Raw genomic sequence first — 71,716 nt, forward strand, 5'->3', positions numbered from 1 at the left:
TGGTTAAAAATAGCCATAGTTCAGTTAACTTGGAAAGCCTTATTTTCGAGATGTGGCAAAATTGGTTGGCTTAGGATACAAGAGCAACATTCTATTAGATTAAAAAGTTTCTATTGATTAAAACTCTATATCTATTGATTAAAAATTCTCTCTCTCATCCCGATTTTAATTTTGGACATGTACCCAATCGGTTGATTGTTCCGATTGGATGGATAGGCCCCATGGAAAAGATTTTAGATCCAATAGGTTATTATGGTTGGGTTAGGGTCAAATATGATCCGGACTAGTTGAAATATTTAGGTTCAGATTAGGACCGCATAAGATTAGGTCGGATCAAACATTTATTTCTTACTTTATTGCTAAAAATATAATAACTATTAGTTATTGGAATAATTGATATAGAAGGAAAAAGACAACTTAGACATGAATATCTAGTAAAAACATTTAAAACTTTTAAAAATCTATTTTTAAAAGGTACAAGTTTACAAATTATAATTAAAAAATAAATATTAGTTCCTTAATCCATGAAAACAAATAATGAAGATGGAATTGTTGGGATGAGTTAAGAGGGATTAGTTTAAATAATATTTCTTCAAACATTGAAAAAGACATTTACAGTGAAGGAAAATGGGTTTATATAAATCAAGTTTTGGGTTAGACCGGATCAAATCCAGGTTGGACCGGACTATTTTTTGTTGATCCATATTGGATTCAGATATAATACCGATCGGTTCGGTTAGAAAATTTCAAATCTTGACCTCATTTGGTCTCTGAATTGATTTTTTTTTTTTTTTTCACTTCGATCTGATCCATGGATCTCAGATTAATTGGATCAAGTCATTGGTTGACAGCCGTATAAAAAGTGGACGCGTTCATTCGACACCTTTGAGCACCAGGAGCAAAACCTTGACTTTTGCCACGTCCTTGGGAATTTTGCACGACGTGGAACCCTAACCAGCTCGTCTAAACATCCATTAATAAATACGCAGCAGCAAAACAGACCAGTCCAAAAAGCCGGCTCAAAAATGGATTCAAATAGCCAGGTTGTGATACGTCACGCTCGGAGCCAGGTTACGAAAGCAGACAATTAAATTGATGTAGCTATAAATTATTCTGAGAGGAAGCAGACAATTAGCAGAAGCCATTAAAATGGAACCAGATAAGATTAGAGCATTTGGACGCCCTGCGCATTTGCATCCAAGAACCACAAATTTGTATAGAATATGTGTGCGGCTAAGGAGACAAACATCTTTTTCAATAGTCTACTAGTTTAAGCTAGATATTTGTTATTGCCAAACTGGACCAAGGTATCATGTGAACCAATGACCTCGCAATGAGGCTAAAATCAAGAGCCATCCCGTCCTGACAATTAATGTATTTCCGTTCTGTTCCGGGAACAAGAAAGGGAAGGAATTAAAAAAATATATATCTCAGCTTTGCAATGGATGCCATCCAACTCAAACTAATGCCTATTGGTGAAGTCATCGTTTTAATTAATCTCCAAAACTATATGGTTAATTATAAAAAATTCCTTCCCTTTCCTGTTGCCAGCCCCATTCCATAAACGTGTGGGGGTGAAGACAAAGCTTGTCTTTTTTTTGTTTTTTTTGATGAATATATATATATATATATATATATATAAGACCTTATCCAGAATAGGTAGATGAAAGATATTTTTTGGAGCCTGTGATTAGTTTTTATGAACCCATGCTGCAGTGTTCTTTAGTCCATGTAGGCTATGAGTCGAGTTCGCTCTGATACTATTTGTCAGAGCCTAATATCTCATCCAAATAGTTAGTTGAAAGGTATTTGTTTGAGTTCCTTAGTTCTGTATGACTACTCAAAATCTTCTCGACTAATAACCGATGTGGAACTAAACATACGCTCGCACCCATCCTCGTTAGTCATTCACGTTAATCATTGGTCTTTTGAGCATGTGGCGTGTAATGGATAAGGCTCGGATCCGAACTTATCCAAGTTTTTGCCCATAGCAATCTTGTATAAAAATAATGGCATAATATAATATATAAAAGTAGCCACCACGTTAGGGGCCGGCGATGGGGACACGCCCAGGTGGGGGGACCCATGGCTATAGGCAAAATGCGGAAGAGTTTTGATCTCAAGCTTAGCGGGCCAGCGAGGTGCAACCTTACAATTGGGGTCTCAAGCTGAACTTGGGAGATACGGATGTCTGTCTTCATCTAATAATCCCCATGATTACCTGAGCTCCGTTCAATGTATATAGCTTATTGTTCAATAAACCATATGGAGCTGATACTATCACGACTAATGTTGAAAGGCCAATACCAACTCAATTCTGATCAGTGGGTTATTCCTGTTTTCTAAGAGCTCTCAAGTGGAGGGGTTGACATTGCTCCATCCACAGTGGATGGACAAAATCTCTATGGAAAATGTTGCACATTGCATGCAGGTTTGAAATGTGTGACGATGCTGTAAACTTATTCGAGTTTTGTGTATATGTTTGAAAATTATGCACCTACAAGATAACACGTCGTAGAACTTGTGATGTCCAATTTCTGATCGCTTGATGCATATTCTGCAACTTGTGCAAAAAAAAAAGAAGAAGAAATAACACTTGCATTTCCTAGTGAGACGTTAGTATAAGAGTAGTTGAGTTAATGGGATTCCTGTGCCATCAGAGGCGAATCGAAAACAAATAACAGCACAAAAAGCTTTAAAGGGCACAAGCGGCCCAAAGAGAAGATGCAAGCATGATGGATAGAAGACGAATTAATTAATAAGTTCTAAATCAGCCACTTATCCATAATTTTTCCTCTTCCTGTTTTATGTTGTTTGAGCTCTTCAGTTCAATTGGATGTGTTTGTTATCATGAGCAGTTTGCATCGAATCAACCAATGACCAATGGTGCCCATGCAGTTGTCTTTGGACATAAAGAAGGGGTAAAAATGGTCATTTCCTCTTGCTGTTGATGATACCTGAGCTTTTTATGAAAATGTGGGAACCGTCAGTATCGTATGGCATTTTAAGATGTTCCATCTATTTGTGAAAAAATGAATGAAATATATAGATATAAGAATTTTCCCTTGAATATGAACAAGAAATTCTCTTTTTAAGTGAAACGCTATAGAATGTTCGATTGCAAAATTTCCCTTCTTTCGTTTCTAATAAAAATAATTAATGTACCAACTTCAAACAACAGTTCAATAACATTGTTGCATTCTCTAATAATGTACTCGAACTACCTTACATTGTATGGTAATTTGTTCTCTCAAAAAAGCTTCACAATAGATCATTAAGAAGTCCAAAAAAAAAGTCTAACAATTTAATTATTCAATCAACATGTTGCCTATAAGATGAAAAAAATTGGATAGCCGCTGTCATCAGAACAATGCTAAACAATCGCTTACAAGAGCATAGAGTCGTGTATTTTCTCAAAAAAGAGCATGAAGCTATGTAATGAATATTCAACAAGCAATTGTATTAAGCACAGGAGAATCCAAGTGCAGCGAGTTTAATTAAAGATCAATAGATAGGCTTCAATGATGTGAAGGGAGAAAAGGATTTGGACATTCACAAAAAATCAAGCTATCTCCAAGTGGCCGGCCGTCCCCAATGACTTGAAACGATTTGCTTTTTCCTGTTTTATTTACTTTGAGAGCATCATTTATAAGTCATAGACAGCAAACTTTAAGCCCAACAATTCATAGATAGCAAACTTTTTTTTGCATGAAAACATTGAGAAGTGCTTCACATCAATCAGCAGTGGATGATGGATTGATGGCGAAGCTAGTTTACATTGATTATATGACTTGGTAGCTCCTTCCACGTTAATTGTACATTAGATGCTCCAAATCTATCTTGTAGCCACTACAAAACTGGACAATGTTACTAGGCCCAAAGTAGGATGAGTGAGCCCAGCAAGTGAAATTTTTAAGATACCATATTAACAATCACCACTTGTCCCAAAAATTTAAGCAGATAGAATAAGATAGATATATTTTTATATTTTATATTTTTTTATATTGAGCAATAGATCAAAAATATGCTTGAAAAACAAGAAAAATATCTCATATTAGGAGGGTGAATAAGGACATGGAGTGGATGCGTCATTGATGATGGATGCGAGCTAATGGCTCATCATCAACAAGCCATCAGGACCCACCACGAGGAACTAAGAGGCTGTGCCCGCCCCGCCCAAAAGGATAATTGTATGAAATGGAAGAGAGCATGTGCATGGGGCTCCCATTCATGAATGGGAGGTGGGCAGGGCCGAGCCGCAGTGGTTGCGGTGTCTTTGTCCATCTACTCTTTTCTTGTGAACCCCGCGCACCAACCTCCTTTTCCTGTCGCATCGGTTGCTTAGGTGGACCTCTCGTGAGGGGTCGCTGCATTAATTTGCAGTAAGATCATGCAGGAGTCTTGCAATGGATGGATGCATTGGGCTGATAGAGCTTGTAAAAGATAGATGGCTATGCACACTTGGCAGGGAGACTCTTGAGAATCTATGTGTCCTCGTCCATTTTCTATCTATCTATCTATCTACATATATATTCCTATCGATCTGATTTAGGTGTATAAACTAGCCAGTCAAAAACACATAATTATCCTTAAAATAATCACATAATTGATGCATGGGTTGTAAGATTCCAGCTCTCCTAAGCTCCATTTGGTCACATTCTCGAATTATTAATTATATTACGCGATTGAATTATTTGATGCCAGTGCTGATGACAGCAATTCCCCACCAGCTAGCTTCACCAATTGGAATCCTTCCATCTGCATCAAACCGTTGTCAAGCCGTCGTCATTCCGCAATCCCTCCGACAGTCCATCTTGTGTCACTTTCTGTACTTTGCGAGTAAAAAAAATGAAGGCTCTAACAATAGAATCGGTATGTCCCAAAAGAATAGCAGCATAGATTTTGCGAGAATATATCCATTTCACTGAAGGAATCCAGCAAAGGAGAAAGTATTAAATATCAATCAATTGCTTAAGAAACAAAGAGAATGGAAAAAAGATTAAAAGAACATGAAAGAGAGAACAATAACAGCAAAAAAACAAAAAACAACAAAGAAAGAGATGAATGCAGGCAAGCCCAATGGCAAACACCAGACAAGCAGATGAAGGACCTAGCTATAACATTGTCATGCAGTGCATTCTAAAGAAGACTCGCAATGCTCATCAACCCAACCCCCATAACAAAACCCCAGCCCACGCTCCTCCCCTTCAAACTAGCCGCTGACGGGGTGGTCTCTGCCTCCGACGTAGGCCCCGAGGCCGAAGCTGGAGCCTTCTTGTGCTTCTTCGGGACTGGAGCCGGCGCCGGCGCTGGAGGCTTAGGCCCAAAGAGATCATAAGGCAGCAGGACCTTGTCGATCGAGTAGACCGCCAGCGGGAATTCGGAGTAGAGGGCGTTGCTGATCGGCGTCTCGTCTACGCCGGTCGACACGTTCGCCTGGTTGCTGCTGGTCGTCACATTGACCGTGTAGACTGCTCCATTGCTGCCGGAGGCCTGGGTGCGCACCGGGTTGCTCGCGGTTTGGAAGGTCGTCAGGCTGTAGTACCTCGGCAGGACATGGTACAAGACTAAAGAGACCTGTTCTTGGGGGTTGAGGCTGTTGAGGGCGCCGGACTTGAGGCTGCTGAAGGCGTTGTCGGTGGGGGCGAAGATGGTGAGGCCGTCGTAGGAGTTGTTGAGCTGGCTTTGTACCTGCTCCCCTACTTGGGTAACCTTGAGGAGGCGCAGGAGGGTGGTGTACTGCCCGCTCTTCTCGAGGATGGCGGTGAGGCTGAGAGGACCGGCGTTCGGCCCGGGGGCGACCGGGGCCTTGGCCTGGGCTAGGACGTGGGGGGCGGTGATGAGGAGGAATATTGCGGTGAGGCCGATGAACATGGATGGGAGAGGGACCAGAGAGGAGGCCATTGAGGTGGTGCTGGCGGTGGGAGCGGACCGGCCCCTGGAGTTGAAGGGAGAGAGAGGGCCTTTCAGGACTTTTATAGAACGGATGGGTGATATCTCCATCCGTTCGTATAATTCATGCCTGGCCTTAAATTTTTTGGGAAATTACTTCCCCATCTAATGAAATCTATAGATTAGGAGGAGGCACGAGGGTGGGGTCCCGGAAGGGTACCGAGATGGCAGCCTTTCCACCAACTGCTTATTAATAGCTACTAATGGGAAATTAAGTGGAAGTTTGATGTATTATTATAAAACGATAATGATTTCATGCAATTTTATTAAAGCATATTAGTTATTATCAATTAAGTGTGGCGTTGCGGTTATAAAAATTTATTAAATTCTCGTGATTTTTTTTTTTGAATTTTTGAATGGAATTCCTCAATTAAGTGGGGAGATTTTGAGGAAAGCTTGGTTCATGGGATTGGAGTGAACAGGACTTGTGCCGAGCTACGTCACCAGCTTAATGCGTCCCCTGTCGTGCAGGCCATGGATGCCGGTCTTTAGTCTTGATATTGATTTATGAACGCTAAAAAAGTATTGTCGGAAAGGTGTAAGGCCCGCTTCAGACTATTAAAATGGTACTATCTTCTCCTGATTGCAGTCTGCCTATGCTAATATTATTTTATGCAGAAATACATATTGTAAGAAAAATTATCAGTTCCAAATATAAAACTTTCTGAAATTTTTAAACAGCACAAATGCACGACTAGTTTTCATGCAAGAAATCTGAGTCTTCGGATTACCTAATGTTTCTGAGTCTTTGTGTCACGCCCCCGCCTCTGCGAGGCACGTGAGGCACCTAGTGCCCACGTGGGGGCCACATGGGGCTCCCCTGCCAGATATTGTCCGGTTCTGGGGCTTCACGCAAGCGTCCTTCACTCCTCCCCGGTTTTGTTTTCCACCCAAAACGCGTCTGCAGGATTAGGAGACATCCGCCTCATATGCTCAGGCTCTGGAACGAGTCTTTCCGATGTGGGACTATTGGGCCTCACACCCTTCCCACCATCGGACAAGAGCCGTCCTCGGCTCTGATACCAAATGTCACGCCCCCGCCTCTGCGAGGCACGTGAGGCACCTAGTGCCCACGTGGGGGCCACATGAGGGGGGAACACGGGGCTCCCCTGCCAAATATTCCGGTTCTGGGGCTTCACGCAAGCGTCCTTCACCCCTCCCCGGTTTTGTTTTCCACCCAAAACGCGTCTGCAGGATTAGGAGACATCTGCCTCATATGCCCAGGCTCTGGAACGAGTCTCTCCGATGTGGGACTATTGGGCCTCACACTTTGGAAACTTGCTCGATCAGCTTTTGATTATTGCACCTTCATTGTGACCTGGATGGATCAAGTATTCATCAAAATTTGAAAAATTCTTGAGTATACAAGAAAGAACAAAGCTACAAAATTTTTTAGCACGACTCTTGTGATGCTGGGGTTGTTTTCGGGGATAAAATTTTCATTAGATTTTCAGAAATTACTAGAAAATGTATAGAGCAATTTAGGATACGGTTTGAGTACATAATACAAATACCTTGCTATGTGAAAATGTAGGAATGTAATAGAAATACATATAATTCTTCACTCTACTACAAGAGAAGAAAGAAAGGGATCATTCTGATAACCTCACTGGAGAAGAAGGACTAATTAACCACAGCCTCGCTAATTACGTTTGAGTTGCACCACCAAAATATGTAGCCGATCAATCAGCTATCGGAACTCGACAAACAAATTGATACCACAGTTGGAATATTTAGCTGTTACATATGTTGTCGTGATTGGCTGCCCCGTCGCCATATGCCATGTGGCGACGGTGTTCGACACTGATTGAGGCCTCGATAAGGTTCTCTCCTCATAAATTTTATCACCGTATTGCATTCCTTCCCTTCCTATTCCTGTAGTTCATTTCCAATGCCAAAAGGAGGCCCCACCCTACCAAACAACTAATGTTATCGGTTTGGAGCATGGTGTCATGGCTCAGGGACAGTCTGGCTCCGGTGATACGTCCTTGTCATCACAGGAGGAGGGGGAGGAAAAAAAAAAAAAAAACGGGAGAAGAAGAAGAGAGAGGACCACAATTTGATTAAGATTGTTTTGGATTATATGAAGATCCTCTTAAATTAAATTAAAAGCATATTTGGCTGAAAGGAATGAAGATCTGAAATGAGGACTTAATTGAGTAACTTTCAGTTGAGAGGAGCTCTATTTTCATTCCGACCAAAAAAGAATAGAAACGTGCCCCAATTTCTCAAAATCTAATTCCAACTCTCTTTTAATATTCAAATCTCATTTCGATTACGATCGCGAACCAAACGCACCGTAAGAATCTGTTTGATATTGCTTTTATTTTTATATTTTTGTTTTAAAAAGATCAAGAAGAAAAATATACTAGACCAGCAACCTATATGATGAGACTGTTTTATATTTTTAAATTGCTTAATGAAAATTTTTAGAGGCTTTTGGAAGCAAAAGTTTGTCGCTTTTGAGAAGTAGTGAAATCAGAACCAAGGAATGGTGGAAGTTTTGAGTAATGATTTCCTCCACATCAAGCACCATGCTGAATTTCATTGATTTAGAGTTGAGAGTATCTTACCTCTTATAGTTTGAAGGATGAGTGATAGTTAAGAGGAGCGGGATAGTACTTTTGCATGAAAGAAGGATTCACCTTTCTTCATATGAATCTACCACTGCATCACTCACTGTATAGATCTCAAAGTACTCCAAACTCTGTCATTCACCCACACACATAGATCTCAGAGTACTAGTAGATGATCCTACGGTGGATTTGGGCGAAGAAAGGTGAATCCTCCATTTGTGCAAAAGATACAACCCCATCCCTAAAATTTAGGAAGAAGACTTTATTAGGGCTACAAAAATACCTCCTGCACTTTGCATGGAATTTGCAAATTCCTCCTTGCATGTTGAATTGCTGCAATGTCAATCCTACATCTTTCACATTGCTACGATGAGATCTACTCTCTTTTTAATTCAGATAACTGATGTGGACTTATCACTGAGAAAGGAATAAAATAATTTCTCTAAACTCACTTTAATCTTTCCTCAAATCTCCAAGGCAACAACAACAATGTCCGCCTCCATCAATCAAGCTCCCAAGATCCAAATCCCCTACTCCCACCACCGCTTAATCTCTCCTATCCAATCACCACCTCTAATAGACCCACCACCATGTAATCTCCCTGTCTTTGAGAATCGCAGTGGCCCTCCGACCGCCACAACCTAGGAATGGGTTTTGGCTTCTTGATTCGATTGTCCTCCGGTTGGCTAGCAATATGCAACCGAGGAGGAGGGGTTAGCGATGCCAGTGTGAGGGAATGCGCACTTGGATAAGGGTCGGGGATGTGGAAGTGAAGCTATGGTAGAAGACGAAGGTGGCAGCAATGGTGTTGATGATGGTGGTGATAGGGATTGGGAACTAGGTGCTATGTTCCTCGACCGCTCCGGTGAGTTCTCTCCTCTCCTTCGACTCTTTTCCCACCTCCAATTCTACTATTTTTGCCTTTATTAAGGGAGGATTTTTGCCTTAATTCAGTGATAGTCTTCACGCTGTCGACTACGATGCGGCTGTCTACAAGTCCCATTGGAGGAAATCCAGTGGAGGGTGAGGCCAGTGATGTGGGCTAGGCAAGGTGTGGGAGAGCAGGGGAGGGCAAGGGTGAGGAAGGTAGAGTGGCGCAAATGAGGATAGGGATGAGAAGTAAGTCAAAGTAGTAATTCTCGACACCATCGTGGTCCTTGCGTCAGAGATAGAAGAAAAGAAACTCTTGAATGAAGGGCGAGAGCCAGAGGAGATCAAGGAGATTAAGGAGGGAAGGGGGAGCGGGAGAAGGTGGGCAAGGGGAGGGAGAGGAGGCCGGCAAGGGAGTGGAGGAGAAAGAGGGCAGCAACGATGGCGAGAGAGGAGAGGAAAAGAGCAGGAGAGAGAGGGCAATGGGAGGAGAGAGACGAGATGCAACTGAAGAGGAGGGCAATGGAGGAGAGCGGAGATGAAGAGGAAGCAAAGGGAGAGGAGGGTGGAGAGAATGGGAAAGAGGGATTCAAGGGCAGTGGTGAGGGAAAAGCTAAGGCTAGCAATGGAAAAGGTGAAGAGGTCGACCATCATCTCTCCCTCTCTCGATCAATGGAGGAGGTAGCCAACTAGTCGATCACCGAGAGATCTAGCTCAAATGTTTGTGACTCTTGCCCTTTGAAATTTTTGAATATGGATATTTTAGCACCTAGGAATTAAGTCTACATCAGATTCTCTTCTTCTTTAAAAAACATATCCATGCACTTTCTCCATGCTAGCTTCCACGTAAGCATCTCCGACGAGCCTTGATCCGAATTTAGAGAAGGGTAGACCAAATCGCAGCAATATGAAAAATGCAAAATTGATATCGTAGCAATTTGACATGCAGAGAGTATTCGCAATTTCCTACAAAATGTCAAGGGATATTATTTTTTTAACTCATTATTGCCCTTCACTGAAGGAAATGCACTATAGTCGGACTATAATGAGAAACATAAGTAATAGTTTTAGACGTAAGAAAACAAGGGACCTAAAAGACTATTTCTGAAAAATTGAATTGAAATGGAAATGGAAATAGAATTGAAAGTAGAGATACTAGATTTCTTAATTTGAATAGAATTGAATCTAGAGGGAAATGAAGATGAAAATGGTGATGATAGATACTTCAATTCTTTTCATTGATCAATTCTCTAATGTTGTTGGGTGATCATGTTTTGCATATTTTTTTAATGGGTTGTGGGTGAGATGGGTGAAGGTATGTGGTTGGTGCTACCGACAGGCCAAATTTCTCTTTATTTCAGTTTTAAGTTTTCCTTTCCATCTGCAAAATTGGACCCTCTTATGTATAGATGAATTGACCTAATTCAAGGGGTGGTTCTGAGGGCGGCTTTCAGTTAAAGACTTTAAAGAATCATATTTCCGTACAATGGTGGAGGCTTGAGGAAAAGAGGATCGATATGGTCCAAAGTTGATCAAGCAGCCCCTGACATGGGTGAGGGCACGGAGACATCGGGGGTGCGAGAGCTGCCAGCCCTCTCTCTCTTCTCCAGCATAGAAGCATCACTTTGATCATCCAGTTCTGCACTTCTTACCTTTCTTGCAGGGCCTCTTTCTTTGGTCGTCTCCTTGAGATAGTTTGCTCTCGAGACTCCTTCTCTTAGGGCAACGACGCAAAGGGCGCAAGAGGGATGGGAGGAAATGGCGACGTCAAACTCTTGAATTTTTCGTATTAGTTTAATACCTTGCCACGTACGTGGGCTTCTCCATCTATTGAAAAATAAAAGAAATTCACCGTATCAGATTAATACCTCTCTTAACTTGCCATGTAGATACCGTCAGCAAGCTCTAGTCTAAATAGGAAAGTCGATTGTGAACATTGCAATAAACTGAAAAATATAAGATTAATATTACAGCAATTGAAGATGCAGGAGTGTATTTGCAAATCAAAATAAAATATAGGATGCCATTTATTTTTTAGTCTAAATTAAATTATGTCAATGTAGGAACGATAATTCAATCGCACTTTGGCAGCATTTGAACGGGTTCAGCTGCCGAGACTGGTTCAAATGTAACTCATGGAAATATATTTCAATGATTTGTTTGAACAAATTTTATGCACATATCAAAAAGAAAACAAAATAAAACAAGGCAGCTCCTTGGTTTTTGACCATTGCTCTCAAAAATCTAGGGCCACCAAGCCCGAGGAGGAGCGGGATGAGGTTGCTGGACAGGTTATGAGAGCTGTGTGGGCAAAATAGAGGGTCTTCTCCAGCTACAGGAGCACTTGCTGCCTAAGATCAGCTAAGCAAAATCATGGGCATGGAAACGAGATAAAAGCCCTAATATATTTCAGTAACCAAGTAAATAGAAGATCCTAGTAAATTTGTCATGGGACCAACTATAATTTAAACTTGTCTATTTACAAGACAAAATAGCTTATTCTTTTAGAAAGTATCAATATCACCTAAGTCGATGAACAAAAAAAAAAAGGGGGGGCTGGAAATAAAACAAGTTATCTCTAAAATTCCTCCTTGTTGCAGCAATGTAGCAAAAAATGATGTTAAGGATGGCTGCTACAAATCCTCTAGGTATAACATCTATGCTAATCAATTCACTGGTCGATAAACTTATCCTCGATCTTCTCGCGATTACTAATGCTTTGAAAATGAAATAGCGAGCATCAAGGATTGGATCTAGTCACTGGTCTAGGATAGAAGTTTGCACCGTGCTGCTAAAAATATGAAGTTCAGAAAAAAAATTAAGGAGCTATAAGAGAAGGAACTAATGAGTGGTGAGTAGAATGAAACAAATTGACTTAGTGGAATTATGGATAAATGGATCTGTCTACCCTCTTTATGAGCTTGTAAATTAAAGTTTGTAATGAAGATATTTATGAGTTTTTTTATTACTCATTCATGACTTTCTAAATATTTTTTCTTTGCATAATATAAAAAGCTGTTGTAATTTAAAAAAATATAACTTACATATTATCTCAATAAAAAAACTTAAACATTATTTATTTTTCAACAAGCGATCTATAACTATTTTTTCTCAATGTAACTGCATAACACCAGATGTTCCTGACTGCTACTATGCATACGAAAATGGAGGCTCTATTTTAGTGGAACCCAGTCCGCTGTCCCGTTCGCCTTCCGGTATGCATATGCTACTTGAAAGGCACTGCAATCTCTAATTGTCCCCTACAATTAGAACTTTACCGCATGGACAAAGCATACCAAAGGATCCTTTCAAGGCCACGAAGTTTTACAACTTCGTCTCATGTACAAATATTATCAAATTTTACATCTTACAATTACATCTTCACCAGGTGCACAAAATATATCAAAGGCTCTCTGCAAGACCCCAGACAGATGACTCTTCTTTAACTAAAAATTTATTAAAAAGACCATTAAAAGACATGAGGAGAGGGCTCAACCAATTCAAGAAGGCTGGCAGCTTTCCAGCCATGCGTCAGATGCTCCCTGCACAAACAGTTGTTTACCCCAAGTTTCATTCAATTCAGCCACCATCTCCATTCATCTCTGGATAGAAACATAATAAAGTTTAGTCAATTTATAGAAAACTACGGAACAAACTAATAAAACTAAAATTAATTTAATAACACACAACTTCGAAAAAATATATTCAATTTAACAGGTTACTAGGTGACAAACTAATTTAATTCAACAAGCAGTTTCCATGAAATGTTTTAGCCCATTCATGTGGGGAACTGCAAGCATAATCAGAAAACAAATCAGATATTTCTCGAGGTAAATTGTTAAAGTTTATACAAGCACCCAGGGAAAAATGATAGTATAGCATAAGGTTGCAGAGGAGTGGAATTGGTACATATGTTTAACTGGAAAAGGGCAGTCTATTTCCACAAAATATAATCAGACTTGAACGTCACAATAGTAATCCAAATCGTGACAGAGAAACCTGTAGGTCCACCAGTGATCGAAGGATATAAACTTAAAAATAGAAATTGAAAATAAAAAAAATTATAATTTTAGGTGTATTTGTGAGGATCCATTCGGACATGTGTTTAGTTCCACATCGATTATTTGCTGAGTAGATCTTGGGTACTTATACAAAATCAAAGAATCCAAATAAATTCTTCTAGCTAGCTATTTTGGATGAGATCTTGAGTTGTTGCAAATGGTATCATAACAGACCCGGCCCATGACCCATCTGGACTAGGAGACATTGTAGCACAGGCTCATTGAAGCTAAACACAAGCCAATCTTGGTCCTTGTATTTAGATTTGAATAGATTTGGACTTTTAGCCTGATAAAGATATTGGAGCTTAAACGAGAGAGTATATAAAGATCCGTGTGGGCGCGTATTTAGTCCCACATCGATTATTCGCTGGATACATCTTAGATACTTGTATAAAATCAAAAAACCCTAGCAATTTTGGATGAGGTCATGATTTGTTACAGTATTTCTATCGTATACTTTAGAAGTGAGAGCATATCAAAAATACTTGTTGCTCACAAGCATCCTCGCACATATATATATATATATATATATATATATATATATATATATATATATATAAAAGAAAGTGCATGCTTAGGATTAGAGCAACTAAGGAATTAAAAAAAGTTACAGCCAACCCAAGGTTAAGCAATACTAAGTATCCCATATTTGTTGTAAAACAGTGTTTTATTCAAAAAAAAAAAAAAAGTCATCTAAATGAATTAACAACTTTCAGTGAGAAAAGAACCCATGGTAAGGTAACAAAGTGCAATCTATTAAAACACAGCAGCTTCAGGTGAGAAAACATAACATGATAATGTAGCAGCAGCTTTCTACCCTACAAGAATTAAATAAATGACCTTTTCTAGCTCGAAAAGAAACCTCTAGAGCAGCCTGTTTCCGTAAAATATCATTAGACTTCAATATCACGGCAGCAATCAAAACCGTGATAAAGAAACCATTAGGTCCACCAACGCAGGTTACAATCTTAAAGTAAGAACAGGGAAAAAAAGAATTATGATTACACGCGTATCTCCATCATATGCTTTGGAAGTGACAAGATATCAAAAATGCATGCACAGTAACGACTACAGCAGGATTAAGTAACAGCTGGTGGTTGTCTCTTTATCGTTGCTCGCAAGCATCCTCGCATGTATAAGAAAGTGCATGTTTATGATTATAGCAGCTAAGGAATTAAAAAAAAAAAGAAAAAAAAATTGTAGTGAGCACCTTTCAGCTTTGGATGCTTCCAATAGATGATTCTCGACTTTAAAAAGTTTCAAACCTAACTTTTAAATGCAAATGGTTCTAAATTGATCTTCTAACTCTGTCATTTCAAATGACCAAAATATCCGTACTATCTTCACACATCTTTGAATGTCTTTTGGCTCGGTAGATGAATGAAGAAATTTGGAGTGCTTCGAGTTCTATATAATCGTAATCTTTAACTATGGACTATATATTAAATATGCTTTGTGATTTGTGCAGGAAGATGAATGAAGGAGTTCGAAGTACATTGAGAACTGTATGACGGGTGATCTCTAATTATGGGTCATATATTAATGATGCTTTGAAATCTGATCCGGTGGATGAATGAAGTAGTTTGGAGTACTTTGAGATCTGCATAGTGGGTGATACTTAACTATGGGTTATATACTGTGCAAACAGATGAATGAAAAAGTTCCGAATACTTTGAGAAGTGTGTGGTGGGTGATCCTTAACTATGACACATATACTAAGTATTCTTTAAAATTTGTGCTACAATTTTACTCTACAAATAATTGAAGGATATTTTGGTCATAGTATAATTTTATGCTATAATATGATGGTCACATGATACCACTCTGTTAATGGAGATGAACAGTAAAATCAGTTTGAAAATGATTTTGAAATTTGTAACAGACTTACTAAAGTTGGAAAGGGTGTCACTAGAAAATGCCTAAAGTTATAAGTTTTTTCTAAAAGTATTTGGGTATATCAACCATATTTTTATTTAAAATAAAATAGAAAATATTTTTAAAAATATGAAAATAAAAATGACGTCAAACAGACAGATAGGTCAACATTAAAAAAAGCTAATCTACTTAACTTTATCCGGTAAGAAAAAGTGAAATAAAATTGACCTATTTACTTTATCTCATAAAATAAAAAAAAGGAAACGAAGCAGTCTCTCTCCTCTATTTACTTTTTTATCTTTTATAATTTGTCTCCCTACCCTTCCGAAGGTGGACCAAACTGTGAATAGCAAGCGAAGAGACAGAAATGCACGAGTGTTTGAGGGCCGCAGATCGCCCGCGGGGGTGGTGGTGGCCAGGGCTTTATTGCATGCAGAGGAGTTCCTGAGGACTGCTGTGAGGTCACCTTTTGGGTTGGCCAGGGACATCTGGGGTATCCATTCTGCTCTTGTAGTGCCCGGATATGTTTTCGTATCCTGGGTACCCCCACCCCCTGGCTTCCTGAAGGTGAACTTTGACGGCAGCATGACAACTGATGGGAGAGGTGGAGGTGTGGGATTCGTCATTCGAGATCATGATGCCAGGCTAGTGGCGTTGGGGGGTCGGCGGATCTTCGATGCGTCGGTGGTGTGTGCTGAGCTCCGAGCCGCCTGGGAGGGGACATCTTATGCGAGACAGATACTGGGTGCAGACCGGATTATTCTTGAGGGTGACTCGGCTACTGTGATTGACTGGGTCAGGGGCCGAGATCGTGCAGGTGAGGGCAGACCGTTGCTTCTGGACGTTCGCAGACTTCTGCAGGCGTGTGAAACCTACCAGGCTACACATGTTTACAGGGAAGCGAATCGTGCAGCTGATTGGGTCGCTTCCTATGCGGCTCATCACACTGGAGGTTTTATTTTGAGGGAATCCGACATAGTGCCTTTCAGCTTTACTTGCTTCAGATTTTGCAGGCCGTATCCACACCCGTAGGGTGTGAGCCGCCGTTGTACCAAAAAAAAAAAAAAAAAAAAAAAAAAAAAAAAAAAAAAAAAAAAAAAAAAAAAAAAAAAAAAAAAAAAAAAAAAAGAAGAAGAAGAGAAGAAGAAGAAGAAGAAGAAGAAGAGAGAGAGACAGCGAGTAGTTCTAACATGAGAAGGGCAAAGCGTGACTAGAGCTGCCTTAGTTCGGTTGATAACTGCACTCCTGTTTCTGTCATGCACGATTATTTTGTATCGCCTCTGCGAATCAATAACAAATAAATGGGGTATATATTACGTCCCTAACGACGTTCGCCCCATTCATCGTAATTGTATTGATCCTAAAAGACAAAAACAGGTCTTGCAATCCCCTTCTCCCAATCTTTTCCCATCCCTCTTTCATCTCGTTTCCTCTCTTCTCTCGCAGATGGAGGACCATCTCTTTCGGTAACTGCAGCAAACCCTAAGCGCCGATCCGAACCCACTACAGTCTCGTAGCCTCCAATCCCTCCTCTCTCTCGAGTTTATCTCTTTTTGGTGAATTTTATGGATTTTTTGTTTTGTTTTTAGGGTCTCTTCTTGTGAGAGAGAGGGGAAGGAATGGATGGAGAGGAATCGAGGCAACACGGGGAGAAGAGCGGAGCATTTCTTGGCCTGTGCGAAGCTGAACCCGTGCCGGCTTTCGGTCCCTAATCCTAGGGCACTACTACAGCCGGGTCACGGGGGACGCACAGAGGGATCCTGATGGTTCTGAACCCGGTGTGGGTGAATTAGAGTTTTCCTTTCAAGAGTTCTTGCATCTCAGGAATTTATAAGTAATTAATGATTTGACGAACCTGGTGTGGGTGAATTAGAGCTTTCCTTGACAAGAATTCTTGCATCTGAGGAACTTGATGATTTGACGAGGGACCTCGAAATAAGTTTCTTTGATACATATAACTTGAAGTCGGCGACCTATGATATGAGAACCCTGTAGCAAACCAAGAGTTCTTGTACCCAAAAACACATGCACACACGCAAAAGAGTCCCGAGTCCCTGTGGGGATGGTGTTTTTGTTCCTCTCCTTCCCTCATCCTTCTCGCGTCCCACTGATCTCTTCCTCCCAATCTCCCACCTCTCTCTCTCTCTCTCTCTCTTCCACCTTCGATCCACCCGTCATCTCACCGTCTTGGCTTCCTTCTCGGCCCGGAATTCCTCTGGTTTAATGGAAATCGATGCTCCAAAGACCCATCGATGGAGGCCTCTCGTGACTCTACTACACGCAGGGTAGATGCACCGAGGTACGATTGGAGCTCCGAATCTGTTCCAATTCCCCTCTCTTTCTGTTGTCCCCTTTCGTTCCTTTTGCTTTTTGATGTTTAAATAAAAGAAAGGTTGGATTTTTTGTTTGTTATTTTCCTGTTAAAGGTGCAATATTATCTCTTTTTGGTAAAAATTTCTGTTCGCAGATTGTCCGATCATTGGCGAGAAAATGATTCAAGAATCTTGATTTTCTTGATATACCATGGTTACGGTTGTGTAGATAACAATTTCCATGTCATCTTTTGTTAGACTGATGTCATAATTCTACCCATTATTGTGGAATTAAATTAACGAGATAGAGTATGATACGGATGAGTGTGATGAAACAAGATAACTCAGAGCCGTTATGGTTTTGTCATCTACGGAAGCTAGTTTCTTGGTTATTCAACGCGCAACATAGATTGCCAGAAGGAGACTCGAATTTGGTCCTTATAGACTTGGAGAAATCGAATGGTATGGTACTATAAGAGATGTTGTATTTATGGGTATCGAGGAATAAAGGTGTACTCAAAATAGTATAAAAAGAAGCTATCATAAATTCTAGAGAAGCAACAGTGATGAGTCTTGAGTTTTAGAACTTAATTTGAAAATTTCCCCCATTGTGGCATGTACTGTAGATGATACGTTTGAGGGTTCAAGTTTTATGGAACTCCGTCCATTTTAGCTATGTATCATTTACAACTCTGGGGTGTTACAGTGATGTAAATCTATTGATTTTGTTTAGTTAGACAAGTCATTGTGATTCGGTTATAGGTTTCTCAGGGTTTAAGTTGTTATGGGCTAAATTTGGAGGGTAAAGGCTGTGCCAAGATGTTGGAGAAGATTTTTAGAATTTCTGTTTTTATTTTATCGTCTTCTCCCTTCCTTCCAATGCAAGGTGGATTGCATGTCACAGACTTGATCAAAACTCTTCATCCATTATTTTTTTTTGGATTTGATCTTAAAATAAAACATTGACCACTTCAGGATTCATTTGCCAAGATCAGTTCTTATGACTTGTCATGCTATGCTTGCTGAACGTGCTGCTGATGTTACAAAGTTGTCATTGTGATACCAAGTGAAAAAATTATCAAAGAAAGGCCAAAAGCAAATAAAACTTTATTAACTAATGTAATGCTTTCAAATCTTTCATACTACAGGGTAGTGTTGGGCATCGGGCCGTGCCGGGCCGGCCCGTAACGGGTGCAAACGGGCCGTGCCAGGCACGGCCCGCAACGGTTCCAAACGGGCCGTGCCTAACGGCTCCAACCCGTTTGGAACCGTTGCGGGCCGTGCCTGGCACGGCCCGCAACGGTGAGGGGTGAGGAAAATAGCCGTTTCCAACGGCTATTTTGGAAAAAAGTCGGTTTTACCCCTCCCAACAGTCCAATAACGGCTGAATTGAGGGGTATTTTGGGAAAAAAAATTTTGGGCTTCTATAAATAGCCCTTTCCTCCCTCATTCTCACCACACCAAACCAACTATTCTCTCCTTCTCTAATACTATTATTTCTCTCTTCTAAAGTGCTCTTCTAGCAATTTAATTTTTAGTTTGCATTTAGCAAGTGTTCAAGTGCTACACAAGAGGAGGTTCCTGTTGAGAAGAGAAGGTCTCTCCTGTTGAGAGCACAAGAGGAAGCTCAGAATCTCGGCTCTGCGGCTCTGCCTCTGCCCTCCGACCCTCTACTCAATTCCTCCAATCCTCCTTGTGGTTAGTTTTTATTTTTTTAATTCATCAATTTAGATATGTCATCTTTTGAGGAAAGTCAGTTTGGCATTCCTCCTGTTTCTGAGGGAGAAGAAACTAATCCCCAACCCCATGTTCCTAGTTCCTCTAGAACTAGTGAATCGAGTGAAGATCAAACCTCTTCTGGTAAGAGGACTAGTGCTGTATGGACTGAATTTGATAGAGTTATGGTTGATAGAGTCTGGAAAGCTAAATGTAAAAAATGTGCCAAACTTTATAGTTGTAGTAGTAGTGGGGGAACAGGGCATTTAAAAAGACATCAAGAGAGTCATAGGATGCATGATTCTCATGCTCAAACTCAAAGTACCCTTAATATACAAGGGGGATTACTTGTAGGTAATTTTGCATATAATCATGAAAATCAAAGAAAAGCACTTGTAAAATGGATAGTTAAGGATGAATTACCTTTTAGTTTATGTGAATCTTTTAATTTTGAAGAATATGTTCAATTAAACCTACAACCTGCTTACAAAAGAACTAGTAGGCGTACATTTAGAAGAGTAGCTATGACTAACTTTTTAGCAATGAAACAAAGTTTAATTGAATCACTTTCTACTTTAAATGTAAAAATTTCATTAACTTCTGATATTTGGTCAGCATCTGTAGGTAGTAATTGTTTTATTGTCATTACTGCTCATTATATTGATAATGATTGGCAATTAAATAAACGTATTCTTGCTTTTTGTGCTTTTGATTTTCCACATTCTGGGCAACAAATTTCAAATATCATTTATCAAACTGCATGTTCATATAATATTAATGATAAAATTATGTCTATTACTTTTGATAATGCATCTAATAATAATTCTGCTGTTGCATTATTAAAAGACTCATTGCATCCCATGTTAGATGAAAATTTATTGCATATTAGATGTGCATGTCATATCTTAAATTTTTCTGTTCAAGCTGGCATGGGTATGATTCAAGATGTGATTGGTAAAATTAGAAATGCAGTTTCTTTTATTCATGCTTCAAGATCAAGACTTCAAGAATTTAAGGAACTATGTATAAATCATGGTAAACGTTTTAAAAAATTTAAACTTGATGTAATTACTCGTTGGAACTCAACATATAGCATGATACATGATGCATACCCATATAGAAACTTATTAAGTGCATATATTAATGATCGTGGATTAGGCTTTATATTGACTGAAACTGATTGGAATAAAGGAAAAATTTTGGAAGATTTTTTGCTTAGTTTTTATAATGCTACCAATGTTCTTTCTGGTATTTATTATCCAACTTCATGTTCATTTTTACAACAAGCATATATAATTAGTCAAAAATTTGCAGAACATAGATATGATGATGTTTTAATGCCTATTATTGACCTAATGGAATCTAAATGGAATGAGTATTGGGACAAGATATGTCCTATGCATAACTTAGCTGCTGTATTTGATCCTAGAGTTAAATTAAATGGCGTGCTAATTTTACTTGATGCATACTGTGAAAATATGATTAAAGATCCTGAACCTGCTAAAAATGAGGTAAAACAACTTCTTTATGATATTTATGCTATATATGATGAAAAAATTCGTGGATCTAGAACACAAATACAAACCTCTATTCCTTCTTCTAGTAGTTCTCGTTCGTCATCTATTTTTTCATTCATTGCACAGAGAAGACACACACATGCTTCAAGTTTATCTTCATCTTCTTCATCTTTAAGTAGTGAACTAGAATTTTATTTACGAAATGATCTTCAGTCTGCATATGATGAAAATCAAATAGAGAATCTAGATGTATTATCTTGGTGGAAGAGTGTTAGAAATCAATATCCTGTTATGTCTGTAATTGCACGCGATATTTTAGCTGTGCCGATGTCCACGGTAGCATCGGAATCTGCTTTTAGTGCAGGTCGGCGTGTTCTTGACGAAAAGAGAAGTAGGATGACGGGCGAAACGGTGGAGATGCTTCTCTGCTTCAAAGATTGGTTGGATGCTGAGGCAAGACTTCAAGATAAAGGTGGACATAATACAACATCCTCTGATGATGATGATACAAACACTACTGAAGACTGAAGAGTGAATACTGATTCACTGAATCACTGATGATTAGTAAGATTTCTTAATTTTTTATAATTGTACATTTTTATTGTATTCTGGAGATCAGACCAAGGTCCAAACCTCGGCCCTTTGGCCCCTTTCTTATTGTATTCTGGAGGTCAGACCAAGGTCCAAACCTCCCTTCATGTACCATTTTGATTTAAATTAATAAACTGGTAGGGGTCTATGCCAAACCCCCCACCATTAAGGTGGCTTTATATTCATAAATTCTTAGTTTTCAATATTTATTAATTTATTAAAAAAATTTATGAAGCATTAATTTTTATCGGGCCGGGCCCAGGCCCGGTCCGTGCCAGGCCCGCGGGCCAGCCCGGCCCAGGCCCTGATGGGCCATGCCGGGCTGGCCCGCGGGCCGTGCCGTGCTTGGCCCGCGGGCCTAGAGCGGGCCGTGCCGGCCCAGGCCCGAAGCGGGCCGTGCCTGGGTCGGCCCGCGGGCCAGTAACCTGTGACCCGGCACGGCCCCTTTAAATGGGCCGTGCCTGGCCGTGCCGGGCACGGCCCGGCACTGTAGCTATCGGGCCGTGCCAGGCACGGCCCTCTTCGTGCCGGGCCGTGGGCGGCCCGGCCCAGTGCCCAACCATACTACAGGGTTGTCTAAAGACATGTCTAAGATTTCTTATGTTATTTTAGAGTGATACATTGTTCACTGAGTTAGTATCATCAGATTGGAATTGTGGGGAAAAACTTTGGAGGATGCAAGTCGAATCAAGAAGAAAAAATAGACCTGGACTTCAGTTAAAATGATTTTAGAGGGATAAATCTATAATTTTACATTCATATTTTATATCCAGTAGTGGCGATAACTTAGTGCATGCAGTGGAGTTCTTCTTGGCTTATGTAGTTCAAAATGTTCAGCAGTAGAAAGGACCTAAAATACCAGGATGCTAGTGGCTGAACCAGTTATTAGGAAGTGCCTAGCAGTAATGATAAAGCTGATTTCAGAGCTTTGTTTTAATGACTTTGTCTCTAGTCTCTACCAAGTTGGGCAGTAGGGAAGATATTGTACGTGTCATTGAGGTTCTTGCTGTTGGTAACCTAAGCAGACAATGACTCATAAAAACCCTCAGTAGCTTGGCATGACTTAACTTTATTTCTTAGAATGACCTTGTTCTGCATAATGCTGGTTTGCTTCTCTAGGAAGTGAGATGGTGTCACCACTTATTGAGAAGAAGAGAAGATTTCAACTAGCTTGTCAGAAAGGATGGCTACAGATGCCTAGACAGGTCTTGGTCTTCCAACTTCTGAAGGAAAGTCTTATTTATATAGCTTGAGTTCTATGACAAGCTGGTGTAAAGACTAATTGGTTTTGAATTGTAAAACATGTCATTCTGATAATTGAAGAATACCATGTTATTGCAAAAGGTTTGCATCTATTGTTATTATTAGTAGAGCTGGGGTCATCATTTACAAAGAATTATGGCATTTTATTGGCCAATGCATTGCTTGTTCAGGATATTGCAAGAATGAAGAGGTTCTTTGCTCTATTCTAGATGTCTGTGTTATCTTGAAATAAATTATATACACTAATGTGAAATTATGAACATAAGCAAAAAAAAAAATAATTCCCAAACCTATATTCAACTGACTTTCTGCGACATTATGGTTCAGTCCACTAGCCTTTATCCTTAGTTTGTATCCTAAACCATGAAATAGAAATAAAAGTAGTTGAATGTGGTACCTGTGATACAAAAAGTGTAATAAATACTGTCAAAATAACTGACCTTTCTTTCTTTGTGGATGGAAGAAACTACACACCTTGAGAAGTTCAATCACAATTATTCACCGGACCTTAAAGTGGATGCTACTCGCCTAAATGATTGAGGACTCAAAATCTAGATTACCTATTGTTTCTTGATCTGGAGGGACAAGTTGAGATTATTGAATTTCCTGTTGTGATGATTGATGCCAACTGCCAAGACTATCGAATTCATTGATTCATTCCATAGGTAAAATTTCTTCTGAAAATGCTATATGGGCGGGAGATTAATTAATTGTTGATTCTTGATACATTTTATCTTTGTATCTGCAAAAAAACTCTTTTGCTTCTTTTCATATATGTATATATATATAATATTGACTTCTCTGCTACAACTTTATCTAAGGTCAGGCACTAATTTTCATGCCAACAATATTCGGTGTGGCGTCTGTTAGGTTTATTATATAATACCTGAAGAGGTGTTCTATTCTCCTGTGAATTCTTTTTACTGTTAGAATGCAGATGTTTGTGGCTGTAGAAGTGATTGAATATGAAAATGGAAATTCTATGTTTATTATGAATGGGGTTCTCATCAGAAATGGCTTGAACATGCTTAGTTTAGATTGCTTTGCAAAGCCTGGATTCTCAAGTTGGACCGTCGATTCTCCATCCCATTTGTGTAGTATTAATCATAGTTGCAGGGAGGTTTGTCACTCATGTTGACCGGAGAGGCTAAATCCAGAAATGATTGATTCATTCCACATATGCACTCCAAAGTGCCACTTAGTACCTTGGGAAACTTGAGAAGTTTTGGATGTGAAAACACCCAGAGGGGAGGGGAGGAGAGGAGGAGGAGGAGGAATTTTGGATGGGAATAAGCCTACAGAGAGAGGAAGAGAAGAGAATATTAGATAAAAAGAAATCTGTGGAAATAGAGAGATTAAATGATCTCTCTATTAATTTGGTGAGGGGTTAAATATTTCTTTATATGCTGAGGCCAAAATCACGACATTATCACATCCTTTTATTTTTTTCCTTCTTATAAGGTAGCCTAGTGCATAATCCTCCCACCACTGCATGGTTTGGAGAGGTTTAGATATATGCAGCCGTACTCTTGCATGTAGAGAGGTTGTTTCCATATTTTAAACCCGTGACATGCAGCTTTACCCTCGCATGCAGAGAAGTTGTTTTCGTATTTTAAACCTGTGACATCTAGGTCACAATGGAATAACCCGACGGTTGCGCCAAGTCTCATCCTCTACTATTTTTCTCTTGTAAGAACGAAAGATAATAGGTATGAAAAATAAAAGAGTATTTATATTTTAAATATATAGGTATCATTAAATTACAACATGTTTGAGAAATTATTATAAGTACCTAATATAAATTCAAAGAAAATTAGATCCTTTTCATGAATTTTTTATATTTATATGTAGATACTTAATATTTTCATTTATTTTAGGATCACATATCATGTTTCCAAAATTAGAAATTTCCTTAGCCATTGTTTCCCATTTTGTGCTATTTAAATGTTTCCCACGCCAATTTCTATTCATGGCAACAATGGTATTAATCATTGAACTAAGATAGGGATGAATATTGAGTTGGAATTTGTAGGAGGTTTTTGGAGAGCGAGGATGTAATTCATAGTCAACCAAAAGAGAGCATATAAATTGTGATTTTGGTAACCATCCCTGTAGCAAACAAGTATTAATTGTTAACCCCTAACTAAGACCTTTTTCACCAGTCAAATTTTCCTTATTTTCTACAACATCATATTTAGTTGTTAGTGAAGGATACTTCTGGTACCATCAAAACAAATGGGTAACTTATGCTTTGTGATGAATGTTATTTGTTATCTAAATCTATTAGAAGGGGAAAATGGATAAATTTAACCAATATATTATAATGAGGTCATGTGCTCTATACATGCTTCTATATTAGTGTCCATTGTCCACAAATCTGTGAAACCTAGGAGAATTCCTCTAAATAAGTATGTTTCTGAAGTTGGATTTATGTAAGGAAGCTTTAAAGTATAGCAGGGTAGGTTCTAGTCAACCAAAAGAGAGCATATCAGTTGTGACCATCACCATAACAGAGAAGTTTTGATTATATAGGTTTAGCATCATGCATTCATTAGTACTATATGATTCTTGTGGACAAATAAGGTAGACTATTGTAATGTCAATATCAATGGCCAGGAAATGCTTTGGACTTTCAAGTGGAATTTTTTTAAAAAAAATCTAGAGAGGGATCTAAATAATTACATTTCTAGTAATTTTAAGTAGGGTGGATGAAGCGCTGATTTGTTTTTGAGGTATTGCAGGATTGCCACAAGTTGGTATGTATTAATTCTTTGATAATAATAAGATCAGGAACGTTGTTTATATTCACTCAAGATTAGTATAGGAAGATTCAAGTTTGGATAATAGCTTTAATGGAGGTAAAGATTTGGAGGAGGGTAATTTAATGGAACACATATTGAGATGGTATGATCATGTGGAAAAGAGAATGGAGGAGGCCTTGGTGCATAAAGGGGCTTGGATTTGTGCGGAAAGTAGAAAAAGAAGTGGAGAAGATGTAATAAGATATCTTCTAAATAATATTTACATGCTTTTCTTGATAGAAGAGACTTCTGTAGAAATAAGATGCAATGTGACTTGAGAGAAAAATAGTACTAGAAGGTTGAAAATGAGAAGAACCATTCAATTAGCTAATGTCTCTTTCCTTTTTATTTTACGGTACAACAAGAAACATGCCTTTTTTCTTATCTTCTTCCTTCCCTCTTCTTGGCCAATCTCCTCTTTGCTCCTTCCCTTTTTTTTACCTTAGCTGGAGCAGCATTTGCATGGCAACTCCTGCCTTATCTTCTTCCTATGTTGTGCATCTTTCTTGCATGGACATGGACACAAAAATTGAATTTGAATAAGGATTTTAGTGTGTGATTCAGCACGTGGTAGAGAGCGAGATGGGGAATGTAGGAAAATATAAGGTTTTGTAAATTAAACTGTTTGATTAGATCATATAATAACATGTCTAAAAGTAATATCTGTTGGACAATCCATCTTATGGATAATTGGAAAATTACTTCTTTTGTTATTAATTGCTAAGCTATTAGTAACTAACTGATTCTTAGCATGGTGATGTCACACTTGGTTTCAAAGGTTTCAATAATTATGACTTTTTAATGTGCACATTGAATGACACGATGCTAATAAATTGAAGAGAAGAAGAGAAGGAAGAAGCTCACCTTTGGCTTTGATTTTTCTCACTCTTTATTTCTCTATTTCTTTTCCTCCTTCCATATTTTATCTTTGACGTGTACTTCTTTCTGCAGATTGCATCTGTGAAGCTCTGGTTTAAGCTTAGATTTAATCATCATTTGATTGATTATGCAGCCAAACATTCATGAAGAGCTCTTATTTTCGTTTTTACTTTAGTGAACTCCCCAGCCTTGTAACACTTTCTGTTTCATTGTAACATTGAAATCTATGCACAATTTTAGAATCTTGTGGAGCATGTGGACTCGAGGTCATTAAGAATTCATATTCATCCCCTCCAGCCCCCCGCCGCAACAACCAAAAAAAAAACATTAGCTTGCATTTGTTCTGTTGCAGGACAACTAGTCCTTAGATCCATCAGAAAAATTCTATCTCCTCATTTCTTCAGAAAATGGCCAAAGGCATGAGATGTTGTAACACTAGGTCAGGTCAGTAGGATCTACCCATCTCCATCCATAATGTAGCTGGTTGAGTTCAGCTAAAGTTGGGCATATTGTAATTGGCGAAAAAGAATAATTAGAGCCCACCCTAGGAAGTAAGGTTACTTCTAATTGTATGTTGTGTCTGTATCGGGTATGTGTTGGATACTGATGCCCCTCAAATTCTTCTAGGATATCTGACAGATACTTATTTTAAGCATCCTATTTTTAGATTTTGAAAAAGACTTCAAATACTTGTGAGATGTGCCCAAGATACTTCCCTAAGACCCTAGGGAGGGGTAGGGTTTTATTTTCCTTCATTTTTGATGAATCTTGACCTTTTAATGGTTAGTTTTGTGGTTTGTGATATTGATGCTTAATGGTCTATTGGTTTGAATGATGACTAAATTATGGAGTTTGCGTATGTTAATGCTATTGTACAAAGTATGACTGTTATTTTATTTACTATTCTTTGTAGATTTTTTTTGCATATGTTTAAAACATGGGTATTTGTTCATTCTTGTATTCTATCCATATCATTATCACACTCTTGTATATTGGCATATCTGTATCTTGTATCTATATATGTGCTTATAGACGCACCCAAACAAATAGGATGTATGCATTGTTTATGCTTTTATGCTTTAGTGGGCTTGCTTCACATTTATTTAATCTTCTCGCTACCATAGCTATCATAACCATCATGCCTTATATCAGCTAATTTAAGGTCAACTTTATTCGTGAATTATTACATCAAGATGAATTTTGTTTTGGGTTATCTTATACAACTCTTTGCATGGGTTTGTAAGGCCAAATTTTGATGCGCGAGCAGGAAATTATGGAACATATTGAAGGAAAATATGGAAAATTTGGAGTTGACCAGTATGTCTAATCATTGTTGTAATTATTATAATATGTGGTTTGGGTCTATCATGGACCAACTACTGATTGTTTCCCTTTGTATTCATGTTTTTGTGAATAATTGACATCGCATTCATTCACATGTAACTTATTAATGCGGATCTCCAAAGTAAATGTGCATTTAATATATCATAAATCAAACATTTTATCGCATAGATTGAATGCTTTTTGAGATTTAACATTTTGCATATCATGACTAGGAGACTGTTATTATATTTTAGTTGTTTGCTATGTATATTTAAAATTATGTACTTTGGATGAGCCCAAAATTTTACTATCAAACCAGATGATCTATGTTTAGGATTAGTAGGTCAAACAACTAAACATTTTGGAGGAGTGCTACATTCAGCTATTACCACCCTTTAGATACCATTCACCATAAAAAATACTTGAGTTACATAAAATATGACTTAACATGTTGTGACTCTTATTGATTCACATTTTGTGGCATATCATGAACGTGCGCTCTTCATTGTCAACCATAGAGCCACTCCTCCATGATATTAACCATGGTAAAACTTTTAAATTTGTTTTATGTTCCTCATTAATTTATTAAATCCAATTTTTGGAAAAAAATTTTTTGGCTGGACTATGGGTTACACATCCTTGTTATATGTGACATACTTATGTGTTAAAAAGCATTAAGATAATTGATATGGTTGGACAGACTTACTGTTGATCATCATCATGTTTTCAGATCTGAAATCTCATCACTAGATTCTTGTTAGTTCTGTTACATGGAATTTACATGCTGTTAGCTGGACTTATAACCATGGATACAAGACTTTCTTATTTCACATGTTCTAGATTCCACGGAGGTGCAAGGTATTCGTTTTACAAGTTGGGAAATGCTTATTTTCCATTTTCCATAGGGGAACTATGTCCTTGACACTTTATTATTTTACATAACAAAATTTTCCATTCTAATTTAGTCAATCTAATGTGCTATTGGCCTAGTGTGTGTTCTAGTCATAACATTATTGAAAACAATTCACACCCAGTTTGGGGGTACCATGAGACATTCCTTTATAGCTTCTCATGATATTTATTTGGAGATCTGTGGCACTCTTCTCATGGAAAACCTTTTGTATCACTTGTATGATAGCACTGATAGGAAAATCTTCTCTAACAATCACATTAACATAGATATTGGAGCAGATCAATACTCGTAGAGTTGATCTGAAAGCAAGATGAAGATGAGGAGTGACCACTTTAATCTTTAGGTATTGTACACAATGCTAGTTGTATGAGTGTTATGCCCAACCTCAGTTGTAGCTCTGAATAGATTTCAAATGTCTGTAATGGTCTAATTCTCCCCTTCCAGAACACAAATCATCCAGTTGGATATCCTGTAAGAGACATTCCTTATCTGGTTCAAAGGTCAATATGTGAAGGGTACCTGATACCTTATATGACAAGGTGCAAGTAGAAACATTCTTGAAATATTTCCAAAATATAAATTAGTTATGCATTATTCATATACCAATATACCCAAGTCCTTTCCATTATTCATATTCTTGATCATCAATTGCAGCAATATTAAAAATTGTTGCATTCCCTAGTTAGCACTTGAGTCTGCCTTGTCACTCCAATACGCTTGTGCCTAATTCTGGTGTGTCATGCCTCTTAACTAGCATGTTGTATCATAAGCAATCATCTATTGCTTCATTTGTACCAATCAAGATAAAATGCCTCTTGTGAGCTCTAATAAGGAGACTTCATTTGATAATGAGCTTATGGATGCGCATTTTTCGTGTTTGTCCTGCATACATTAAATAATGGCTTTACCATCCTTGTAAAATTCTTTCTAAAATCTAATGGATAGTTTCATTAAATTTATTGTTATCAGCAAATATATACACCAAATAATTGGTGAAAGAGTATCATCAGCAACATGTTAGCCATACGTCCACTTATGTGTGTGGATACCCACACAGACACCCAATTTTCAAGCTTGTCCAAAACTGGCAAGCCAATATTCTGTCTTTGACATTCTAATGAATTCATCAAATTCTAAGACAGAAAACAGCTGAAGTAAATATTCCTTCTGTTATAGCCCCCTGTTAGATAAATTCGCTTCTAGGCATGACATTCATAAGTGCGGCAATTTCAAAGAGCTAATGCAAGTCCAAATCCATCTTTCTTCAAAGTCTCTGCATTTCAAAATCAATAAGTTCTAATTAACTCCGTCATATGTTTTTTTTAAAATTCTATCATTAGTTCTACTGTGTTTTTGCTCCAACTAAGAGTTTGTTGGGCATAGGCCATGCAGTCAGGTAGACCGTATAAAAGCAGTCCAGTAGTTCTGTAATTGGCGATCTCCACACACTGACCAGGACCTTAGTGATAATCTAAATTTGTAATTAGCAATCTTATTGGTTATAAGATATCTGATACTGGCAGCCTGTTCTATCTGACTGTAATGGAACTTGTTGATCCTTGTATTGCCTTTATAACAATCATTAAAAATCTCAAAGAGATCAAACTTAAAGAGATACCAGAAAATCTGATAGAAGACATAGGAAACATGTCCAGCTAGATTGTTTATTTGCTTGTTGTTCAGATACTACCATCTTTATGTCCTCCATTTACAAAGGCTAGATAATTTAACCAAGCAAATTATACTGTTCTCTTAGCTTAATTTCTATATAGAATCTCTTCTCTCTTCTTTTGCAGAGAAGTTGTTATGGAAGGCAGTAATATGTTCTCTAGTTTTCTCTGCCTCAATCGTCTCTTAGTCTCTTGATAGTTCAATTGGCGACTACAAGAAAATTTTTATGAAAATCCACTAAGATGGAAAACATGCTCACCTCCTATACATATCTCTAGAACAATGGAGGAACCAATGAAATTGATCTGCAAAGAAAACAGGATAGGGGTATTCATTCTCATGAGATTCCTTGTTGGCAATTTTATGTTCATTTGATTGCCCCTCTTTTTTTTTCCTAAATTAAGAATCGTTTACCTTTGTCTATAAGTTGCCAATATTATGTTCATCAAAGATGGCAATTTATGATCCGACCTGAGATAAGTGGGTGAGGGTTTGGAGGCCATACCTGAGATAAGTGGCATAAACAGGTTTAGGTCATATAATGTGTTGCTCAGACTTAACCTATTTATTAAATGGGTTGGGTTCAGGATTGGAGGCCATACCTTTCTAACCTGTTTTGACCCGTTTAATAATTGGCTCAGGTTGAGTTGGCTACAACCTAACCCACTAAAGACCCATTTAAACTATTTAAGATCTGTTTATCCTTTTTCTCATGGACCTGACCTAATCCGGCCTATTTATTGAATGGGTTATGCAGGTCAGGGTGGCTTACCTGTTTAATAAACAGGATGGGTTTCGTTTTGGATCTCCGACCTGTTTGATAAATGGTTTGGTTCAGTTTGACAGGTTTTCACTAACACTTATGTCTTAACCTGACCTGACCGACCTGCCACCCCTAGTGTTCAATAATTCAGGATTCATATAGGTCTGAATTGCCTCTTACTAGGCAGAAACCACCAGACATCCCCCATATTTATTCCAGAGCTATTCTGACCATATCAAAAGTTCAGCCATCATGCAGTCAGTCCTAGTGGTAGTTGCATTAAAAAATGCTTTTTTGTTTCTCATTTTTGGCTTTATATATACTAAATAATACAGAGGAAGTATCTTTTGGAAGATAATTCTGAAACCAATAAAATATGTTCAGTCATTACTTATTTGTTGTGCAGACTATGGCATGACAGCAATCCCATTTAAAGATGTGCTCAAAGAGTTTGAGGTATGGTTGAGTAATCATCACTTATGGAAAAAAGAACAAGGAGGATCACTTAATCATGCGGCATTTGTAACCTGGTTAGTTAGTGCTAGAAACTGTAGTATCTGCCTACCACACATCTTGACTTATCATTTATCTTTCTCTACCTCATAATTTTGCTGTGTTATAAGTTCATCTCCTGTAATATTATCTGTTAGTTCGCTCTTAGTCCGTTCGTCTATTTGTTACATCTGTGGTGTCCAAGTATATTTTGCATGATGTAGTATACGAAAATGTCTAGGTTTTATGAATTGTCTGAGACACAATTTTGTTTGTTCATGTGACATGCATCTGAAGCAAAGGGGTCATTTTGGTCATTTCAGATGCCTTAAATGTGTCACGTGTTGATTTTTTTAGAGCACATGGTAAATGACAAATTTGTACTGTTTTAGTAGCATACAACATTGTTCAAACAACTAATTTATATGTTTTCATAGGGTCAGTGCAAACTCTTAATACTGTTCTGGGATTTGGTTTCAAACATCAGATTTGCTTGGTCTAGAGTTCTCTAAATTTGTTTGCCTATATTATAAGTGCATCCACCATTTATATTGGTCGTTGTAACTTGCATGTTGTTCTTGCTGATTATCTTTCTTTAATGATCTAGAATTTTCAATTTGTATACATAGAAAAAAAAAGATTTTCTTGTGCGTTACATGTGGAAAAAAATAGGTTGAGATCCAAGTCTTCGGATGTGGATATAAACAACAGAAAGCAAGAGGTTTATTCAAGTTTTTTTTTTTTTTGAAAATTTGAGATTATTTTAAGAACTTTCTTGTAGGTGAAGAATTTTATTATTAGGCCAGTGAAAAATAAAAACCATGCACTCTAGTCTTATTCTTTTTAAAATTAAATGCTATGTATAGTAAAGATCTTGAAAATGCAGTCTTAATTTAATCTTTTAATGGTTGTGCACATATGCCTTGTATTTTTTGTAGGCTACATTACTAGATTTGACTTGTCAAAGAATAACTTAACTCCGTCGCCACAGTGATTGGTCCTGCCAAATCAATGTTTTCTAAGATCAGTCACATACCCAGAACCAACACTAATAAGGGATTTATGTTAAAAGGCTTCAACAGTGACGGTGTTAAGTGTGGGTCTGAAAAAGGCTTTTGATTGCATTGGTAGAGAACGTGTAACTAACGAATGTGATTTTACAAGAGATGAGTAAAGGCCTTCTTAAATTAGCCTGCTAGTTGATTAATCCATTCCAACATAGGGGAGAGGGCCATAATACATGGTGACAGTTTCTTCCCTTTCCTTGTTAATATTGTTGCGGAACATTTTTTCTTTTCTTATGGAACTTGTCGTGGCCAGAGGGGATATTGAACTTTATAGAAGGAGAATGTCTAGCCTTTCCATTCTTAGGTTACATAAGACTATGAGACTCGACATGTTTTAGCCATTTGAAATGTGGAATATGCTTGAGCATATGTGCTTCTAACTATACCAAGTGTAACAATATCAGGATCACCCACACTCCATCTGAAATCAATGCAGCTACAGATTGGTCAACAAGGTTGCTTAAAATTTTTGGACGACAGAAGTGGGGATCAGACATTTCTGAGGGTTTTTAATGCAGATCATAGGGTGGAGATGGTATTTTCTGTTTAAATTAGGAGTTCCATGTATTTCACAATTTGGCTGATTTCCTTACAAGCAGTTAATATTTATAATCAGCTGGCATCTAGCTGAATCTTAGGATGCCTAGTTGGTAGGTACTATTGTTCCATGGGGCGGTTGTAGCAAAAACATCAAAACATAAAATATAAAGCAAAAGAGGTTGGCGCTATAAGGTTACCAGATGCTTTTATTTCTGTATTGCAGAATTGAAAATCATAGCTTGGAAGGTTGGGATGAGCCTTAAGCCTTAATTGACTCGTGACTCATCTTGGAACTTGGACTAGTTGTACTTGATATTTAATCATAGTAGAACATATAAAGAACTAATTAAAAGACAACTGGGATAAAGAACTGGAACATAAGACAAGAAATAGGTGATTATATAGTTGACTGATGCATAATACATACAATTTCTTTCTCAGGGTTTTAGCCAGACTCACCCTTTCTAGACTGTTTGGCAATATTTTTTCTCACGCTCTCTCTTTCTTAGAGCTTATCCTCCGAAATAAATGGTACGCTTGGTGCTTCAGTGTCCATACTTGTTTAACTCGTCTGTTTGTACCATTGGAGGGGGATATTTGTGCTGTTTCCTCAGCTAAATTCTGAAAACTCTGGAAAAAACTTCCACTATCAAAAGTTATAATTTGTTAGTAATAGAAATAATGCTACACTGTAAAAGCATGTCTCATTCTTCAGTGGTGCGCATGCATGCCCACACAAATCAATAAGCATGATGCATCAGAGTTTTTTGTTCACATTAAACAAACAGGATACAGTTCTTCCTATCAGCTCTATTTCTTCCTTCTGTGTATAAACTTATCTACCATGTGAGATGTTAAATACTCAGGAAATATTGTACATGATGTCTAGCAATTGCTGACTGCCAAGTCTTAGCACCTTATAAGTATCATGTTCCTCCAATTCATTGTCAGACCACTTATGAATCTGAACTTGAATAAAAAAGAACAATAGATGATTATTTATTTATTTATTTTATTTTTTTTTTGGGGGGAGGGGGGGGTTGGTATGGAATAACTAAGAGCATTATCTATTAGATTGTCCCATGGCCTTCCCTTTTTTTTAACTGTCTGATTCCACATTGCATGTGCCATCTTTCATTTTCACAACTATGTAGAATATTATTTTTTATGTGCAACTTTATATACACTGATCAGTTTCTTTTGATGACAGTGGGGATTGGGATTTGAAGATAAAGATCCCTGATCAGTGCATGGTTTTGAGGATAAAGATACCCCCATGCTTCATGAAGTGAATTAATGTAAAGGACATTTACCTCAATTTTTACAAATGAAAGGTGTACTTTTTGGTAGTCCTTTATATGGACGTGGCACTTTTGTTCTTTTCTCAAGGGACAGTGCAAGCATCAAAATTCAAATATTTTGTGGTTTTGGAAATGGTTCTTGAGGCATTGGGTATTCCTTCAGTTAATTCTATATGTGTGACCCGTATTGATGTCTTTGTTCCATCTTCGTTTGTGTCAGGCAACAGGAATGGTGACAATGATGAAGCAGCTTGAGATTTGGGAAGTCACCATCTTGGTATTGATGATACTAAGGATATAGCAAGATTGGTTCAACATTTGCTCGCTGATGGTGTTGTCTTTCAGATTACTGCAAGGAGGAGCACTTCAAATCCTCATATTGGTAAAATTTCTTTTCACGTTGAATCAGATGATAATCAAGTCTTTTCAAGTTGAATCAGATGATGATTAAGTATGCATTGGAGAGTTTTGAACTATAGGGTGGGATGATGGAAGTACAAAAGGTTTCGAAAATGGACTTTGAAGTAAAACAAGTTTGGAAGATCTGATTGAAAATCAGCAGTTTTAGGCCCTCTCTATTGAACTGCTGTCAATCTCATGTGATCAAATCATCACCAATAAGATGAGGAACCTGACCCAGCTGCAGTTGCAGCCCCTACTTGCACGTTCACCACTGAGCACGTAGGAATTTGATGCTGGTAAGGGAAGAGAGCGATCTAGGAAAGGACATCAGTCTTATAAATGCCTTGGTGGCTTTGATACACATGATACTGCCTCAATATTGTACGGCAAAAATGAAAGGCTGAGACTCTTTTTACAACTCATCTTAAAGCAGTTTTTAGAGAAAAACAATGAAATGCCAACAGTATTTTCCTACACGGAACATCTGAACTACCATATGAATCTGTCTCAGATTAGCAATTTCCTTTGGAAGCTTGGGCTTCCAGCATTGGAAGTTCTATAAAATCAGGAGGCCGTCCAAGTGAGCTCAAGCAGTTCACTTTGACTGCCGACTCCTTGTAGAGAGCTCACTGCTTTGCCGCCTCCACAATCCGAAAGAAATCTCACCATCATTGGGCATGGCACCATATTGAATGATCTCTTCTACCACTTTCTGGACTTCCAAAAGTTCTAGCCTTCCTGAGGGATACTTGAATTCTGTCTCCCGTGTGGTGGGCCTGTAGGATGATGAAGCTTTAGTTGGGAGAGACGGTGAGGAGGGTGCCATTGCTTTGTGCCTGTAGGATGGCAAAGCTTTGGCTGGTAGAAAAGTTAATGAGGAAGTTGCTGCCGCATGCCTAGTAGACGTTGGAGCTTTTGCTGGGTGAGAAGGTGCCGAGGATCCCATTGCCGTGTTGCTATAAGATGATGGAGCTTTGGTTGGGAGACAAGGTAGAGAAGGTAAGCAGGGTGCCGCTGCTGTGGGTCTCTGAGATGAAGAACATACAGTTGGGAAAGAAGGTGAGGGTGCTGCTGAAGGGCTTGGGGAAAGCGATCTCTGCTTGGCCAGGTTCTTCTTTGCTGTCCTGTGCCAGTTCTTCAGGCCATCAATGATGCGGTCTGTGAAGATTGTTTCTTTCATCGAAGAGCCCATCTGACCAGAAGAGATGCAACCAGTGAACAAGAAGAGCCATGCAGGAAAGCTTGCGGTTCTGCTTATGTATTAGTATCTCTACCTGGGTGACTAATGCATATAGTGGAAGAGTAACATAGGCGCAGAAGAACTGAACTATAATGCCGAAGCCGATACTTAAGACGACATCCTCCACGTTGTTATGGAAACAGGACCAGAGTCCAAAATTGTACTGGATTGCAAGCAAGTTAGAATGGTTTTGATACAGTCACATCCTTAATGATGAGTATTGTACTGCATTGCGGACTCACCCATGTCCATGTGAAGAATGCAAGCTGCAAGGAGTTCTGCAATCGGCCAACAATCCAAGTCAGTAGGGTAACTACAATGGTGGAAAAGAGCAGTAGCCTATCTGAGTGCTTTAAACCAAAAAATAACAAATTGGCAAGTTCAAAAGTTTTTTGTGCTAAATATCTCTATCAAACTTGATGTAACTTCTTGTTCTCTTTAATATCATCAGGCTATGTATTGGTTGTAACAGGGAAGTAACTTTTGATCTCTAAATATTTTCTTATAATAATCCACCTGAATCAGGATGAATTGGATGAGATGCAATAGCAATTGGGGTTGGCCAAACCAGAATAAGTTATCATCAGGCTTCACACATACTCTCCCTGGAACAACCGCAATCTGTTCACTGCTCTTTAAGCACATTTTGGTTATGATGACCTCTAGCTTCGTTCCTACAACCAAAAGAGCCTGCAGCAAGAGTGAAATCGTTTTCCTTTCTTAAAACCCTATATTCATAGGCACGGTATAACGAGTTATGTGAGCTCACCACCAAGGGAATAAAAGGAAGCCAATAGTGGTTATAGAATCCTGTAACCAAATTAAAACAAAAGAAAGAAAGTGTCATTCGAGGCAATAAGGTTATATAATTTGATTTGAGAGTAATCCTAAATCCCTCAATTATTATGAAAGATGATATCGTAATTATTCTTATCTACATTGTGTTAATAACAAATGTACTTATTTCTGCTGCTATTTGGGGAACATATTTGCAATTTGGCATTACCATGTGCATGGAAGAAAATGAAGAAGATAACGCATAGCCATATCCAAAAGCTGCAAGGATTAGAGCAGTGCGAGATAATAATTAGAATCCATGAGCTAGTTGAAGCAATGAGGATTCTTGAACATGATGAGAGGATAGAACCTTATCCTGACAGTAACCACAAAGTCATGATCAAGTGATCTCCGAAGAAACTTGCGGAAATCGAACTTGCTGTGGTCCTGAGGAAAGTGAACCTGCAGGAAATATTAGCCTAGCACGTCAGTATAGGGATGTAATTATTTTCGTTGCTAAAATCACTATTGGATACTTAATTACAGCCATCTGCTAAGGTCTTACTGCAACGAAACCATGCCGAAGAGCAAAATAATCAGCTTTGGATACCGAACCAGTGAATTGCCGAACAAAGCAAACCTGCATCCATGATAACAGCAAGATTAATTATGAATATGGAGACATGGCCAAGACAGCCACTATGAGCTTACAGTTCTAGGTGTTTAGTTAGACTAACTAGCCAGAGAAGCAATCTGTATTTACTCCAGAACTTCAGATGCCTTCTTCCAAAGGATGTCTGTCGGGTGAGCTTAAACCTACGAGGATCTGCATGTATTGTGTTTAAGTCATCTTAGCAAAGGAACAAGGACATTTGAAGAATAAAGCAATCATGTAATGGAAACAACAAATTAAAATGGATATGTGCTGCATTCGATATTTACTGAAGCCTATTTAATTTTAATTCTTCACAGATAATCAACTGAAAAACTCATAAAATTAAAGTGCACTTTTGCTTCAGATCACTGTATTAATGCACAAAAAAGACATGGGCTTTGGAGGTTGTGAAACAGCTCCTAGCTTCAGTAACTTTTGAGGTTGTGTCTCTTTTCTGATGTGATTTTCAGGTTACATTTTAGGAAATTAAATACTGGACCTCTCTCATGGAGTCTGAATTGGCTGCCACATATACTTACCATTTGATAACTGGAATTCCAGAGTTTTAGTCTCTTCTTCCCAAGAGTTCCACTTCTTCATCTGAAAGATTCAGGAGATAACCAAGCAACTTAGTAACCTATATATATAATATAGCAATATTTTTTCCCCCTTTTTTTGGTTGGAGTGCCACCCATTATTTCATATGGAAGAAGGATCCGTATGAAACATATTGTTGGTGCATGAAACTTCCACCCAATGTAATAGGGGTGCAACTACTGGGTTACGGGCATTTTTTTGCCCGTTAGTGTATCTTCTACTTCCCGTTGTCTCTCTCTCTCTCTCTCTCTCTCTCTCTCTCTCTCTCTCGGTTGACTTGAAAGCTCACCTTATGGGTAGTTTTTTTCCAGATGATTGTCAATGCTGAAAAGACTTAAGGATTAAGCTAACAATAGAAGGTAGCAGAAACATATGACCATAAACAACTGTGATCACCTAAAACATTAGAGAAATGGGTAGACATGCCTTAACATCCCCAAGACCGAAGGTAAGAAGGCACGATAGGATATGGAACACAGCCAGCGCAATGATCAACATCTGCAGCTGTAGAACACCTTGCGAGGATACAAGAGACACCTTCCCCTGCCCAAAAGATGAGAGTTTTAATCCTAATGGATCAAATCTCTTAAAAAAAATTTAAAAAAACATCCATTCTGTAAAAAATTGCTTGGTTCTGACCTCCTTTTGGCATGATTCCTCCTCAGTGAAAGTGCCTGGGGGCTCAGCATCTTTACATGGAAGAAGGGAGTTCGCTAGGCTTCTCGGTATACAGATCTTTGAAATTGGTTGCTGGGCAACAGTCAGCAACAAGGACATGAATCCAAAATCCCTCAGTTCTACACAACACCAACAAAACCTTGAGAACTATTGAAGGTATTAACTTCATAACACTGTGAAGAAGAGTTTTTCTCTCCTTTTTTTTTTAAAAAAAAGAAGAAGACACCTTTCAAAATAAAAGATAATCCTAGATCAGAAGATAATAGATGACTAAAGCAAAGACTTAATATTTTGATCCGCCAAAAAAAACAATGTTGTGGCCTAAAGAAATAGATCAAACTCCTCGCGCACCTGCTTTTATATGGTAGAGAGCCTGATTGATTGTCTTCCTTTTTCTCCTCTCAAGTAACTAAACGAATAAACCAACATTTATATTAGACATTCATGCATTATTTTGCATATGAGAGAGAGACGGTGAAAGTATAACCAGAGTTAGCAGATGGAGGGCATGTTCAAGGAGGAGAGCTATAAGAATCAAAACAGCACAAACGCCAGCTACAGCCCAAGTAGGAGTGGATTCCAGAGAAGCTTCCGATTCCATGATATCAGTATCCTACGGTATTATGGGCTCGGATATAGTTGGTGTAGCTAGTTTTATCAGGATCTGAAGGCTCGCAACGTGGAATTCTTTGTGCTCTCTCTCCCTGGAAGCTACCTAGCTAGCTCTTAAGATGCATGCGAAGGCCAAAGCTTTGGAAGTGGTCAGACGAGTCTGATCTGAACTCTGAAGGGTGTAATATATAAAGGTGAGGGCCCTAACCGAGGGCCTATAGCATACGTGGCGATGGTGGGAAAGCCGTCCTTCTTTGACATCATAGAGCCAAATATGGTTAAAAATAATTTACACTGTTATTTTATTGAGAAGCGAACCATTTTCTAAGAGAAGGGAAAAATAAACAAGTTGAGCAGGGAAACTTCTTCCGTACCGCAAGGTGTTGGGAAGTACAAATTTGGGAGTAGTTGGACAAGGCTTGACTGCCTCCTAGTTGGACCAAGAAATCGTTATCTGGATGCAAGCTTGAATTTTCTGAACAATGGTGAGAATGCTTTTGTTTGGGTTTGAGCTAAATCTTTCCAACGCAGGCACTGAGGAGAGATGTCCCAACTAGCTGATCCAAGTCTCATTGACCGGATGCTCGATAGGTACTTGATGCTGCAAGGGTCTTCTTGAAATAATCTTGCTATCGCGAAATGATGATACTGACGAGAGAAAAATATTGAGACATCTTGGATGATGGATTGGCATGCTTAGACATTTGCACAAATATAGTGCATGAAGCCGCCTGCTGGTTGGTCAGCTTTCATTTGTTGTGTGTGGATAGGAAAAAAATTATATTTTGATCAAAAATATCTCTAGATATGTGGACTTATATATACGTGCATATGTATATATATTATAAGTATATGTATAGTTATATTTTCGTAATCATGAATCAAGGCTTGTCCTAATAGACAAAGGCCGCTTGCTTAATTAGCAACCAAAGGTTTTGGATATAAATCTTGGATTGATGGTGCATATTCAAGCAGCAGGAGCTAGATAATTATAGTACATGCAGGCATCTTTTCTTTTTCTTAAAACAATGATTGCAGCAATGAGTTTTAGAATTACCTTTTCTAAGTGACTTTTTAATCCCATCGATTTTCTTAGATATTTGGATTGGATAATTTTAGTTAATTTATCCTGTATCATTATTGTATCAAAAAAAAAAATGTTGGTCAAAATTAACCACCAAGAATTGCTAAAAAAGGTCGTATTGATATATGGGTGGAATGATCGATGTACCTTATACAAATATAATTATCTAAAGCAATTCATGAAGGTAAAAGTAGCATCTTGAAATTAACAAATTGCTCATTACATAAAAAAGTTGCCCAAACTTGAGTTGAGTTTGACTATATATATTCAAGCATGGATTATTTTCGAACTAACCGGGCTAGAACAACTATGTTATCAAGCCGATATTAAGCTTCTATCATTCTTGTGAGCCCAATGTCTAGACTTTGCTCATCTACAAATCAAGCTCTAAATGAGGTTTGAGTTAGGCCTGTTCTAAAATGAAAAAGCGCAATAGAGCTTATTAACTAAGGATATTTTACTCACAAAAAAAAAAGAAAGAAAGAAACTAGCTAGACATGTTAATCTATTCATTAATTTCTATAGGAAATCACTTAGCAATTCATAATTATGTGACTCCGCAATTTGTCATCTTGAGCGTGGCGCTGAACTCCATATTTGACCTAGTGAAGGTCAGTGGTGAACGAAGCATCACATTTAGAACGTTATATGCCGAGTCACTTAGTGCATATATACAATAGCTATAAATACTTATTTTGAAAAGCATGGCCACCGCAATTATTGTTTGTAATATCTTTATAGGTTGCGTGCACATTCGCAGTCTGGTATTTATTTCCCAATCAAAGCTAGCTTCTTTTTTCTATATAATATGCGTCTTGCAAAGAGTTAAAGCATAAATTGATAACCTTCTAGATATTCAAAGCCATGACCTGAAAATATGATAGCAAAAAGATTATTATATTTTACGGATTATGTTACTATCGAGTAATTGTTATTTATTCACCTGAGTTTTATTAAAAGGCGAAACGTAACCTGTTTTTCTTGCTGTGATATGCATCAGATGGAGAAGCGAGCGGAACGAACTACGAGTCACGAAGTCATGTACCTGTCGACAAAGTCAGAGAAATGACGAGCAAATGAAAGCTATACCATTTAGAGGTGCATTCAAGTCCAGACGCTCATATAATTAAAAATAAGTTGTGGCAATAAAAGTCATATTTGATTGGATGAAATCGAAAAGAATGACGTGCAGCCGGACACGTACGAAAAGGTTTCCGTACGCTGTATGTGAGCCACCCTCACGCTTCCAAAGTTGGTGCACTGTCAGATGTCACAACTGGTACGGCTGCGTTAGCGTTTAAGTTCGATGGCAATTTTTGTTTAGGTCGAACACGGTGAATCGAATTTTACGTAGATTTTTGTCCGTCAACTGGGGAAGTCCCGATCAATTTATCTCATCCACTTCCAGGCGGCGGAAAGGATCATACTTCCGGATTCATTCATCTCTATCCATGACCAACGCCACGCCATTTGCCGTCCTACGTTGCGTTATTACGTGTTCTAATATTAATGAACCTGCGATGCCACATGTTTTCATTCCGTTAGCGTAAAAAAGTGTATAAACTAAAAATACTAATATTTGAAAAGTCAAATGACCCTTAGTAATTTTATTTTTTCATAGTACAATAAGTGATTGAGAGAACTTAAGTGAGGATAAGCCTCATCTGATATTATTTATAACAATCCAAAACTTTATTCAAAATGGCTAGCTGAAAGTTATTATGTAGATTTATTGATAAATATCCAAAATTTATTTGATGAATAAGCGATGTGAAACTAAACACACGCCCATACGGATCCTCATATTTTCTCGCAGCATAAAAGGCGAAGAGCAATAGAGAGGAAATTCTATAGGTTGGAGACCATGGGATTGAGACTGTAAGATTGAGAGAGAGGCAAGAGACCACGGGATTAAGAGAGAGGCAAGGGAATTGAGGCCGCAAGATTTAGAGAGAGGCAAAAGACCACGGGATTGAGAGAGAGGCGAGAGACTGCAGGAACTATGAAAGAGGCAGGTTTCGACTAGAAACCTTGGAGGGTGGAGAATAAGTGAATAACAGGTAGATGTTGATCGATATAGATTAAGACGGATAAAATTAAAGCCATTAACAAGGCACTAAACTTTGATTTAGTCCAATATCAACTGCTTAAAAAATACTATCTTACTTTAAAACGAAATCGTCGCTAGCAAGCTCAAGATGAGCACGGGCATTCGACTTGGACAGGCTCGGTTTAAGTCGGATCTTGTTGTGGATTTGGGTGCGATTAGTGTGCGTCAGGTTCGCTCGTGCTGTAAATAATAACAAACTTTTGCTAGCTGGATAAAGATGGATTTCAAGTTCTATTAGGAGACTGTTTTTCTTGAGCAAAATGGTCACCTCCTTCCATTGACAAATGAAATGATACGGGGAAATTCTCCACATGCACAAACAAATAAAAAAAGAACCCATCTCCATCCCATCTTTGAGAATAGCGATCCTCTTGTATGGGATACGTAGACCTTCTTCGTAGGCCCAGCGTCCAAGATAGGCGACCACAATTAAAATAGTTAACTTATTAATTATGTAAAAGAAGTGACCAAATGTTAAGAGTCATTTCAGCGCACCGCCATGTTTGTATTCCAACTTGCCACCTGCAAAACGTAAGTCAACGTCCATTAAACGTAACTAAAGCATGGTTTGATTTTTTGCCAGATCCAACTTGCGTAGATCATGTTTATTTATTGACCATGAGTTATTTTATAACTAGTTGCCATATACGTGAAACGTTGGACAGGAGCCATCTTTTGGCACCGCGGGAACGAGGCAGTTGACAATCGCCATCGACCCCTTACTTTCTTCTCGAGGTTTGAATACTATAATAGTTCTCCATTCTTTATTGGCTTGGTTACTCATGCAATGTCTTTTTCTTTTGTAATGAAACAAAAAAATTACTCATCCCGTGTGACAGGAGGAAATTGATGCAATTCATATGATCCGAAACTTTCCTTTTGCTTTGACATTAAACAACTTTGGGTTGTTGGAGGAGATATTAACTAACTCGATCGTGATGCTGATCTTAATTATGTTCTATTTTAGACCATAAAGATGAAGCTTTTAGCGCATCATGACCAGAAAGATATTGATAGGATAGAATACAGAAATAGATTATAGTTCAACCAACTTTAGGGTTGGTACCAAGCAAATGAATTTGAGTCCCACCCTCATTTAATTTGTGATGGATTTACCCCTTCCCAATTTTCATAGAGCAATCAGTAGTCTAGTTCTAAGATCATTATCTTGATTTACTAAGCTCAATGATAAATATCTTTTTTTATTTCTAGATATGTCCATCTATTCATCTCTCTCTCTGTGGCAAGTATAAATAAATATCATATATACTCATATAAATATATAAATATATATGAGCATTAATTAGTTGAAAATAAATATTAAGAGCTTTTTCGATTTCCATGATTACTGTTTATATTACAGATATTATGCACCGTCCAAGTTTAGGTGAGTAGGAAGCGACAAAAAAGAAGAGGAGAACAAACAGAGAAGCATAACGGTTGCATAATCTAAAAAAATTAGGAACTTCATATTTTATGTGAAAAATGATGACGATCGTTTTGATTTTTTTGAAAATTTTATCATCCAAGATCTCCTCAATTGAAAAAAAAAAATCCTTCTAAACTTTTTAACATCAATCATATAAAAAATACTTCAAAAGTAACTTGTGCGAGCATCTAAACACACTCAAAAAGAGGTCTTTAATTACAATAAAACGACACCATCAGTCCTGTCTCTTACATGCATCGTATCGGCTTTGCCTGATTCCCATTTGTTAGAGTAGTGACTCCAAGATCAAAGAAAAGCATAATAAGTATATTTATATTTTGAGAAAAAAATACCTCTTGGTCCTCTCAAGTCTCTTGTATAGTGTCTCAGCATTCAAAATTTTGCAATCCATCCTCTTATTGTATGGTGCTCTCAGCCTCTTAACACCGATAATATAGGAGAATCCCTTAATGCTAATAAAAATTATTCTTCTATTTCTATAGTTCTATTCTCTTCCCTTTCTTTCCTTTCAATTTCTGTTTCTCCTTCTTCCCTTTCTCTAGAAAGCATCAAGAAATCAAAGGGCACAATAGATCTAAATTTTGATCATGGCCATGCCTCTCTTCTACTGTTTTGATCCATGTTCAATCAGCAAAAATTATGGATGTTGACCTATAGTTCCAGCAATGCACGGGGGAGCTAGCCCATTGCCTCCTTGATTGCTTCATGATCCGGCTGTATCCTATTGTATCAAAAAAAACAAAAACTAAGGTAAGGGATTCAATTGGAAATTTTGAAAGGAGGGGGGCATGCGAAAGAAAATTAAACTTGAGGGCATCAAAAGTATTCTTCTATATTTTTAAATGCGTTTGTTTAAGGATTGATCTATACTCTGCAATCAGAAAGATCGGCTTGGTTTCGCTAAAGTGGCTGGCTGGTCTGCTCTTCAAAAGATGACACAGTTCTTTCTTTTTATTTCTGTTTTAACTTATACATAGGTAACATGTGGCTATCTTTTTTGCTTTCTCATAGGTTTGTTTAGTTACAACTGATACCTACAGTTTTGATCTGACATACTCTCTATTTTCTATAACTCATCCTCTCTATAATTATCAATTCTTTTAATAAAGTCTTAGGTAGCGCATTTGCCTCCCTTAGTATCAAAAAATATTATGACCTAAAGATGAGGTGCCTTCTAGTCTACCCATGTTTCAGCAATTAGAACTCAACTTTCTTAAAGACCAGGAAAGCATTTATTTTTCCAAAAGGATCTGTAATTAATGTAGTTTGACCGAGGATGTTAGCCATCCAGGAGACGTGCTCTCTAATTTCTTAATGAGTCCCAAGTGGACTAATTAATTCGTAGAACCTCAGATGATGAATTCGTAGATCTGGAGGTGTGGACAAGCAGGAAGACAAAACAATACCTGTTCTTCCGTTTCTGTCATGCTCCGAACCCGGAGCCCGGGGCGCGAGCAGACGCCGCGCACCTGCAGGGCGGACCTCGCAGGCACGCAAGGCAGATAAATCAGATCAACCATTAATAACTAATTAAAGATAAATTCCAATTTTCATATCAAATGTCCATATATATACATAAGTCAAAAGAAAGTCCATATCTACTAGCTAAATACATCATGATCACTCCATCCCGTAATCCCTATAATCATATGTCATCACCTGCAAAAATATAAATAATAGGAGTGAGCTAACAGCTCAGTAGGCAACATCATGCAATAAAGTCGTCATATAACATGTCGTGATGCATATAAAAAGCAACTAAACTCATGAATCCAAAAATCCACACGATAATCCGTAAACCCGATCCGAGACTCAAAATAACTCAACCGCATGACTACGGCCACATCACCCAGTGGCATGGTTACACCAAAGTGCCAATACAACTCTCCGAAGAGCCGCTCCACTGAGCCAACGCACCACTGTGCCGCACCCCCTGGTGCCAAACTCACGCTCCACCGAGCCGCTCCGAAGAGCAAAACGCACCCCTGTGCCGCCACTATTCTATCACCGGTGGTCGCGGTGTCGGAACTAGTTCCTCGGTACAAGTCGACAGAGTCAACGTATCATCCCATTGGCGGGGCCTAGACTATAGTCACGCGGATTTTAAAAAAAATCAATAATCAACTTTCCAAATCAAGTCATGATCATACTCTCAATAGTAAAGTACATAACAGTTTATGAAATTAAATATTAATCTCTAATTCTAACACATAATGCCAATAATAAATTAACAGTTTATGAAATTAAATACTTAATTCTAATTCTAACACATAATGCCAATAATAAATCATAACATCAACATATGCAAGATACATGTTAAAATTCTACTTTAAAGCAATAGGTCACCTACCTGGGCTCGCTTAAAAATTCCTGCCACAGATATCACGAACCCCTGATTAAACATAAATATTAATTATTTAATTAATTAAGAAACATAATTTGAACTAATTGCAACCCCTTAAACTCCTAAGTTCAAAGATCCAAGAATGGGTCCCCAAAATCAAGCATAGACCCTAAGAATAAGTAAACTAAATTCCAAAAATCAGAATCCTTTAAACTCAAAACCAATTGTGGCCCAACACAGATTAGGCCCAATTGAACCAAACCAGATTACAGGTCCAGATCAGATCTCGGGCCCAAACCAACCCAGCCCACAGATCCAATTAGGTTCAACTCAGCCCAACACAGATTCTCCAACCCAAATTCTTGACACAGATTTAGACCCTAATCAAAACCCATTCACTCAAACTTGGATCAACCCCATTCACGGAATAGGTGGAATCGGTTCACAGTTTAGACCCGGTTCAAAGTCTGGTTCCCAATTAAGGCACGGATTTCAAAGCAAGGAAAAACCCAGGACGAATAAAGAAGAAGAAGAAGAAGGAAGAGAAGAAGAAAGAAGAAGAAGAAAAAGAAGAAGAAGGGGAGGAAAGGAAGAAGGGAGGGTGGCTGGTGGTTCCGGTCGGCCCTCGGCAGTCGACCGTGGCCCTCGGCGGCGGCGCTCGGCCAGCCGCCGTCGGCCACGCCACTGTCACAAGCGGCGTGGACGAGAAGAAGAAGAGAAGAAGGAGAGGAAGAAAGGGAGGAAAGAGAGGGACCGGGGCTGGGAAGCCCGGCCCCCGTTCGCCCACCTCCGGCCGAACTCGTTTCGGCCGGATTGACCCCGGCCGGTCACCGTCGGCCGGTCGAATCCCATAAAAAAAAAATCCTCCGAAACAGGGGAATGAAAACTGGTTGGCATCCCTCATTTCTCTCCCCCTTAGATCCATAAAAAGTAATGAATGGATTGTCTTTCTCACCTCCGGTCGTCGACGAGCGGATCCCCGGCAACGTTGGCGGCTCCGGCGGTGACGGGGCTCCGGCGATTCTCTCACAAAGAGGGAAAAAGATGAGGGGAAAACTCAAATTTTTAGAGAGGTGGGGAAGGGATGGGGCTGGGATGGGGCTCTCAGAGAAGAGAGAGAGGGAGAGAGAGAGAGAGAGGGAGAGGGAAGAGGGGGGTGGTGCGGTAGTTTCGCGGGCCGTTCGGCCGGCGTGGTCATCGTGGTCACCCCCACGATGACCCAACTGAAGGTGCCGACTTCAGTTTGTTGGGCCCTAGGACGGGCCCAATTCAGGTCTTCACACTCTAACCAACTAAAAAAAAATTTCGTCCTCGAAATTAAAACATACCTCAATCCGAGAACAAGGCGGAAAACTTCTCTCTCATCTCCTCCTCCAGCTCCCAAGTAGCTTCTCTCTCACTGTGATTGCTCCACTGCACCTTTACATAAGGAATCGTGCGCCTCCTCAAAACTTGGTCCTTCCTGTCCATTATACGGATAGGCTGCTCAACATAAGAAAGATCTACGCGGAGCTGCAAAGGTGCCACTTCAATCACATGACTAGGATCAGCAATGTACCTCCTCAACATAGAGACATGGAAAACAGAATGAACCCCTGATAAAGCAGGTGGAAGTGCTAGCTTATAAGCAACAGCTCCAACTTTCTCGAGAATCTCGAATGGTCCCACATATCTCGGGCTGATCTTACCCCGAACTCCAAATCGCATTACCCCTTTAGAAGGGGACACTCTGAGAAAAACATGATCTCCGATTTGGAATTCCAGATCCCGCCTCCTGATATCAGCATAACTCTTCTGTCTGCTTTGAGCTGCCCGAAGTCGTTCTCTGATCAGCTGAACCTTCTCCACTGTCTGCTGAATAATCTCTGAACCCAGAATCCCCCTCTCCCCCACATCATCCCAACAGATAGGTGATCTACACTTCCTACCATACAACGCCTCATAAGGAGCCATCTGAATACTTGCCTGGTAGCTATTGTTATAAGCAAACTCTACCAACGACAAATGATGATCCCAAGAACTCCTCATATCAATAGAATAGGCTATCAGCATATCCTTTAGAATCTGAATGGTCCTCTCGGACTGCCCATCTATCTGTAGATGAAAAGCTGTACTGAAGCTAAGAGTGGTTCCCAAAGCTTTGTGCAAACTACCCCAGAAATGAGCCACAAATCGGGAGTCTCTGTCAGACACTATAGATATCGGAACTCCATGTAGCCGTACGATCTGCTCAATGTACAACTCTGCAAATCTCTCTAGTGTCATCCCAGTCTTAAATGCTAGAAAATGTGCTGATTTGGTCAATCTGTCTACAATCACCCAGACTGAATCATTACCTCTGAGGGTACGAGGTAGCCCTGACACAAAATCCATAGTAATATGCTCCCACTTCCACTCTGGGAACGGCAGGGGCTGAAGCATACCAGCTAGTCTCTGATGCTCAATCTTAACTTGCTGACAAGTTAAGCATTGAGATACAAACTGGACAATCTCTCTCTTCATATTGTTCCATCAGAACACAACTTTCAGATCCCTATACATTTTTGTACTACCAGGATGCACTATATATCCCGTACTGTGAGCCTCCTCCATAATTTCCTTCTTCAGACTAGGATCATCTGGTACACAAACTCTGCTAATGAACCTCAATAAGCCATCCTCATGTATATGAAAATCAGACTGAGATCCAAACTCAATGTCTTTCTTGATCTTCTGGAGCCGAGAGTCATCCACTTGCGCTGCCTTAATTCTGTCAATGAGTGTAGGCTGGACCCGCAACTTTGCCAACTTCAGGGTAGCATCCTACAGATATACCTCTATTTCTGCTCTCCTCAGATCTTCCAGGATATTTCTCTGAGTAGTAATCAAGGCTGCAACATTTTCTGAAGATTTTCTACTTAGAGCATCTGCTACTATATTTGCCTTCCCAGGATGATAATGTATAGATAAATCATAATCCTTCAGCAATTCCAGCCACCTTCTCTGTCTCATGTTCAGCTCCTTCTGAGTGAAGAGATATTTCAAACTTTTATGATCAGTGAATACCTGACAAGTCTCTCCATAAAGATAATGTCTCCAGATCTTTAAGGCAAAAACCACAACTGCAAGCTCAAGATCATGAGTGGGATAATTCTCTTCATAGGGCTTGAGCTGTCGTGAGGCATAAGCAATAACTTTCCCATTTTGCATTAGCACACAACCCAAACCATTCTTGGAAGCATCACTGTAAATGGTAAAATCAGTACTAGTAACTGGTAGGGTCAGAATAGGTGCTGATACTAGACGGTGTTTCAATTCCTTGAAGCTTTTCTCACACTGATCCGACCATTCAAACTTCACTCCTTTGCGAGTGAGTCGAGTCAAGGGTCCAGCAATACTAGAGAAGTCCTCCACAAACCTTCTGTAATAACCGGCTAGTCCAAGGAAGCTGCGAATCTCAGACACATTACTCGGTCTGCTCCAATCAACCACAGCTTCAATCTTCTTTGGGTTAACCGTAATTCTTTCCTTAGAGATAACATGCCCCAAAAACATCACCCTGTCCAGCCAAAATTCACATTTTTTTAATTTACCATACAACTGATTCTGCCTCAGAGTATCCAAAACAATCTTCAAGTGATGCTCATGCTCTGCCTGACTCCTTGAATATATCAGAATATCATCAATAAATACTATCACAAATTTATCCAGAAAAGGCTTAAACACTCTGTTCATCAGGTCGATAAATGCTGCTGGAGCATTAGTCAAACCAAAAGGCATCACAAGGAACTTATAGTGTCCATACCTGGTACGGAAAGCAGTCTTGGCTATGTCAGACTCCTTTATTCTCAGCTGATGATATCCAGATCGAAGATCAATTTTGGAAAATACCTGAGCACCCTGAAGTTGGTCAAATAAATCATCAATTCGGGGCAGAGGATATCTATTCTTAATAGTCACCTTATTGATTTCCCGGTAATCAATACACAGTCTCATACTACCATCTTTCTTCCTTACAAATAATACTGGGGCACCCCAAGGAGAGACACTAGGTCGAATGAAATCCAGATCCAATAGCTCCTGTAATTGGTCCTTCAGCTCCTTTAGTTCAGCAGGGGCCATTCTATAAGGAGCTTTAGACAAAGGTGCAGTACCAGGGATTAAATCAATAACAAACTCAACATCTCTATTAGGAGGTAAGCTAGGCAAATCATCAGGAAAGACATCAGGGTACTCCCTGACTACTGGTATATCCTCAATTCTCTGTTCAGACTGCTCAGAATCTGCAATTGCGGCCATAAAGATGGGAAACTCCTTTCTAAGAGATCTTATGCCCTGCATAGCAGACACTACCTGAGAAGAGACATCCCAGTCATCACCCATAAATCTGAACTCATCAATACCCGAGATCCGGAAGGTCACCCTCTTCAGAAAATAGTCTATGGTAGCGTGGTATGCAGCCAACCAATCCATACCCAAGATTACATCAAAATCATGCAGATTCATAACAATCAAATTAGCTCTCAAATCTCTACCCTCAACTAATATTGGACAGAAAATGCAGATCTGACTAACTGTCATCGTACCCCCAGCTGGAGTACTAATGCATAATTCCCTCTCTAAGGAAGAGTAGTGTAAATCGCACTTATGCACATATGAAGATGAGATAAAAGAATGCGTAGCACCAGAATCAAATAACACATAAGCATAAGTGGAAGATACCAACAGTGTACCTGTCACTACAGTGTTGGATGCCTGAGCATCCTGCTGAGTCAGCGCATAAACTCGTCCCTGGGTACGAGACCCTCCTCCCCTTTGCTGCCTGTGGACAGCTGACTGGGTAGCCTGTACTGGAGTGAAGGAAGTCTGTCGTTGAGGAGCTACAGAACTCGGTGGCCTCTGCGCAGATCTAGTACGAGGACAACTGGAAATCCTGTGACCCGGCTGAGCACACCCGAAACAAACTCCAGAAACAGTCTGAGTCTGAGGGCACTCAGCTATCCGGTGGCCCTGCTGACCACACCTGAAGCATGCCCCAATACCAGGCCGTGTCTGAAGACACTCAACAGCTCTATGTCCAGTCTGACCACACCTGAAGCACACTCCTGATATCCCCCTGCGATTCGGTGCAGTCCTCCCATGTGGAACTCGCTGCCCTGCTCCTGGACGGAACTGCATAGGTCGGCGCAGATGCCGCTCACCGTCAGAATCAAAGTCCCTGGTCCTCTTCGACTTCCCTTTCTAAGCATTTTGTGTCTCCTTCCAGATGATCTCCATATTTTTAGCTCTGTCAACTAGGTCATCATAATCAGTCGAGTGAACAGCAGCTAAACCCTGACGCAGGCGAGGCCTCAGTCCTTCCTCAAATCTACTCATCCTATATTTAGGATCTTGGACAAGAGATGGTGCAAAATGGGACAACCGATCAAACTCAGCCTCATAGTCCTCCACAATCATACTCCCCTGAGAGAGGCTCAGAAACTCCCTCTCCAGCTCCCTGATACGACTGGAAGGGAAATACTTGGAGTAGAAGGCCATGCGAAATCCCGGCCAGGTCACATATCCTGCATCCTGCATCATGGTCCTCTCTACAGACTCCCATCAATGATGAGCCCGGTCCTGAAGCATATAGGTGGCAAATCTGATCTTCTCCTCCTCAGTACAACCCATGGCCCTGAAGGCCTTCTCCATCTCATCTATCCAACATTCGGCCTCTTGGGGATCGGTAGTTCCCTTGAAGGCCGGAGGAGCCAACTTCCTGAACTCTGCTATACTCCTCCCCTGATCTGAAGAACTAGCAGAGGGAAATAGCTGCTGTGGTCCCCTCTACTGCCGAACTAACCCAACAACCTCTCTGATCAGCTCCATCACCTGGATCGGTCCTCCCATCCTGCTCTCCTGGCCATGATCTGGTCCATCCAGTACTGTCTGATCAGTCTCGTCCTCCTGGACTCTCTCAATCGGATGAGAAGTGGCTGGATCACTCCCGATAGTCTCGATCAGGCGGCGAGGTGCCACACGTGCACGGCGGGGCGGCATGCTGATACATACACAAACAACACAACTCAGGGTTAGATCTATCCACCGTAAGATTTTCTACCCCACTATCATTTCTTCACATGTGTCCCTATATTCCTAAGTTTTTTTTTTTCACGAATAACACATCATTAGTGTTAGATCCACCCACCCATAAGATTTTCTACCCCACTCTCATTTCTTCACATGTGTCCCTATATTCCTAAGTTTTTTTTTAATTATTATTATTTATTATTATATTTATTATGATTTTGTTTTAATGTCTCTAGTGATCTTTAACCTATGCTCTGATACCAATAAATCTGTCACCATTTGTAACAACCCAGTACCTCACCCAAAATGGCTAGCCGGAAGGTATTGTTTGGGTTCCTTGATCCTGTATAAGTACCCAAGATCTACCCAGCGAATAACCGATGTGGGACTAAACACATGCCCGCACGGGTCCTCACATACTCCCCCCGTTCAAGCCCTGACGTCCTCGTCAGGCTAAGGGTTCAAATCCATTCAAATCTAATCACAAACACCACGATCTTTCCGTGGTCAACCCCAATGGATCCGTGCTGCAGTGTTCCCTAGTCCACATAAGTTATGGGCCCGGTCCACTCTGATACCATTTGTAACAACCCAGGACCTCACCCAAAATGGCTAGCCGGAAGGTATTGTTTGGGTTCCTTGATCCTATATAAGTACCCAAGATCTACCCAACGAATAACCGATGTGGGACTAAACACACGCCCGCACGGGTCCTCACAGTTTCCTACGTGGGATATCGTGCTAGGGCAGATCAAGGGTGATCTTGGACTCAATTTCATTCTTGAAATGTTTTGGTAGAGCAAAAACCAGCTTATGCTTGCCACGGCATAAAACGGCATGAGTTAAATTGGTCTACATTTAGTCCAGACAAATCTCCATTAATTTGCTTCTTGCACTAATCTCGTAGTTGCAGGCTTCACCTAATTTTACATATTTGAAAGGAGTTACACTGATTCAAATTAAAATTTGAATTACAAATGGACATATAACAAGAAACAAGTTTGAGTTACTACTAAGCGGGGCTACAAAGCTGATAAAATGGTGGTGCCATCTAGGCCTGTAGCTTAACTGGTCCTATTTTCATAGAAAGGAAAAAAGAAAAAAAGGAAGTGCTCATTGACCCCTATCTCAATAATTCTCTATTGTTAGCCCTTTATTTTCATATTAAATCTATGCAATTAAGTGTCAATTGTTCTTGATAGAAAGGAAAGGAAGACCCACCCGCACTATAATTATCTAAGCCCAGATTCTTAAGGATATACCATCCAAGATTTGTATTCATGATCTTTGGTTGCTAAAGAAAAGGATATGACCACTGGAGCAAGTGCGAGCTAATGCATGTCGTAGTTAAACCATGCAAATTTTTTTTTGGAGATATGGTGAGGAGCTATTTGCATGGATTTCTTTTTCACGATCAACTATTTAATTGCCTGCCACAATTTTGTATAGGTCCACTATTTTAATAATTCTTTGCAACTGGATTGACAAATCTTGCCAAAGCTCATTTAGTCATATACCACGCTAGCTCTGCAGGGGAAGTGATTTATCTCAATTTTATACCCTTTTTTTTCGAAATATACAAAAGAAGTCCACAATAGGCCAGGCACAGATTCTAAGCTGTCATGTGGAGATATTCACAAGAGAAATTCCATTGCACGAGTCTTCTCTTTTAAGAATTTATTGCATCTGTTGAAAACAATGAAAAAATATTGGCTGAATTAATAGAATTCTCTACATCGTTAATACCAAACTCATAACATTGTCAGTGACGCTCTCCTTGTCGAGAAATCACTTCTTGCTTCCTCCACATCCTGAAAGAAATCTCACCATCGTATGGCACATTGTTAACACAGCACTCAATCATCTCTTCTGCAACTCTCTGGATCTCCAATAGTTCCCTCCTTCCTGATGGATACTTAAATTGTGAGACACCTGATTTCTGGGGACATGGTAAGGGCTGCAACGAAGAACTCGAAGGTATGGATGTCTTCATCGAAAGATTTTTCTTAGCTAATTCATGCCAATTCCTCAAACCCTGAACGACTGTGTCTGTGAATATGGTCTTTCTCATTGATGAACCCATCTGATCCAAGGATAAGCAAGCATTAAACAAGTAGTGGGGAGAAACAAATGTGATCAAGGTAGGTACCAAGGATAATTTTGTGTAAGATAAACATTTGTGAATGATTTTACCTGGGTGACCAATGCATATAGAGGTAACGTAACATAAGCACACAAGAACTGAACGACGATGCCGATTCCAAAACTCAGGACGATGTCCGCTGTTTCTTTGTGGAAGCAAGATCGGAGCCCGAATTTGTACTGCATGGCAAGAATATTAGCACGGTGTTCCAACAAATATGCATGAACTAAAGAACACCTCCATATGCTCACCCATGTCCAAGCGAAGAATGCAAGCTGAAAAGAGTTCTGCAATGCCAAAAAAACTATCTGATCAAAACACTGCTGTTGCACAATATGTAAATATTTGCAGAATGACTGTTATTTTATCTTAATTTTATAGCAGAGGCTATAGAGCTCATGGTCTCAATAAACTACTACTTTGGTTTGATGTGCAAGAATTTTTTTAAAATATATTGAGGTTTTCAATTTATTTATTTTTTAAGAATGAGCCAAATCTGATATTATTTGCTAAAACTGGACGCATATCCAACATATCTACCCGCCTAAGTGGCAAATGAAAAGAGTTCACTTTTTTTTTTGCTTTTTGAGTTGTAAGGAAAAGAGTTGACTCAAACATTCTCCAGTCTTAGTTTGTGACACCAACCTTCAAACTGGCTAACATAAGAAACGCTTTCTTGAGCATTGCCCAAGTCCAGTGGGTTGCTTATGTTTTATTTAAACAGTCCATCATATTTCCAGTTGGCTACATCTTTTCGTTACTTGAAAACTGTATTTCAGGGTTTAAAATAGGTAGCTTGTACTGAGGGGCTAATCTCATAATAGATTACTAAACAGAATAATGCTAAGTAAAAGCTTTAAGGTAGTTTATTTCTTGGAAAAAACAACTGAAACTTCTTTACTTGCAATTTCTGTTGAGGAAATCAACTAGTCTCGTTGCTTAAAAAAAAAAAAAAGTAAAAAGGTTTCAGAAAAATAATGCATCGTCGGACTGAGATGATAAATGAAAAAACTTTTGATGTGCAGAAAGAAATACCTGAACAAGAATAAATTGGATCGCATGCAGAAGCAATTGAGGTTTTCCAAACCAGAATAAGTCATTTTTGGGCTCGACGCCAACAGTCCCTGGAACAACAGTTGCCTGTTCTTTGCCTTCTAAACACATTCTGGTTATGATGACCTCTAGCTTGGTTCCAATACCCAATAGCACCTGCAATAAGAACATAAATTTTCTGTCCTCAATTATTTTTGTTTCTTCCTGAAGACTATCATGGACTAAAGTTAATGTTCTTACCACCAAGGGGATCAAGGGCAGCCAGTAATGGTTGTAAAATCCTGAATAAAAAGGACAAACATGAGAGAGGGTATTACTCAAGCCTGCCTTGTTACATCTATTACAAAATTGTCTTACCATGAGCACTGAAAAATATGATCAAGATAACATATGCCCAGACCCAATCACTGCAACCAATAAGAATATGTGCATTAAGCAAATGAATTAGGATTATTTTTAGATGAATATGTTTTCTTGGATGGATACCTGATTCTGACTGCCGTCACAAAGTCTTGATCGAGAGATCTTTGAAGAAATTTGTGGAAATCAAAATTGCAGTTCTGAGTAAGATGAAGCTAGAAGTCCAAAATAAAAAGTATTCATTACCAATAATTAGGTGCGAATTTTTGCAGACTACTTTTTTTTCCCTGAGGAAACTCTAGCATGTCTACTTTGATTTGTACCTATGTCTTACCCTAAGGAAGCCCTGACGTAGAGCAAAGTAGTCAGCTCTCGAGACTGAATCGGTGAACTGTCTTCTGAAGCAAGCCTGAAAATATAGAAAGCAGCATGAATATTACTGTTAAGCAATCCTAGTCAGATCCTTTATGTCGAGAGATAACTGTAAGGTTATAATCCAACTAACGAGCCAAAGAAGCAAGTGGTGATTGCTCCAGAACTTCAGATGCCGCTTCCCGAATGATGTTTGCCTCGCAAGCTTGAACCTTCGAGGATCTGCATAACATGCATTCAAGTATCTTACTGATAAATCAAGAAAATATTTTCTTCTCATCTTCTAAATAAAAATTCGGATAGCCGCTTAGCTTCCCTTTTAATCAAAAAAAAATATCTGGGGAAATATTTTCGTATGAATGAAATAGTCATGGAGGTATTTTGAAATCAACCGTATAATTTTTGAGGCCCCCCCTTGTTTATTAAAAAAATTAAGCATACAAGTTCTCACACTAGCTGCTACAGTCAGCAACGACATTAGCAAATGAAAAGCCTGTTAAGATCAAGCAATACAATGTTGTGCGACTTCCAGCATCCTTTCCAGGACACAAGCAGCCCGACCAATAAGCTCTTAGCTCATTAAACTCTTTCTCCTCCATCTGCTGCTAGGGTCTGACAATATGCAACTGCCATTTATGATCTCGCCATCTCTACTGAGATGCCACTGTGACATTAACATTGCTAATGTTGCCATAAAGATTTGGAAACAGAAGCTTCAAGGTAGAGTTCCCCGGCCATTCATCTTCCTAGAAATGCACGTTGGCGCCGCTACCTAATTTGAAGCTGACACAGTTCCAAATTGCATGCAGGTTCTTACTAATGTCTTTCCAGATCTGCGATAAACCAATAAGGCGGCGCCAATTTCTCTCTTCCAATTTCTTCCTCGAATAATAAAACAACGAATGCACAGATTGTCTCCACAACTTGTCATCATTGCAAAGGTTATTTTTAAGCCCATTTAGATGGCATGGCTGTATTGAAGTCTTCTAGCTAGGTTAACGATCCTCAAGCCTCCTTTTCACTTTGCCTTTCAGATATTTTGCACGTTCACAAGATTGCTGAATCCGCTGACCTGTTGCTTACCCTTCCAAAAGAAATGCCCTTCTCCTCATGTCTAATCTTCCGATCACCCATTTCGATAGACTGTAATTGACATGTAATAAGATGGAAGAGTGGATAAGACACGATTTGCCTCTCCATGCATGATGCTAATCTACCATCAAACCTTCTCTAACATTGAAAGAGTCGAGCACTTTTGGGCAGTTTCTTGTCACTACTGGTATTCCTAGGTATCTAAAATGAAACTTATCATCGACCTTCTCTAAATCGACCTCGTACTTGCTTGGTAAAACTGATCGTTATGAATTACAATATTTCCTTTTAAAACATCAGTTTGGCACCATGAATTAATCGACTATTGTGATCAATTTATCAGAGGAAAACTATGAAGTTTACATTGTTAGCTCTTAATGAGTGAAGAAAATAACCCATGCATGATACCCATTTGGTACGCCTCAGTGCAACATATGAAATTTATGGATAACAACCATAGGCTCACCATGAGATAACTGATGCTCTAAAGTTCGGGTCTCTTCCTCCCATGATTCCCATCTCTTCATCTGAGCAAAGGATGAGCTGTTAGTTATCGCGATCTTGTATAACAAGTAAAATTAGTAAATGCTGGTTACACCCAACCTGGGGCAGAATATATAATTCCTTCCTGTTTCCATAAACAAATGTCAATATGAGCCAAACCGTACTAAGTCTTATTTGAGCAATACCAACTGGCTCATACCATTGTAATTCTTTTCCTACTGAAAATTATTTAATGCGTTCAAATATTTGAAACATATTGGAGGTTAAGTACAATACTTAAGAGGTCGCAGTAATAACAGAGTTATGATTGTAAACAAAGTATCAACATTACCTTGGCCTCTCCAAGTCCCAAAGTCAGAAGGCAGCAGAGGACATGGAGCACAGCCATCACAAAGATCAGTACCTGCAGCTGTTGGGTAGCTTCTGCAGACAAAAGAGGAACCTTCCCCTGCCATATGGACAGATGTTTAAAATCTCGTTTTCTCAATTTCTTCCCTCTCTTCTCTACTGTTATACTTGGGAAAAAGATTATCGACATATAGTTTGAGATATCACCTCTTTTTCACAAGAATCCATCTCTTCAACTGGGGCATTTTTGCATGGAAGAAGGGAGTCCCCTAAACTTCTCGGTATGCAGATTTTTGAGATGGGTTGCTTAGCAACTGTCAGCAACAAGGACATGAACCCCAAGTTCCTAAGTTCTGTACTTCAACAAGAGCAAAGATATTCCATTAGTTTCATTTGTGAGATAGAAGCAGAATCTCATATCATGAGCAAGTTCGATACATTGCGCTCTTTCTAACACTAACCTGCCTTTATCTGATAGATAGCCTGGTTAAGAGTCTTTCTCTTTCTTCTCCTGACGAACTGATCATGCACCAAAATCAAAGTTATACATAGAACTCAACAGCATCTCCATCTGTGAAATCTTTTTGGCATGTCCATAGACAAAAGAAATCTACATGCAGCACGGATTTCTGCTTAAATCTGATGCATAGCCTAGTGTATGAGTGTGGATTTTGTGGCTCTTGCAGTCAACGATATACGTGCACAGTGTATTCTTGCTCACGTGCAAACAACAATTAATTATTGCTGCTCTACAAGTCACAGCCCTCCACTCATGTGAGATCCATACAAAGGTCAGAGGATGATGAAATTCCACCATATGCTTGGTGAGGGCCACACCTTATATTAAAGCCGATGAATGATTACGATCAACAAACAGCAATTTTTATTGGTTAGTGCTTGATAAAGAAGCATCTTTTTCCGGTGCATTGCCTTCTAAGAAATCAAGAAAATCAAACCCCTCATTTGACTTCAATTTCAATGTTTCACTAAAGTTTTAGTCCCAAGTCGATTTCACACCCACTTGTGTCTTGTTTTGGACACACTTATGTGTGTTCATACACATGTTTTCTTGGAGAAGCCTACAAGATGACCCATCCGAAGGAATTACCTGATTCGACTTTAAAACCTCCTTAACAATATTCTTTCTAAAAGAAAAAAGAAAAAAGCACTCGAAAACCTCCTTCAAGTGGACAACGGGTGTGATTACTAGGCTTCATTCAAAATATGCACAAGAGCATGGATTCGTGTGTGCGTGTGTGGCGCGAGAGCATGCACGCACACATACACACCCCCCCACCCCTGCACCCACACACACACACACACACACAGAGACAGAGAGAGAGAGAGCATACCGAGGTTAGTAGATGGAGGGCATGTTCTATAAGGAGGGCTATGAAGATCAAAACGGAGCAAACGCCAGCGACAGCCCAAGTCGGAGTGGATTCAAGAGAAGCTTCAAGCGCCATCACGTCTCTACATGGGATATTGGAGCCGGATAGTTGTCATTGGTAGTGTTATGGGGATATTTATACGAGATGTGAGCTCCATGGCGTGCATTGATCCAAAAAAATTTCAGGTTGGCGGGCGTCGCCATCTTTAAAAAATTAAAAAATACGCAGGGAAAGTGCCGAGAAGAGTTCGACTTCATCTATTGATGTTCTTTTTTTTCTTTTTTTGTTGGTTTGAAACAAAACGATCCACAGGTGCAAACAAAAGGAGGGAGGACTTCACTTTTCTGATGGCTCTGTCCAATGGATTTGGTCTGTGCTTACGATGGGTTATGCCATCATCCTATATATCTACCTTTTTTTAAAAAAAAAAAGATCTCACACCGTCTGACTTTGATAATTGCAGGCTTACACTGAGATTTGCCAACGTTGTATTCGTTTTTCCTGTGCAATATCATGCAATTCAAGTTTGTGCTGAAGAGATATTCAAATATCGTGTGCTACCTGTTTCCAACAACCCAATAAATATCAGGCAATAATCTTTAAGGCAAATCCTCTAGCAAGACAGCAGCTCTTCTTGGATAAATAAATAATAATATCTGGTCATTTTTCTAATCTGCAATTACCTATAAATTATATCCATGGCTTCTTTTACCCAGATATTTATTTTTATTCTACGTTACCAATTCATTGACGTACGTGGGGGATGTATTCAGTCCATGCAGCCCATTCTGACCAATTCTGGACTTGAAGAACCGATGGAAAAGTTCAGTTTCTCCCTTCACCTCGTGTTCAATTGCCAGCTTTATCTTATCTTACCACATGTGGTTGATACTTTTGTTTATTCTACGGATTGAGCATTTAATGGTAGGCTGCTCATAAACATGGGTAGGTGATGCAAATGGGCCGGGCTGGAATGTGAGAGGTGAAAAAGGCCACTATCTTGAGGGCCGGGCTGATAGTGCTCACGAGGCACCCAGCCAACAACCCCTTGCAACCCAATAGAAAGTCAAACATATACGATGCACGCTGAATTAAAAAAAAATGAATCAGAAACAATTTCTTAATAGTTTAAAGTGCATATTAGTTTAATCCGCACAGAATGTTGTGATGCATCTATATCATCCATCCATGTGCGTAAAACCCAATCCTAAACCCTAAAGCCCGATGCTTTGTCAACTTGACTCGACCCAATTTTGGCTTAGACTTCAATCGGGTCGGAATAACCTCAACCCTACGCTGAATTGAGCTGCACCAAGAAAGGCGAATATAAAGATCAAGTTGGGTTAGGATTGACTTTCTACAGAAATATAAGCACCCTCCAAGTTAAAAAGCCTCTATCATAAGCTTCCACCAATCCACTGCATCTCCTCCTTTGATGATTTCTGGCCTGCCACTGCATGTGGTCAGGCGAGAGATGCTCATTTGGCTTCAACGTGAGGCCACTGCAAAAGAAGTAAGCGGGTTCGTCCAATTCCTGACAGCCATCCCACTACCCGATGTTTCATATAATACCATCCTCCCACGTTCTTCTTCCGACAAAATTCTTTGGAATTCTAGCTGTTCTATTTATCAAAGTTCCCGTTGCTTCTGCTAAAAAAATATAGATTCTTAAATCGAAACGAAGCACGGTCCAGCTGGATCCTTTCGAGAGCTCTTTAAGTTTCAATTTGCGTCTCGTCCGTCACGTTGACGGTTGACCAACCGCTGCTAATATTATTAAAAATATAGCGATCATATGGTGGGCTTTTCCGCATAGTGCCAGTTTGGGAACATATTTTTATATATTTATTCTTTGATTTAAAAACTAAAGAAGGAAATATACGAGATTAAATAAATGAGTTTACCAAAACTGTCGTTTATAAAATTTTCATACTTTTGATTTTCTTATATATTTTTAAAAAGAGAAAAGTAAGAACAAAGATTAGTAATAATCAATGACACCTGCCTTATAAAATAAAAAAAATTGTCTAAGAACCATAATGTTACGAATGAGCTTGTAATCCATGAAAAAGATTTTATGCGTGCCCTTGGAATTACATATTTACCACTCCAAAATTACTATTTGCATATACATTTTTAATTCATCCTATTTTTGTAGCAACACATATTTTGATAAATTTTTGGCTGATGGTGTTAAGAAGTACTCATTTTAGAGGTACAGTAACTCTATTATCTTTTTGCATTAATACTCTTACAAAATTATACAAAAATAACTACTTATAGTACAAATTAAATGTTAATTGTTTTCAAGGTATTAATGCAAAAGGTTAATAGTGTTATTTTACATTTATAATGGATACCTTTTAACAACATAAGCGAAAAAACTAACAAAATGAGTTTTGCTGTAAGTAGATGATGAATTTATTTCTGCAAATAATAATTTCTAATATATATATATATATATATATATATATATATATCAAAAATCCCAAAAACTCTATAATCCCTGCCTTTCTCTCAGTCTCTCTCTCCCTCATCCGCTCGACACAACCCCACTCTCCTCTTTCTCTTTGTGAAGTATCCTGGATTTTCCTAAACAAGACCTTAGCTGGCTAGGTTGATTTCCTCCTTAGCTCAACTTTTTTTCTTCAACTCATTCAATTGAAAGTTTAGAAGAATTAAAACACATCTAATACAGGTATTGATAACATAAAAAATAGTTCAAAATTCACCATATAGGAATCCTAGAAATACAAACCATTTGGATACAATCTTGAATCTATCCGATTAAAATTAAATCACTTTAAATGTAACTGGTGGGGCACCTTAGCACAACCAATATTTTATGGACAACCCAGCAATTTTTATTTGGATGGGACAGACCGTCGGCACAAGGGACAAGGGTTCAGTTCTGCAAGGCATCGGCTCACTCCGGCCCCCATTGGTTTTACAAGCATTAGCTTTGTCTACCGAGGGCCCGGGCTTCGTCCCATATGAGGTTGGTGTGTGTTTTGGGGTAAAGATTGGGGAATAGCCCCTCGTACTTCGTTGCATGAACATGACATGGGAGCCAGATTAAGATATATATAAAATAATGACTAAAGTAAAATATTATTTTTAAAATCTGATCTGCTTAGATACAAATTTCACTAATCAAACACGTAAAAGAAAGTTTTGATAATCTTTCTAATTGGTCTTTTTGACCTAGAAAAGAAACAAACATCATCGATCTTCCAATAGGTTTCGAATTCCTTGTTTTTGTTTTTTAGTTTCACAAACTGCAAATTTTTCATCCTTTCGATTATCATAAATTCTAAATATAAGATTTATTTTTTTTTTTTTGCTAAAGCGGATGTATCATATAATACGAGTACAAATGTATCCAAAAAAAATACAAAAATAATAACTCCTAGACTGCACTGGATAAACTCGTTTCTCTCATCCAAAAAATATCCTCGAAGTGGTTAGCCACATTAAAGACCACCCAAACCATTGCCCGTTAGCCTCTCTAAAGACATGCTTACCAACACGCTATAGACCATAGCCCGGATATCCCTAGGTAATGAGAGGTAACCCCATTTCTTCTATCCAAATGGTATCCTCGAAGTAGTTAGCCACATGAGAGACTAGCCAATCTGCAGACGGAAAAAATAATTAAAAGAATCTCAAGACCCAAAATTACAAGTGTATTCATCAAATTATATTAGTAATTCTATTATAATTAGAATGAAAAATCACGACCACCTGCAATAACTCTGATATCACCACATCCAACGGTCCCCACTTGGGTATTACCAAAAGCTTGACATGCACATACATTGAGACTTCATACGTCCGTAAGATTGGAGTTCGCATAACCGCTTATAAACTTGTTTGGTATTGTTGCAGGTTACGATGCTAGGCGTCAGCAAGAACCGTGATTTGAATGGAGCGGTTTCTTTCTGAGCTTTTACAGCTAATGTACGGTGACAGTGGAGCAAATCCAGTTGAGCGTCCTCACCAGTGGCTGCAATGACCTTCACTCAAGTATTAACCAGTGACCGTATAATTTGGGTAAAATAAGTGAACTACCTAACTCGTGGATGCCAGCTTTCTCACAAAATGATGACTACTTCAGCTACCTAATCGAATACCATGATAATTAAATGAGACAGATTGTACGTGTAGAACATTTTGCTTCGCAAATTCTGATGGAAAACTACACTGGGGGGGGGGGGGGCACTAACATGAAATTTCTACGTGGGTCCCAAGTTTATCATATCTATATCCGATGAGAAATCATGCTAGCTCTCTGCTAAAGCATATCCACACTCCCATACTAAGCAAATAAGTCTACATTGGAATGCTACAAAAATCTAAATTAGGTGTTCAGTATAGAGCTTCCATGCATGAAGATTACCTGGTCCAATATCGATTATCTCCTTGAACATTTCAATTTAGTCTCTAGCGTTAAATAACCCTTATTGTGATTTAGCATATGCAGCATTGTACCTGCTTTGGTTGAAAATAGCCTCTCCAAGTGTTGTATGAAAGAAAAGGAGGGTTAGAACGGAGTTTTATCCTTGTAATTTCTATGCAAAAGTTAAAATGAATTCATATGTCTAATCTTGACCTGATCAGTTAACTCATGTTTAAGCCTATCACACTATATCACGTAGCATCCTACAACCAATTTCATAAAATTTGTTGTTTCTCGAACGCCAAGCCTGGCTTTAGTGCGTCGAGCTCCGGCCTCCGGGTGTTTTATATATAGGGATGGCCATTGAGAGGGTATAACTCTATTCTTAGAGGACAGTTCAGAAAAGTAAACAAACTGTTTGATTACAAGTGAGGATGGATTACAGCTGGATGGATGCGTCTTGTGGAAATGGTGCTAGGATTCCTGCCAGACGTTGCACGCCACGGCCCTGGCCCAAAACCTCAGCTGCTCCTTAATGTCTGCCGCCGATCTCTTATCCACCCATTGGATCATGGGAGGGGCGGATCCTTGTACGAACCATGCCTCCGAAAGATACGGTCTCCTCACCTTGTCGTCGCCTTCGCCGGCCTTCCTGCCGCGAAGGCCAGGGATCACATTTGCTAGGCTGGCGCTCGACCCTTGCTCGTCGAACACAAAGCCCAAGTCCTTGAATCCTTGCACCTCGATGAATTCAAGATCGCTTAGGCTCTTCCACTTCCTCTCTTGGAATGCTTTCCTATGGTTTGCTTCTTGGATTAGGTAATGCTGGTCGGCACAATGCTTGCTGATGATCCCTTCAACCCGGATGTCTCGTGGCGGTCGGCGTCTCGAAATGCTTGGAATAGGTGTCATCATTCTCTGGAAACAATCAAACATTAATTGGAAGTTTAGGGAGAACAATTTAATTATGTCTTAATATACATATAGCTTGTTTGTTAAATATGGATTATGTGTCGCGACGCGATGTCAAAAAGGAAGCATCAGATTCCATGCCAAGCACCAACCAGACAAAATAGAGTTCAAGGCATAAAGGTGAAGCTTGTTCTTTTACCTTGGAAGAGGAGTACTGTGGGCGGCGACGGTCATCCAAAGAACTGAGAGAGTGACGCAGCTTGGGATATTTGCTCGACTCGGAAGGGACTGCCGCATCTTCTCGGCCAGCCTCGTCCGGTCCGATGCGAGGCGGCGGCGGCGGCGGAGTTGGAAGCAAGCGACGAGGGGCAATCCGGTTGTCCTCCGAGGGCTTCTCGGGCGTGGAGACCAGCCTCGCTTGTTGCTGAATTGAAGCCCCTACACGCGATTCCTTGCCTTTGTTTGGAGAAGGTGGGGACCTTGGAGGGAGCCTTCTTGTATGGAGGGCGTTGTGGAAGAACCAGTACTCGTCCAAAAGGTCCATGGGAACCAGTCTGCCATCCTTGGCTACAGATGTAGAAGACTCACTTGGAGTTTCCTCCTCTAAATCAAGACTCATCCTTTTAGCTACGGGGAGAGAGAGAGAGAACAAAAAAGCGGAAGAAGAGAGGGAGGAGAAGGGGCATGAGGAACCTTTTGGCTGGGCCGCGAGTGGCATTTGCCCTTTCCCCTTCTTTTTCTACCGTTAGTTGTGCAACGCAAGAGCCGAGAGAGATTCGGTGTTTGGGCGACACATCCACGTACACAAGGATAACCACTTCCAGTCCACCGAGTAGACCAAGTCCGAGGGATGCCTGGCCACCTTCGCAGCTGGCATTTTCTAATTGCACAGCGTCGATGTTTGGTGAGCATATAATGCACACACATCAAGCCACCATTTAAAGCGGATATTTGGACCTACCATCCGACCGGCCGTCTTATAGCAATAACAGTATATTTCCTAAGAGTAGATCTGTCGTTTATGCCAAACGCGTTCAACCAAGCAAACGACCAGTTTATCCAGGACAATGGATCAGGATCACTATCCCTATCTCAGGGATAACTATTCTTCCATCTAAACTGGATCATTGTGAATTGGCTACGTGTTAGGATATAATTGATGGAAGCAGGATGTTTCATCCTAGCCGTGGGCATCCAAGATAGTAACGTACGACTGGGAGGCGAGCCCTATCCGTTCCTAGTCCCGACCGCCATCGTGGACTCCGGTTCGAGTGGGCCGGGGGGAGGGGGTGGACCGGTCCCTGTCGGAAGAGAGGAGAGAGAGAGAGAGAGAGAGAGAGGGGGTTCCGCTGGGAACATCTGAGTGGGCCCCAGAACAAGGAGGTGCGGACCGACAAGGTCACATGGGGGATGCAACTCGCGGAGGCAATCATGGAGTGATTCATTTTTCCGGGGAGCAATAATGAGAGCGGTGGCCGCTTTCTGGGATTGGGATTCGATCCGGTATGGAGCTTCCCGTACCTCGCACTGGTACTCACCAATACACCGGGCAGAGCAATGGTCCGATAAGTTCCAATGGTTAGCTGCCAGAGCTATTAATACCTCTAGCTCTCTCCAAATTGTTATTTTCCCAGACCAGAGGGGGCGAAAAGAAAAAAAAAAAACTCTTTTTTTTCTTTTGGCCAGAGCGGATGCAAGTAAGGCTGAGTGGGGTGGCCTTTTCAGTTAAACTTATGAAAATATATGTAAAAAAATTAACAAATTAAGCATGGACAAATGAGTTGGAAGAAACAAGTAAACCTCTCTCACTGATATCATCCATCAGGTCATGTCTTCAACAGTTGAGCTCCGGGAATTGAAGCCCCCCACGCTTTTCGCGAGGCGAGCCAAGCGGCTTGACTGATGGTTGCTCGAAGAATGGTCCTGCTCAACTCCCAAGGCTGCAATAGGGTCTATCTTTATCGCTTCTGTTTTGGGGTCACGACCGCGAAGACGGAAAAAAAAAAAAAACATTGGGGCCAGTAAAGCCAAATGCCCCATGCATGCAATGCAATTCTGGCCAACATCCAAAGTGAAATAAGCTATACGTCATTTAAAAAAAAAAACATGTATCTAATTAAATCATCAGTCTGTAGACGTGCAACCATCACATAGCCATAGGTGTCAACGGAAAGTATGCTCCTTGAGCAAACATAAATACAGCATTCCAGTGGCAGGAATAAAAGGTTTATATTCCAGTATATAACCCAGGATATCACGAAGCTCACGAAGAGCATTAAACTACAGAAAAAGGATAATTTAATTCCACATCCAATACTGGATTCATCTCCCTGTTAGTGAATTCTTGATGCATAAACATAAAATAAATGAAGAGGCTCGGCAACAGAAAAAGGTCCAGCAGAGCAACTGCATGCATCAGCGACATGCCACCACTCCCACCTTACCACGAGTGTATACCAAAATTCTGGATGCAATATTACGAAATTTTCTGCAGAACAAGTAAAATATTAAATTTAATATACATTACATTTTACAGGTATTATATAGCTGATAAGTTGATTGTTAAAGCAACACTTAACTGCCAAGGAACATCACCTAAACGCATCATGTCATCCGCAGCAGCAGTATATAATACTTGCCATCCTTTCTGTGGATCATTCAGAAGCCCCTTCATATCAAACAGCTGCTCCAGCTCGCACATCAGATCATCATATCCACCAAGCTTCGAGAGCTCAATAGCCCGGCCTGTAACACTCCCAAGCTTGTAAACCTGCAATATTAATCTTAAAACAAACCAAAGAGCAACGTACTGTAGAGTGGTGTAGAACCCAGAACATAAGGAGAGCTTACTTTCGTGCAACTAGGCCCATCCAATTTAGCTGGTGTTTGCGGCTTTAATGGTGCGAAAGATGTTTCAAAATTCCTTAATGACGAAGCTGCCATTGGAGTACCATCCACTCCATTTGCTACAGGATTCACCTCAGTCAAAGGGAAACCAAATAGTCTACAGCTCTTTCTGCTGCTAGGGAGTATGTTTCTGTTGGAATGATCAGAAGTAAGAACTTCCTCTACTCCAAAATGCTCTTTAATGCAATCGCATCCCATGTGACAGGGTGGGCATGTCAAGGATGCCTTTTTCCCTGCGTCAGACAAACCAGATAAATTGCTTCTCTCTCCGTTGTCATGGTTGTTAACGGCGTACACCAAATTGGGACCTGGAAGCTGCGAACTTGCTTGCTGAAACATTAGCACAGATGATGGAGAAGAAACTTGAGCTGACGATGTAGTAGATGACGTCCCAAAATTGTTGAATTCCTGAAATGATGCAGGCCATCTACTTCCAGCACTGGGTGCTTGGCTGAAGACTCTTAATCCACCATTTTCAATATGGGCATCAGCCGGAGCTCTTTGATATGCCGGAATTGATGAAACTATTTCTTGACCTTGCAAGACCTTATGGAATCTAACAGATTCTCCAAAGCTCTTGTAGGGAAAATCAGAATTGCCAACTGGAATCCTGAAACCATTTCCTGAACCGGCTAGCATGCAGCTGCTTGCATCAGCGATGCATCTTTTAATTTCAGACAGCTGATGATTTCTTACTTCGGATATCTGAGACTTCATTAAGTCATTACAATAATAAGGAGTTTTCAAACCCATAATTTCTTGACCTTGCAAGACCTTGTGGAACCTGGCAGGCTCCTCTAAGTCTGAATACCCACTTCCATCTGCAGGAAAAGATATACCATCGAATGTTATACAACGATAAGAAGTTGTCCACGGGAAGAGCTTCCACTATACAACAAGAACTTACTCGGAAGTGAAAAATCTGGACTGACTGAGTTATGCCAAATTCTGGTTCTCTTTGAGCCAGGTGGAGACACACCATTAGAAGGTGAAACTGAGGCAGTAGGTTCAATCTCCCAGGGAGATATCCTGTTTTGCCTACTGGCGTCATCATCCCACCTCACCTAGCCAAACAAGCAGAATAATAGAGTGCAGCTCCTCAAGTGAAAAAGTATATATCAGAAGCTAATAGAGTGAAAATATGTAGTTCGAGATGGAAATTGATGGATACTTTCATATGTGCATCAATGTCAAGCAGTTCTACAAGATATCGATACTCAAAACTCCAATAAGAGGATTCAGGAGTATCAGTGGGTATGGCACACCAAATTGGCAAAGAGGTATACTGTTTATATTGGCAAGACAAAATGATTCTAACTAATTTATGTTTTCACCAATATCCAAACTAACTGAATTTTTGTCTACATGCTTTAAGAGGTGTAGATCATTATCAATAATGTGGAATCTGGATATGCAATACCTACTAATAAACTTGGCATGCATTCCACACCTACTATTCATTGTCTCCATTAATGGGTCCACAAGTAACTACCAGTTTATCCATTTAATGGATTGGTAGACACCCCACAAATCATTATTGTCTTCATGTAGGAATCACATTCTAGATGGCCGGTAATATATGTCAATCGGATTTGGAACAAATTAGCTTGTAGTTTAACTTATACACAATGTATCTCTGCATTAATATAAAAACATGTATGTACATCCAAACCCATGAGGTCTTGTCCCAACTAAAGTTGCAACTACAGACCTTTTTTTCACTGATAATTCCTTTGATGAGGTACATTTGATGCAATTACAAGCTTGGAAATCCTTTCTCAAAACTAAATTCCATATTAGCTTAGGTATTCTTGCTCTTTCATGATGCTTTAACACAGACCAGTGCACATTCCCTCACTGGGGCTTCCTCAAATCTGTGCTGCACAACCCTTACATATTCAGTTCTCTATCAATCTATCCATGTTCTGTGCAAGTCCTATGCCTTCTTATTATTGTATTATTCACTGTATTAGTTCTGCTTACACCATGTCCATTTCAATATTCTACTTATAGTATATCTTGCATGCTTGTGCCATCTTTATTGCTAGGCATTTGAACCACGCAACGCAGTGGGCCATATTGCCATTTCCTAATATTTTCCTTTGAGTCGCAAAGGCATGCTTAGATTAAATAGGCCCCTGAAATACCACAATTCTTCATATATCACAAATCTTTAATACCTAGCTTAGAAATATCCAAGATAAGGAAATCTCCCACCATGTCATTATCTCTAGCCATCAAATGTGATTAAGCCCTATTTTCATTTCCAATGAATTAGCAACTCCATGTACCATGTTTGTATCCTATTAGATAATATATCTTCTTAAATAATAACAATAATAATAGAAATTTTGTTTCAAGAGTAGGGAAAGAGGTGGAAGTTCAATGCACCAAAACTAGATAGCAACATTTACATTTCATTCTCAGCACTCCAATATGTGTGTTTCACCATTTGGGTTATTGCTTATGCACAGTTCTTAACACAAATAGAACACATCTCTTAGTTCTTTACAGCAGATTTTTACCAAGCCAATGAGGACCATCTGAAGTATCTATTCTCTAAGTATTTTATTGACTGTTGGGGTTCAAGTATTTTGTTGGTTTGGGGGGTTAAGTATTTTTAACCTTTCTGCATTCAATTTGGTTTTTTGAAACTATTGTCAATTATGTTACTTTTGTTCCATCGCCCCTCTGCATTTAACCTCATAATATTGCTGATCTGGAAATGTCAGATTTATTTAAGATCTCATCAGTAAGTTATACTAGGAGTATATCAGCAATTTAAATTTTATATTTTTATCTCGGGAATTTTACACAATGTAAACTTTTGTGCAAATTGCAATTCTTTGAGCAGTCAAGTCAACTTCTTTTTTTTTTTGGAATAATTTTATAGTTGGTTTTTTTAAGTCCTGATTTTGGATAGTTTTTGTGTAGGTTGGTTTATAAAATTCTTAACTTTTAAAAAGTTTAGATGGCGTTTCTACATGGTGTTTTATAGGAATCCAAATTACTATTGTGACTTTTTGTTTTTTTTTTGTTTGTTTCTTTCTTGCGCCGAATTTAGGAAGGACAGATAGTTTTCTTTTTTGAGGAAAATAAGAGTCCTTACATATCGTCTAAGGATATGGAATACAACTCTTTTAATTCATACATCTTAAAAAGTTTAGATGCCATTTCTACATGGTGTTTTATAGGAATTCAAATTACTTATCTTGTGACTTTTTCTTTTTCTTTTTGTTTCTTTCTTGTGTCAAATTTAGGAAGGACAGATTGTTTTTTTCTTTTTTGAGGACAATAAGAGTCCTTACATATCGTCTAAGGAAATGGATTCTTTTCTTTTCATGTTTGCTACACCTGAGGCTGCATGGAATCCATGAGGGCCCATATATGGAATACAACTCTGTTGTAATTCATACATCAGAGTTTGAGAAATAAAGCAAAGGTTTTCTCTTTTTTACTGTAGACCATGTTCAAATGTATTGACTATAGCAACCCTAGATGTGACACCTAAGTAATTTGTTGACGTGATGGCACCCATCCACTTTTCTCTTTATATATTCTTGTTGTTTTATTAAGCTTCTCTCCTTGCATATTAACACATTATAATATTAGCAAAGCGTAATACTTCATCCTTAATCACTCCCATGAATCCCAGCACTACTCTTTTATTTTCTTCTCATCCTTAATAGGACTAACAGAACCTCAGATTTGCTGTAAACTTTCAGCAAACCCGGTGATTAATGTGTTCCACAAAA

The 71,716-nt window shown here is 39.3% G+C and overlaps 5 protein-coding genes and 1 long non-coding RNA gene across 7 annotated transcripts in view; all 6 read right to left on the reverse strand.

The window, feature by feature from the left end:
- Positions 1-4,950: 4,950 nt before the first annotated feature.
- LOC103702460 (fasciclin-like arabinogalactan protein 6) lies at positions 4,951-5,997 on the reverse strand. Its single transcript, XM_008784902.6, has one exon. It carries the CDS (start codon positions 5,902-5,904, stop codon positions 5,140-5,142), a length of 765 nt encoding a protein of 254 aa, XP_008783124.4. The 5' UTR covers positions 5,905-5,997; the 3' UTR covers positions 4,951-5,139.
- Positions 5,998-16,390: 10,393 nt separating this feature from the next.
- On the reverse strand, positions 16,391-19,198 carry LOC149753541 (uncharacterized). Its single transcript, XR_016413287.1, has 2 exons — positions 18,931-19,198; positions 16,391-18,890 (listed from the first exon to the last, which is right to left on the reverse strand). It is a non-coding gene; the product is annotated as an uncharacterized LOC149753541 (long non-coding RNA).
- A 16,000-nt stretch (positions 19,199-35,198) lies between these two features.
- Positions 35,199-39,692, reverse strand: LOC103702569 (MLO-like protein 2). Its single transcript, XM_088722219.2, has 14 exons — positions 39,320-39,692; positions 39,184-39,241; positions 38,794-38,951; positions 38,581-38,697; positions 38,097-38,157; positions 37,640-37,728; positions 37,468-37,542; positions 37,273-37,364; positions 37,132-37,181; positions 36,895-36,935; positions 36,642-36,815; positions 36,368-36,403; positions 36,160-36,288; positions 35,199-36,077 (listed from the first exon to the last, which is right to left on the reverse strand). Exons 1-14 carry the CDS (start codon positions 39,431-39,433, stop codon positions 35,481-35,483), a joined length of 1,791 nt encoding a protein of 596 aa, XP_088578345.1. The 5' UTR covers positions 39,434-39,692; the 3' UTR covers positions 35,199-35,480.
- A 14,457-nt stretch (positions 39,693-54,149) lies between these two features.
- On the reverse strand, positions 54,150-59,839 carry LOC103702570 (MLO-like protein 12). The gene is made up of 14 exons (XM_088723044.2): positions 59,705-59,839; positions 58,814-58,871; positions 58,560-58,705; positions 58,336-58,452; positions 57,967-58,027; positions 56,542-56,630; positions 56,371-56,445; positions 56,163-56,251; positions 56,034-56,083; positions 55,917-55,957; positions 55,659-55,832; positions 54,875-54,910; positions 54,674-54,802; positions 54,150-54,563 (listed from the first exon to the last, which is right to left on the reverse strand). The coding sequence occupies exons 1-14, from the start codon at positions 59,816-59,818 to the stop codon at positions 54,243-54,245; spliced, it is 1,500 nt and encodes a 499-aa protein (XP_088579170.1). The 5' UTR covers positions 59,819-59,839; the 3' UTR covers positions 54,150-54,242.
- A 4,576-nt stretch (positions 59,840-64,415) lies between these two features.
- LOC103702463 (uncharacterized) lies at positions 64,416-66,983 on the reverse strand. Its single transcript, XM_008784903.6, has 2 exons — positions 65,254-66,983; positions 64,416-65,060 (listed from the first exon to the last, which is right to left on the reverse strand). Exons 1-2 carry the CDS (start codon positions 65,770-65,772, stop codon positions 64,617-64,619), a joined length of 963 nt encoding a protein of 320 aa, XP_008783125.5. The 5' UTR covers positions 65,773-66,983; the 3' UTR covers positions 64,416-64,616.
- Positions 66,984-67,213: 230 nt separating this feature from the next.
- Positions 67,214-71,716, reverse strand: part of LOC103702465 (auxin response factor 15-like) — a 13,902-nt gene continuing 9,399 nt past the window's right edge. Inside the window, exons 9-12 of one of the 2 annotated variants that reach the window (XR_603311.6) lie at positions 68,869-69,025; positions 67,905-68,782; positions 67,634-67,799; positions 67,214-67,542 (exon numbers count right to left, since the gene is read on the reverse strand). Coding sequence is in view for 1 of the 2 variants with exons in the window: in XM_008784904.6 (XP_008783126.2) it covers positions 67,470-67,542; positions 67,634-67,824; positions 67,905-68,782; positions 68,869-69,025 (1,299 nt within the window). In the remaining variant the exon portion in view is untranslated. Of the gene's footprint in view, positions 67,543-67,633; positions 67,825-67,904; positions 68,783-68,868; positions 69,026-71,716 lie in introns of both variants that reach the window. The other variant, XM_008784904.6, reaches the window with a different exon arrangement.

Source organism: Phoenix dactylifera, chromosome 5 (assembly GCF_051530095.1).
Source record: "Phoenix dactylifera cultivar Ajwa chromosome 5, Ajwa_hap1_PhDact_Kaust_v1.1, whole genome shotgun sequence".
NCBI classification, from domain to species: domain Eukaryota; kingdom Viridiplantae; phylum Streptophyta; class Magnoliopsida; order Arecales; family Arecaceae; genus Phoenix; species Phoenix dactylifera.

Excerpts from the sequence above, each read along its gene's own strand:
- LOC103702570 (XM_088723044.2), bottom strand. The coding sequence starts at position 59,818 with ATGGCGCTTGAAGCTTCTCTTGAATCCACTCCGACTTGGGCTGTCGCT. Across the intron at positions 58,706-58,813 it reads TATCTATCAGATAAAGGCAG|AACTTAGGAACTTGGGGTTC; the intron begins GTTAGTGTTAGA and ends GTTGAAGTACAG. Across the intron at positions 54,564-54,673 it reads TATATGCATTGGTCACCCAG|ATGGGTTCATCAATGAGAAA; the intron begins GTAAAATCATTC and ends TCCTTGGATCAG.
- LOC103702460 (XM_008784902.6), bottom strand. The coding sequence starts at position 5,904 with ATGGCCTCCTCTCTGGTCCCTCTCCCATCCATGTTCATCGGCCTCACC.
- LOC103702463 (XM_008784903.6), bottom strand. The coding sequence starts at position 65,772 with ATGCCACTCGCGGCCCAGCCAAAAGGTTCCTCATGCCCCTTCTCCTCC. Across the intron at positions 65,061-65,253 it reads CACAGTACTCCTCTTCCAAG|AGAATGATGACACCTATTCC; the intron begins GTAAAAGAACAA and ends GATTGTTTCCAG.
- LOC103702569 (XM_088722219.2), bottom strand. The coding sequence starts at position 39,433 with ATGGAATCGGAAGCTTCTCTGGAATCCACTCCTACTTGGGCTGTAGCT. Across the intron at positions 37,543-37,639 it reads ACAGATTGCTTCTCTGGCTA|GTTTGCTTTGTTCGGCAATT; the intron begins GTTAGTCTAACT and ends TCATGGATGCAG. Across the intron at positions 36,936-37,131 it reads CATTTTCTTCCATGCACATG|GATTCTATAACCACTATTGG; the intron begins GTAATGCCAAAT and ends ATTTGGTTACAG.